The 69,541-nt window shown below is 41.8% G+C and overlaps 16 protein-coding genes across 16 annotated transcripts in view; 5 read left to right on the plus strand and 11 right to left on the minus strand.

Moving 5' to 3' along the window:
- Positions 1-6,895: 6,895 nt before the first annotated feature.
- DSM5745_07974 (uncharacterized protein) lies at positions 6,896-8,223 on the plus strand (the record flags this gene model as incomplete). Its single annotated transcript, XM_026749990.1, has 2 exons — positions 6,896-7,391; positions 7,457-8,223. The coding sequence occupies 2 exons, from the start codon at positions 6,896-6,898 to the stop codon at positions 8,221-8,223; spliced, it is 1,263 nt and encodes a 420-aa protein (XP_026600994.1).
- A 333-nt stretch (positions 8,224-8,556) lies between these two features.
- On the minus strand, positions 8,557-9,138 carry DSM5745_07975 (uncharacterized protein; the record flags this gene model as incomplete). Its single annotated transcript, XM_026749991.1, has 2 exons — positions 8,557-8,860; positions 8,990-9,138. 2 exons carry the CDS (start codon positions 9,136-9,138, stop codon positions 8,557-8,559), a joined length of 453 nt encoding a protein of 150 aa, XP_026600995.1.
- A 2,717-nt stretch (positions 9,139-11,855) lies between these two features.
- DSM5745_07976 (uncharacterized protein) lies at positions 11,856-12,162 on the minus strand (the record flags this gene model as incomplete). The annotated part of the gene is made up of 2 exons (XM_026749992.1): positions 11,856-12,040; positions 12,126-12,162. 2 exons carry the CDS (start codon positions 12,160-12,162, stop codon positions 11,856-11,858), a joined length of 222 nt encoding a protein of 73 aa, XP_026600996.1.
- Positions 12,163-14,701: 2,539 nt separating this feature from the next.
- On the minus strand, positions 14,702-16,382 carry sclB (putative C6 transcription factor; the record flags this gene model as incomplete). Its single annotated transcript, XM_026749993.1, has 2 exons — positions 14,702-15,694; positions 15,750-16,382. 2 exons carry the CDS (start codon positions 16,380-16,382, stop codon positions 14,702-14,704), a joined length of 1,626 nt encoding a protein of 541 aa, XP_026600997.1.
- Positions 16,383-22,821: 6,439 nt separating this feature from the next.
- On the minus strand, positions 22,822-24,687 carry DSM5745_07978 (Six-hairpin glycosidase; the record flags this gene model as incomplete). The annotated part of the gene is made up of 1 exon (XM_026749994.1): positions 22,822-24,687. The coding sequence occupies one exon, from the start codon at positions 24,685-24,687 to the stop codon at positions 22,822-22,824; it is 1,866 nt and encodes a 621-aa protein (XP_026600998.1).
- Positions 24,688-25,502: 815 nt separating this feature from the next.
- DSM5745_07979 (uncharacterized protein) lies at positions 25,503-26,363 on the minus strand (the record flags this gene model as incomplete). The annotated part of the gene is made up of 4 exons (XM_026749995.1): positions 25,503-25,526; positions 25,591-25,700; positions 25,732-26,112; positions 26,189-26,363. 4 exons carry the CDS (start codon positions 26,361-26,363, stop codon positions 25,503-25,505), a joined length of 690 nt encoding a protein of 229 aa, XP_026600999.1.
- A 609-nt stretch (positions 26,364-26,972) lies between these two features.
- Positions 26,973-28,376, minus strand: DSM5745_07980 (uncharacterized protein; the record flags this gene model as incomplete). The annotated part of the gene is made up of 5 exons (XM_026749996.1): positions 26,973-27,143; positions 27,216-27,325; positions 27,390-27,749; positions 27,795-28,148; positions 28,271-28,376. The coding sequence occupies 5 exons, from the start codon at positions 28,374-28,376 to the stop codon at positions 26,973-26,975; spliced, it is 1,101 nt and encodes a 366-aa protein (XP_026601000.1).
- Positions 28,377-28,871: 495 nt separating this feature from the next.
- Positions 28,872-31,682, minus strand: DSM5745_07981 (ATP-dependent RNA helicase DBP10; the record flags this gene model as incomplete). Its single annotated transcript, XM_026749997.1, has 1 exon — positions 28,872-31,682. One exon carries the CDS (start codon positions 31,680-31,682, stop codon positions 28,872-28,874), a length of 2,811 nt encoding a protein of 936 aa, XP_026601001.1.
- A 283-nt stretch (positions 31,683-31,965) lies between these two features.
- On the plus strand, positions 31,966-32,920 carry DSM5745_07982 (putative replication factor-a protein; the record flags this gene model as incomplete). Its single annotated transcript, XM_026749998.1, has 3 exons — positions 31,966-31,969; positions 32,017-32,108; positions 32,168-32,920. The coding sequence occupies 3 exons, from the start codon at positions 31,966-31,968 to the stop codon at positions 32,918-32,920; spliced, it is 849 nt and encodes a 282-aa protein (XP_026601002.1).
- Positions 32,921-33,041: 121 nt separating this feature from the next.
- DSM5745_07983 (MATE family efflux transporter) lies at positions 33,042-35,018 on the minus strand (the record flags this gene model as incomplete). The annotated part of the gene is made up of 3 exons (XM_026749999.1): positions 33,042-33,848; positions 33,895-34,253; positions 34,304-35,018. The coding sequence occupies 3 exons, from the start codon at positions 35,016-35,018 to the stop codon at positions 33,042-33,044; spliced, it is 1,881 nt and encodes a 626-aa protein (XP_026601003.1).
- Positions 35,019-35,926: 908 nt separating this feature from the next.
- DSM5745_07984 (DUF202 domain-containing protein) lies at positions 35,927-36,583 on the plus strand (the record flags this gene model as incomplete). The annotated part of the gene is made up of 2 exons (XM_026750000.1): positions 35,927-36,045; positions 36,160-36,583. 2 exons carry the CDS (start codon positions 35,927-35,929, stop codon positions 36,581-36,583), a joined length of 543 nt encoding a protein of 180 aa, XP_026601004.1.
- Positions 36,584-36,830: 247 nt separating this feature from the next.
- idi1 (isopentenyl-diphosphate delta-isomerase IDI1) lies at positions 36,831-37,800 on the minus strand (the record flags this gene model as incomplete). The annotated part of the gene is made up of 3 exons (XM_026750001.1): positions 36,831-37,066; positions 37,135-37,473; positions 37,572-37,800. The coding sequence occupies 3 exons, from the start codon at positions 37,798-37,800 to the stop codon at positions 36,831-36,833; spliced, it is 804 nt and encodes a 267-aa protein (XP_026601005.1).
- A 793-nt stretch (positions 37,801-38,593) lies between these two features.
- Positions 38,594-39,557, minus strand: DSM5745_07986 (putative C2H2 finger domain protein (Ezf); the record flags this gene model as incomplete). Its single annotated transcript, XM_026750002.1, has 3 exons — positions 38,594-38,699; positions 38,756-38,829; positions 38,880-39,557. 3 exons carry the CDS (start codon positions 39,555-39,557, stop codon positions 38,594-38,596), a joined length of 858 nt encoding a protein of 285 aa, XP_026601006.1.
- A 2,695-nt stretch (positions 39,558-42,252) lies between these two features.
- On the minus strand, positions 42,253-44,633 carry DSM5745_07987 (uncharacterized protein; the record flags this gene model as incomplete). The annotated part of the gene is made up of 12 exons (XM_026750003.1): positions 42,253-42,446; positions 42,508-42,559; positions 42,633-42,651; positions 42,709-42,793; positions 42,856-42,904; positions 42,958-42,978; positions 43,033-43,075; positions 43,136-43,223; positions 43,393-43,673; positions 43,728-44,276; positions 44,336-44,470; positions 44,521-44,633. The coding sequence occupies 12 exons, from the start codon at positions 44,631-44,633 to the stop codon at positions 42,253-42,255; spliced, it is 1,629 nt and encodes a 542-aa protein (XP_026601007.1).
- Positions 44,634-45,334: 701 nt separating this feature from the next.
- DSM5745_07988 (ubiquitin-binding serine/threonine protein kinase VPS15) lies at positions 45,335-50,235 on the plus strand (the record flags this gene model as incomplete). Its single annotated transcript, XM_026750004.1, has 3 exons — positions 45,335-45,548; positions 45,601-45,721; positions 45,768-50,235. The coding sequence occupies 3 exons, from the start codon at positions 45,335-45,337 to the stop codon at positions 50,233-50,235; spliced, it is 4,803 nt and encodes a 1,600-aa protein (XP_026601008.1).
- An 18,940-nt stretch (positions 50,236-69,175) lies between these two features.
- Positions 69,176-69,541, plus strand: part of DSM5745_07989 (DENN (AEX-3) domain protein) — a gene marked incomplete at both ends in the record, with an annotated part of 2,786 nt that continues 2,420 nt past the window's right edge. The window contains one exon of the mRNA XM_026750005.1: positions 69,176-69,541. This exon is cut by the window's right edge and continues 9 nt beyond it. Coding sequence (XP_026601009.1) covers positions 69,176-69,541 — 366 coding nt within the window.

A 69,541-nucleotide genomic window follows, 5' to 3' on the forward strand; every position in this document is an offset into this window, starting at 1 on the left:
AGTTAGCTTTAGCCCTTGTAATTTATTAGCGTGCCTTTTTAATTTAAGTATAAATTTATTAGTGTTTTTTTTTTTTTTTTATAATATTTTTATTCTTGTAATTCCTTTTTTTTTACTAAAATTACTTTTAGTATTACCTGTAATTTTTTAGTAATTTTTTTATTATTTTTATTTTCTTGCCCCTGGGCGGGCCTTTTATATTTTAATATTTTTTATATAATTTAGGGTTTAATAACAAGGGTGCCCTTGGGATTTTTTAGTTTAAAGTTTATAAATTTTTTTTTAGGTATATTAGTTAATTATTAAGTTAGGATTTATAATTACTTTTTTAAAGTGTTATTTACTAGCCCCTGGGATTAAGTTTATTACCTAGCTATTATATAAAATAAGTTTTTTTTTAAAAAAAAAAGTAATTAAAATTATAAATTATATTTATATACTACGGTAAGCTTAGGAAAATATAAATTATTATAATAAAAAAGGCATCGTGTATTTATAGTAGGAATTAATTACTAATTTTTTAAGTTAAAGTTTAAAGTTAAACTTAGTATTTTATATATTATATAACTAGCCGCCGCCTTGGCGCGCGGCTAGTTTGGCGCTAATGTTCCTCCGCCCGGCGGCCTCAGGCCGCCGGATTGCGTCATTGCAACACTGCGCAGTTGCAACACCATACCAGTGATAACAACATGCTATCCTAGTAGCTAAATACTTGGATAAGTAAAAAAACTTTTTTTTAGGTTAAGGCTAAGGTTTAAATCTTGTAGCTACTAAAAGACCTAGCGTAGGTAGGTTATATTCTTATTTAATATTTTTAAAGTAATAATAATATTATTAATATAGTATTTATAAAACTTTTAAAACTTTACTAGCAAGAGATTTATTTATTATTAAATAAAAATAATAAAATTAATATATTTTATAATAGTAATATTAAAATATTCCTAGCCCTAATAGCTAATTATTATTAAATAATAATAGTAATTTAGGCGTACTAGCTATTAATAAAAATATGCCTTTATATTAATAGGTAAAATAAAATACTTGCCCTTAAGTATATTTAATATTTTAGTTTACTTTAATACTAGGTATAAATTAGGCTTTAAAATTATATTTAAGTGCTTAATATTTACTATAACACAACCTTTATAAACTATTTTACTATTTTTTATTATATTTTTTTAAATAATAAAAATAGGGTAGGCACTTAAAGTATGCCCTTTTACTTATTTTATTTTATTATTTATATAAAGTTTATTAAATATTTTATTTACTAGGTCTCTGTCCTTTTATCTTAAGTAATAAACCTTAGGTTTTAGTATTTATAATTCCCACCCTTTAATTAACAGGATACTTATTTACTGGTTTTTTTAGGATTAAAGCTATATTACTATTTAAAAAGTTTTTTTAAATATAATAATTCTTTATAAGGCGGGAGATTTTTTTTATAATTTTTAGTTTTTTATAAATAAAGATACTATTCCAAAAAACAGTGGTCTAAAGATTTTTAAATATTTTTAAAAAAAATAAATATAAAGGTGGCTTGGGAGGTAGTAACTTAATAAGTAAGTAATTTTTTAAAAATTTATGTAAAAGCTATAATTATTTTTTTTAAAAATTAATAGCCCGTGTAGCTAAAACTTAAGTAGCTAGATTAAATTTTGCTAAATAAGTGTTTTTATTATTRATTTATGCTATTATTAAAAAGTCCGTGTTTAAAAAATAACCTAGTCTTATTTAATAGCTAATAATAATAAGCTAAAAAAATAGTTTTTAATCTTAACTTATAAAAAAAAAGTTAATTAATTAAGTAAATAGTATATAGCCCAGTTAGTTGCTTAATTTAAAAAGAAATTTTTATTAATAAAAAGCGGCTTTTTACTATTACTAGTAAATAATTTTTATAATAAGGTTATAAAGTTACTTAACTAGTAAATTATATAAGTACTAAATATACTTTATTAGGTTTTACTTAAATTTAAAAAAAAAAAATTAAATTTTAATAAGCATGTACCTGTTCCTTCTAGGTTTAAAAATTAATTTTAAAACCTTTTAGACCTAACGTGTTATTGCTAATAAGTAGCTTTATTAATAAGTTTTTAATAATATATATAGTTATAAGAATCTTTTTTAATACTAGCTAATTATTAACCTAGCTAGGTAAATAAGTATTAAAGGATATTATTTTATTTATTTAGTAAAAAGAACTAATACTAAATATTAATATATATTTAGCTAATTTTAAAGTTAGGCCTAAATCTTATACTATTTAATAGTTAATTAAGGTTTTAATATATTTAGTATCTAGGTAAACCTTATTTATTTTTACCTTTAAGTTAATACTTAAAAAATAATTAAATATTTTTATAATTAACATAGTTTATTTTTTATGCTGGTTTTGGCTAATATTTTTAATTTTATAATAAGTAAAACTTTGGTATTTACTAGTAAAGTAGCTAAGTAATTTTACTTTTTATATATTTTAAGATAGGTAAATAAAGTATTTTAAAAGTTAAATTTTTTATTATACTTATAATATATAGCTATTATAGTACTAGCTAGCATAACTTAGTTTTTATTAATATTTAAAAAATTTAAGTTTTTTAAGCTTTTAATTTTAGTATATTTCTTTGGGTACTAATCTTTGGATAGCTTTTTAAAGTAAGTTATTAATAAAGTTTTAATTAGTTTTTTAAAGTAAGCGGCTAATAAAGTTTTAAACAGGAAAGGTATAGTTATTAAGTTATTATAATAAGTAAATAATAAAGTTACTAGCATAATAACCTGGGCATAAAGGGTGCTAGTATTTAAATTAATATAGTATACTTGTAATTATAATTAAAAAGTAAAAGTAAATTAAGCTAAAAAGATCTTATATTAATTTTATAGCTATTTACCAGGCCCTTGTTAGCATTGATTATTAAAGTCTTTTTAATCTTTATTTTTATTATTTTTATTATTTCTTGCGGGATACTTATTTCTTTTAAATTTTTAGGTAGCTTAATTAAAAACAGGCGGTAAATTTTATGGTTTTTACTAGTAAACCAGCGTCCAAGGTATTATTTATAGTAGTAAAGGCAAAGGTTAAAGTAGTTAAAGCGGTTAAACATAGTTTAGTCGCGCCTAGTATACTTATATATATATCTAGGGTTATATTTTTTAAGGGCGCTAGTTAACTTAATAAAAAGTATAATAGGGTTTTTTAAATTTTAATTTATTTTTTTACTTACTATCTTGTAATTTAATAATATCTTTTTAAATATTAAATTTAAAGTTAAAAATATTTAAAAAGTCTGCTATTATTGTGCGGCATGTTAGTTTATTAATTTTTTAATATAATATACTATTTAGTTTACTTTAAGCTAGGGTTAGTTAATTAAATATATTACTAATATTTATTAACTTTATATTTTTTAAAAACTTTTATATAAAAAAACAAAAAGTTTTACTAGCTTAAATATTTATAAAACCATAACTTATTTTTTAAAAAATAAGTTATTACCTTAACTAATTAAAGTTTAAAGTATTTAATAAGCTTAGTAACCTATTCCTACTTTAAAAAAAAATTTATAGCTCTTATTTATTTACCTAAAATAATTTTATAATATACTATTTTAAAGCAATATCTTTTAAATAATTATAAATATTAACTTTAATAACCGCTTTTCCCTTAAAAATTGCCATATTAAAAATATAATTTATAAAAATATATATATTTTTATAAAAGGTCTTTAACCCGCGCTTTTTTATTAATAAATTTTTATTATTAACTTTATTAAGCTAAAAGTAATTAATATTTTTTATTTTTTAATAATATCTTCCTAGTGCAGCTTTACCAGGCTAAAACTTTTTTTTTAAAAAAATTAGTCTTAGTTTATTAGCTAGTAAAATAAATTACCTTTTTTATATTTGCGCCCCCTTTTTATATTTTTTTAGTTTTAGTAAGAAGGATCTAGGGGTTCTGGTTCTGGATCCTATTTTTAAGGCACTTGTAGATAAGCCTCTAGCCTTTTAAAATAAGGTTCCGGCTATTAGGCTAGGCTAAAAACTTTGTATATATTTTTAAGGTTTTGCCTATATGCGTTCTTTAATTCCCGTGTTTTATTAGTTTAGTTATTTATTACTTAGTTATTTTTTTAAAAAATTTTAAAGTTCTTTTTTAGTCTGTTTTTAAAAGCGGCTTAACTATTATTAATAATTTTTAAATAGCTATTTAATTCCTGTTATAAAATTAATTTAAAGTCTGTAGCTATTAGATTATTTACCTGTTAAAGACTAAAATTAAAAGGCAGCTAATTTACCTGTTAAAAACCAGGATTAAAAGGTTTAAAATTAAAAAATTACTAATTTACCTGTTATAAACCAGAGTTAAAAGGTTACTAATTTACCTATTATAAGCCGGAGTTAAAAGGTTATTAAAAAGGTAGTTAAGGAGGCTGTTAAAAAGGCTATTAAAAATATTATTAAGAATCTAGATTTATTTATAAATTTATGTTATGGATTTAAGAACTAGTATTAGTATTAATATTAATATTAATTATACTATCCCCTTTTTTTATAATTAATAAGACAAGGGAACGCCTAGGTTTTATAATTAATTTTATTACTACTTATTTTAAATAATACTAAAAATATTAGCTAGTAATTAGTTAAGTTTACTAGCTTACTAAATTATAAGTAGCTAAAGTGTTTAACTATTACCTAATTAGTTTAGTTAAAAATATAAATAAGCTAGTAGTTTAGGTAGGCTAAAATAGTGTAAATAAGCTAGGTTAAAAAGTAATAGCTAAAAAAGTAAATAAACCTATAAATAGCCTAAAAAATAAAAAAATATTAGTGGTAAAGGTAAAAATTAGGTATATAAAATATTTACTAGTATTAAAATTAATTAGCTAGCTAGTATTACTAGCAAGTGGTTATATAACTATTAAATTATAGTTTTTAATTATAAAGACTTATTCCTGCTTAATTAATTCCAGGCTAGAGGTTAATTCCGGAGTAATAATATTATTAATATATATTAATAAGCTTGCCTGTATTTAGCCTAAAGGTTACTTTAATTTTAGCAAGAATAAATTTATAGACACGGGATAAATAATTTTTTATACTTTTTACTTACTAATTTATATATTTCCCATCCTTTAGCCAAGAGATAAGAGATCTTTTATAGCCTAGTAAAAAACTAACTAGTTAATATTTTATACCAGGGGGTAAGTATACTAAGTAAGAAATAGTACAGCCGTATAGTGTATTATAAAATTAATAAAAAAATAGTTTTTTAATTAAACTTCCTAGTATACTACTATCCCACCTATTAAAAGGTTTTTAATTAATGGGCTAATATTACTAAAAATTATTCTAGTTAGTTTGGGCCCCCTTTATGTTAGCTATAATTATTATTTAAAAGGCAAAAAAAAGAAAACGCTTGCCGGTTAACTAATATATATAAATAGTAAATAGGAGTTTAAGAGTTTAATAATTTTTTAATAAATAAGTAAAAGGTAAAAAAGTTGTAGAGAGAGAATTAAAAAAGCAAGTTTACTAAATTTATTAGTTAGTTAAAAAAAATAGCTATTAGCTAGTTGCTAGATATAGTTAATTTTTAGGAATTTAAAAGTTTAATTAGTTATTTAACTTAATAAAAAATAACTAAATAAACAAGTAAATAATAATATAAATAAATAAAAGTAAAGGTTTAGAGAAAGTACTACCAGGCCTCCCGGGCGCTAAAAATTACTTAATTAGTGCCTCTTGGCCTAATCTTAATTAAAATACCTAATTAAAATATTAAGTTATTTACTTAACTAGTTATATTAAAGGACATGCTACCATTGTTATACTTTTAACGGTTTAAAAAGAATTTATGATATTATTAATTATCTCGTAAAAGGCTAGCTACATTAAATAAAGAAAAGGGGTCAAGGCGGTGTCCGACGGCAGTATTAGTGTGCCGTCAGTGGCCAACGTTGACACTAAGTAAAGTAAAAAAAATATAATAAAAAAATTATTATTTTTATTAATTATTTTAAGGCAGGTGCGGCGGAGGGTATTATAATAATAAAAAAAATTAAAATTATTACTAAAATAATAAATAGCTATAATTATTAAAAAAGTAAAATATTAAAATTATTAATTTATAAAAAAATATATTATAAAAGTTTTCTTGCTACTAGGTGGTTTATAACCTAATTTATAATATTATAAAAATCAAAAAAGTTTAAAAAGGTTATAATAAATAATATTAACTACCTTTTTATTTTCCTAAAAAAATAATAAAGTTATTTAACTTATAATTATTAGTAATTTTTATTCAAAGCCTTTAAAACTATGGTTATAAAGCTTTTAATTTAAATTATATTTAGTAAAATATAAATTTTTAATAATTTATTAATTTAAGCCCATGTAGCTATTAAAAAAAGTAATAAAAAAAGTTAAAAAAAATAATAGGCCTTAAATTAAATTAGCATAAAATTTTTAATTTAAATAATTATAAAATTAGGTATTTATAGCCTGGATAGCATGCTACCATATTATAATAATAATATTTATAATAAAAAATAATAATATTTTCCAAGGTTACTCCGTGGCTAATAACTAACTAGGTAACTATGTTATGTGATGTGTATGCGTCACATGACAATGGAGCTAGCTTAACTAACTAACCACGTCTCACTGTGAACCTTGCCATGACCTTTGTTCATGCTCCCAGAGCGCTTCCAGCAATATCTTTGAACAACCACGCCAGCATACCATGACTGGCTGCTCGAAAATATTTACAAATCCTGTGCCACTTGGTATATTGGCGAACTCACGTCCACCTTCAATTCCATTTTTCCAATCCCTTTCCCGCCCGCGACAGCCCAGATCGGGATACTTCGCGCGGTGGGGCTCCATAATGGCTGAGAACCATCGCATCGAGTACAACTGGATTAAGGGTGTAGAGACACTCGAAAAATATCAGCCTGGGGGTTATCATCCCATCAAGATTGGGGACGTGCTAAATGACAGATACCACATTGCAGATAAACTTGGCTTTGGGGGCTATTCGACGGTTTGGCTTGCCCTGGATACCCATCTGAAGCGATATGTTGCAGTCAAGGTCAATATAGCAGACTCGCTTCCGCGCGAGACAAAAGTCCTTAAGTCTCTGTCTTCTCCCCCGTCGTCCTCACCCGCACACCCCGGGCATGGTTTAGTCCCTGTTTTCCTAGATGAATTCGAAGTGCAAGGTCCTAATGGAAGACATACATGCTACACGGTGACCCCTGCACAATGCAATCTCAGGGAGATCTCCTTTAGCCGCCTTTTCTCCCTCAGAGTTGCTCGAGCACTGTCATACGGACTTACACAGGCCGTTGCTTATACACATTCTCAAGGCTACGTTCACGGAGGTTTGCGATCACGATATCTACGTGCGTTTGACCTGTAAGCTGACGCTCGCAAATCGCTGATCTAGATATACACCTTGGCAATGTTTTGGTCAAGCTCCCATCAAGTTTCGATGATCTTTCCATCAAGCAGCTTTATGACAAGTACGGTGAACCGGAGACAGTCCCCGTCACACGATGTGACGGGGAGCCATTACCCCCTAATGTGCCTGCCAAGGCAGTTGTGCCGCTGTTCTTAGGAAAATATGCAGAAGAGTTCTCACTATCCGACGCGCACCCGCTTCTTAGTGACTTTGGTGAGGCGTTTTCACCCTCTTCAGAAGATCGTCTTGGGCAAGACTGCCACACGCCACCCGCTTTTCGAGCTCCAGAAGCCAAATTCGAACCGCAAACCCGCCTCGCATATCCCTCAGATATCTGGAGTCTGGCTACGGCAATCTGGGAGGTCATCGGAATGAAAGCTATTTTTAGCACCGATTTCGTGCATGAGGATGAGATAGTCTCTCAACATGTCGATGTACTTGGACCTATGCCTTCGGAGTGGTGGCGGCGTTGGGAAGGACGACCGCGATTTTTTGATGAGGATGGGCATCCAACAGAATCCCACAGGGAAAATAGATGGCCTCCGCTTCAGGAGTCATTTGAGGTCGGTGTGCAGAAGTGGAGACGGAAATTAGGGGACGAGATGGAGGAAAGCGAGAAAGCTGCGTTTCTGCATTTGATGCAGCGAATGCTGTCGTTCCGGCCAAAAGAGCGACCGACAGCTGAAGAGGTGCTAAAGTCGGAGTGGATGGTCAAATGGGCATTGCCTGATTACGAGCGGAGCCAAATCTAGTCACTTTGATTACAGCAGGTGAAAATGGGAAGTTTATAAATGGATTCAGAGCGTCCATCATGCTTATATATAGCCATATCTCGAAGACTACATGCCCTGCCGCATTTGATAAGAAATTGGCCTCTCGATGAGGGCCCATATAGCCTAGAATGCCAGCTTGGTGCATTAAAATTCCCTCCAGTAGCATACAACCACCATAAGCATGAAGATCCTGAACATCGATATCGAAACCCCTAGAGTAAAAGTCCATGTGTAACGTCTGGATTGTAGCAAATTCCTTGCGCAACAGAGAGCCACGAGCCCCGTAATTCAACACAAGCTACTACTTAGCAGCTACCCTTGAACTGGTAGGTGTGAGTAGCCGATAGGACTGCCTTTATATTCTTCAAGGAACTCTTCGGCTGGCCAAACAATCTTATCGGACCGCGGCCCGCCACGACGAGTGCTGTCCGCCTTCTCTGAGGTATGAGTAGCTTCCTTAAGAGCAAAGTCCTCTTTACCATCGGTATAACCGTGTGATGCCACATGGTATTCACGGAGAAGCTGATCGCTACCCTTGAAGGCGAAGGTTCCATGCCAGCCTTTAGGATCTACGACATGCCTGCCGTTGTTGGTGGTGGTATTGTGCATGTCGGAACTAATAGGAAACTAGTTAGCATATAATTATGACGAGATATACATTTGAAGTAATGGTAGTGCTTATATGTATCAAGATAAAAAGAGTGGACAAAGCGTGATAGCGACCTTCGGGTACCTGACGACTCACCGAATCAAAATTGCTTTGGGGGCCAGTAGTTGATCCCGTGCTGTCGCATAGGCTAGGGCTACTAAGCTCCTTTTGCGTTCGGCACTGATAGTGTTTCCACCGTAGAAGAAGATTCTAACAAAATTGACACCCTCTCTAGCACCAGCCATATTGTTCAAAGGCAAAAAAGTGTATATATAGCTTGGGAGGCTTCAGACCAAGAGACCTTGGGATGTAGTGAATAATACCGAAAGTCATATTCTGTCGAAGGCAGCTTATTACCTCTTTATATCTCCTTGCTGGAGAACTTGCATGGCTGATCACGCCTCTCTTTTGGCGCTCAAAACGACAATTTAGTATGGTGAGTGGGCGGCTAGATATCTAAGTATAGAAACCGAAATCATTTCGTTGGTGAAGTCAAGTTAAGCGTGCCTATTAATTCTCGGCGCTAAAATTGCGTCCAAACATTGAACCGCTCCTCCCAATGCAGCGACCAGACTTAGTTATTTATAGAGTAACCAAGCGATAAAGCCCTCGATCACATTCCCGTTTTCCCTACCGGGTTTCATATACCTGGCTTCAAATTAACTTGATAGGTTGTAGATAGGGAGTTTTATAGCATACAAAGCATTCGACCGCAGCAATGGAAAGAACATGGTGGACCGGTGCAATTTGTTGCTCAACTGGATATTATGCCCACCTTCGAGTATAAATACGCTCTCGAAATTCGAAGACTGAAACAGTGCCAGGCAACTACAAAGCAAAAATACATGCCTTAGCTAATGCTGTACCTCCTTGGAGCCCACGCAAGGTGTCTCAAGGAACGCCGGTTCCTTGGCAGCGGGAGAGGCCGAAGCGCTAAAGTCCTGAAACGGGGGATCAATCCACTGTAAACGAGTTAGTCTTTTTCAACAGGGTAATTCAACTATTTAACAGGGTTTTATAAAGCGGAACCCTAATTAAAAGCGGGTGCTAACATAATTAGAGAGGTTCTGCCACGTAGGCATAGCAGTGTGCTTAATTTTATTAGGTTAGCGCGGATTTAAACCAGTAGGCGGTAAAAATGTAGGCTAAAAATTAAGCACACGGTGTGCTTGTTAAGCACACCGTGTGCTTAATTTTAAAGGGTTTAGTGGCTTTTTAACTAGGCTTAGCGGCCTTTTAACTAGGCTTAGTACTATGGGTACCCTTATTATAAAGCTTATAATTGGCCTTTTTTTATCTATCCTATCTTAGTACCTTTTAGTGCGCCGTGCCAGGGGTTACGTAAAATTACCTAATTTAGAACTGCCGGCACTATAAATTTAACAAGTTGCGCCGAGCGCTCCCGTGGCAGAACCTCTCTATTAACCTATTATTATTTTTTAATTAGGCTTAACTTAGTAGTAAAATACTTCGCGCGGGCGCGCAGCGCGTGTAAAGTTATTTATTTTAAATAATTACCCTTTTTTAAATTAATTAATAAAATTCTTGTATTTTATTAATATAAATATAACTTTTAAATATTTAAAATAGTTTTAAAATACTTAGTTTAGTTAAAATTATAAAAAAATTAATTTTATAAAATAAGGGTATTATTTTGTTTAGCTAGGGTTAAGCCTGAAAAAATAATTTTACTAGTAAATTACTAGGTAAGTTATATAATAAGGCTAAAACAGCGGTTTATTAAAAAATTATCTAGTTTGCTTAGTCGCGCTAAGAAAGTCATCCAGTTCATTAGGCGTGTGGTTTACAGCCAGAGAACAGCTCGGCCCAACTTGTCTACTGGTCACCATAACTAGTTTAGTTACATAACCTAGCGGCTTAGCTTACCTAAGCTTACCTTTAAACTTTACTTATAATTTTAATTATAATACAAATATAATAGTTATTAATACTAATAAGGCCTTAATCCCTTATATTATTTTTCTTAAATAAAAAATATTTTAAATTATTAAAAAATCTTAATTAAAACCTTTTTTACCTTTTTTTATCCGTTTTTATTTTTTCTACTTTTTTATTTTATTATAATATATTTATTACTATACTAAAAAAATAAATAATAAAAATTACTTTATAATTTATTTTTATAACTAATTTAAGCCTAGACTATTTATAAAAGTATTTAAAAATTTTAAATAAAAAAGTAGTTATACTAGACCTTAAACTAAAGGTAAGTAAAATTATTATTATTAAAAAATAAAAGTTAAAAGTACTTTTAAATTATTTTTAATTTTTTAATTTTTAACTTTTTTAACCTTATATATATTCCTAAAAAGGAGTTTAAAATTAATTATTTATAAAATAATAAAATAATATACTTATTTTTTAGGAAGACTTATTATAAGATTAAAAACTATATTAGTAAGTTTTTGTTAACCTATAAAAAGTACTTTTTAATTATTTTAAATAAATTTTGATAATACTAATATTTTTATAGCTACTTTACTAATAGGTATACTATTATTTATTTTTTTATTAAAATTTATAAAAATAAAAAAAAATATTAGGGGCTGCCCAAAGATTACTAAAATTGAAAAAATTAAAAATAAGATTTGAGCAAAGATTGGGAAGCAGTCGGAGGCATAGACCGAGGCGCGGGCTGGTCGGATCGAGTACGAGCTGGTAAAGACGTAGGATAATGTAGGGCACGCTCCGACGGTGCCTGTGGAGCTTTAATATCCTCTATCTCTCTAGAATTATACCATTTGTTGATCTCTGGCATGTCTGGGGTGTTCCATCCACGCATAATGTCGTCCTCGTTCTCTAGATGCTCCACCAAGTTCACAAGGAGAGTCATTTCATGTTTCTCCCTCTTCGAGATGCCTTGTGCCCCGTTGTCCTTCCTGACTTGCAATACCGCTTGCCCTTGACAAGGGGACCGAGTTCGTCGACCGTAGCTTCTTCCCTAGACCACCATATCATGGAGATAGTAGCTAGACGAGGAGAACCCACGGGCAAGCAGGTCTCGTTGCGCCCAGCACACCGAGCACACAGGACGAGCCTTCTCCTGCTTTAGGAAAATGGCTTCGTCGTATGTGGAAATCAATAAAGCTATGCATAGCTTTGCCTTCAGCATGCAGCTGGCCTGCCCTGTGACTGGGGTCAGTACACTAAATATAAGATATAACACTCACCCTGAAAACGAAAGAGGTAGAAGGGAAAGTGACGGACTTACCAAGTGCTCTCCCGAGCGCGTCATCACCCCAGAACATGATTGTTTTCACGTAATGATCTTCGACCCATGGCGTCTTGAACTCGCACCCCAACAAACGATATATGTCATAAGCGAGGATAGGCTTAGAACCGAACAGGATCCTGATGGGTAGGGGCTGGGGTTGCTAGCCTAGTACTGTATTGGTGTAATGGAGCCAAGCAAGTGGCATGGCTCGTCCCGGTGGTTCTTCAACTTTCCCATCCATGCGAGATATGCAGTTCTATTGTGTGCTTGATGAGCCTGGACAAGGCAAGCAGCTAGGTTGGGTGAGAAGATATCGGTACGAAAACCCATTAATATCACCGAACGTCGAGAGATACAGCCCCAACAGGAAGATTCCTGGTCCACTGGTGAGCCCATGGCCTTGAGGATTGCCGGTAGCCCGCGGATTGTTAGTGTTCGGGTCTTTGAACTCGATACCAGATCTGGAAAGCTGGTCCTGATGGTACTCGGGGAGCCTTTTTCCATCCTGGTTAAAATCATATGGGTATTATCGTAATCACCCAACTGCTGATCTCGGATACCATCGCAGACCTTCGCAGACCGTAATCTTGAGGCCATCCACGATTCCAAAGATAAGGAACTTATCCTCTCAAGCATGGCCGAACAAAGCTGGGCTTTAGGGCTAGCCAGGCGTTTGTGTTGTCTCCCGCGGCCCGCCGTTGTAGGTCATCAATTGAACTGAAGGGACGATGAAGCATGAGCTTCACCCGGGCATGCTCTTCTCCTTGAAGGATCTCGTCGTATGTTCCCTGGTCGGCAATCAAGATGCACGACCGCTCTCGAGACACCTTCCACCGAGACGTCCTATCTTATACATGTTCTGCATCGAGAAAAGCTTGCTCGGCCCAACACTTCTGGGATTGTTCGTGTCTGTCATCCAGCGGGCAGGACCGGCCGTAGAAGTCCCGGGACTGACTGATGTTGCCAAGCTTGGAATGCTATCGAAATGGCACCGGCACGGCCAGCGAGGGGGCACCGGGGGTACTCACGGGGATTTGAACTCCACGTAGGCCAAGGTATACCCAGCCGAGATCATTAGCACCATGTCCCGGACCAAGTGTAGGCTTTTGCTGGAACGGACTTACAAAGCGAACAGTTGTTGCGCTTTTCTCTCGAGAAGCAGTTGGCACGCGCCTCCAACTTGGCGAACGGCATGCCTGTCAAACTGGGGAGCAAGGACACGTCCTCTGACACGTGAGATGAATAAGGCGTGCATCAAAGTGTTCGTGTCTGACGGAGAGCGCAAGGCGAGCGACCCTCGCTGTCATCCAGCTGCTCATCGCTTCAGGTGGAGGTAGGTCTCATGTGGCTGGCTGCATTCCACTCGCGGTTCGACCTCCGTTTTGACGCCGGATGCCTAGGGTATGCGACGCAGGTGCACCTATCGAGCGTTAGACCTAGTTTATGCATGATGCATAACCTGAAGGACAAAGAGCCACTACGAGAGACTACGAGGAACTACGAAGACTACCTAGGTACTTACCTACTTAGGGCACATGCGCCCCTACAACCCCAAGACCCTGCAATGCACAATCAATGAGAGAACCTAGACCCGACATGCGAGTATTCAGTCGGCCTTAGCCGAACTCGGATCGCAAACATCCCCACCTCAGACTGAAGAGGAGAGAAAAGCGCCGACGGGGAGAATCCAGAAGACGGAGAGAGCCCGCAAGCCGGGGCGAGAGCGAGATATTTATACCCGGCGAGGAGGGCGCTCGGGCCACCGAATCGCTGGAGAGGGAAGGGGGTCGTGAAGGGATCATTGACTGTGGCGGTTACATCGAGCTGGAATGGTGGTCGTAGTTGTGAATATGCCCTAGATTGAATGGTGATTCGGCAATAGTGACAAGGAAAATGTGACTTCAGGGGGAAAATAGCCCTGGAACAATAGTAGGAAGGCTTAGTTCGCGAAGGTAAAATGGTCGGTGAAGGGCCTTGCAGCGAAAGTCACAGAGGCAGAGAATGCATTCGGTATGGATCGTGTCTAGATGATTAGGGCTCGTAGTGAAACATGAAAGCGAAGCGAAGCATAGCAGACAATCGAGCTCGTTTTAAGTAACATAGGGAAAGGCAAAGAATGCAAATGAGATGATGGTACATTCTCAAGCAGAAGAAAAGTAGAAGCAACGCTGTCTATAGCCGACAATGAAACAAACCTCAAATCTTGCGAGAGATATACCCGGAGATGATGCAGCACGCCATGCAATGAAGACGACTCAACCCAAAGCCAACGCCGATGCAAGATGAGACCGAGACATAGGAGATGATGGTAGAGAAAGATATGCGTAGGAAAGAAAATAAGAAGAAAGAGAGTAGTGTACAGTCAATCGAACAAGGTGCAACCTGATAGTATCCATCTCCTGTTGACCTGCCAGAGACCAACCGTTATAATGACCAAACGTAGAACAAAGGAAAAATGCATCACGATCGTGAGTCATTGTAGGCCCGGCTACAAACACTGTCCGGTAAATGCGGTAAGAGATTGTCAATTCTCGGAGCTCCAGCTCCAGTATGATCTGGTTTAGGTAGCCGCTTCAGTCGTTGACCATGTTTTCCAACGCCATCTTACGGCGCTTCGCGGGTCTCGAAGAGTCGCTCTCGTCTGTTTCATGCGCCTGCTCCCGTTGATCATCGTACGAGCGAGTAGCCGCCAACCGGGCTTGCCCCTCTAGGGAAAATTCATCCACGAGTGGGTTCTGGATACTTTGTGCGTCATCCGCGGTGGCTTGTGCCTGACGCATCAGGTTGTTAGGGGATATCGGCTCTATAAATCCCCGCTGGCGAAGGTCTTGGGCTTGCTGCGGCGGCGGCGACCACGTCCCCGGGTATGAATCGCTGACTCGGTACGCCTGCGGTGGTGGCTGCGGATTGGGAATGGGAGAAGAGTAGATCGGAGGGAGTCGAACGGGAGACTCAGCGTATCCCTCGCGAGGGTCTCTTGGCGCAGGGACGGCGGCTTCGCCCATCGGCATTCGATTCATGACTCGTGGGTTTTCTGGGTACGAGGATATCGGGACGCCGTAGTGCTGATACTGCGGAGGCGATGGGGTAGGGTGCATTCCAGGGCTCGGATAGGGGATCGGCCTACCAACGCCAACACCAACACCTGGCGGCATACGGCCAGCTGCCAGAGCTGGATTGTAGCCTGTGGGAATCGGCGCATAGCCCGTTGGTGAGACCGAAGCCAAGGACTGGGTAGATCCGGAGGAAGAGAATCGTCTATGGCCTATCGCTCGCTGCGTTGTCAAGGAAGGGTCTATGGTGTGCGGATATACTACCGGCCATCGCTGCGGTTGTCCGGGTGGTAGACGCCCGCCCATCATTCCAGGCTGCTGTTGTATCTGGAGATCAGTCATGGGCCGAAGTTCGCGGGAAGACGTCGTGCGGTGCATTGGCCGTCTCGCCTGCCCTGGGTCGGTGGGCGCGCCCCGGTGATCCATCTGCGTTGCGTACGTTCGAATTGAGCCTTCGTCTGCTTTCAGCGGCGGTCGCCCTCGCTTTTTGTGCGTGACATCAACGCAGGTATCCTGAACTCAGTTAGCAATCGGCCCTGGCTCTGATAGAGATGATCCAGCTGCGTACTGCTTTTCCAGACAACACGCATCTCCGGCAGGGCCGGGCCGGATCGCAACCCAGGTGCTTCTTCTTACAGTTCACGCATGCCGATGCGACGTGAGCTTTCGTACGTCGGGTCGTCTTCTGCGGCAACGTGCGAGGCACTCCGGTTATGCCAGCTCCAAATGCCGGCGGATATGTCACTGTCGAGGGTCCCGCCGTTGGCTGCCCGGTGAATGTCGGTGGAATTCGTGAAGAGGAGAATGTATCGCTGTAGTGGAGCGGCTGTCGAAGGGCTTCGTCACTCGGCCCGGTCACATATCGCGGCAGCGCTGGCTCTCGAGCAGTGACATGGTCTGGAAGTGTTGAAGGAATAACTCGTGGGACTGCTGATGTCACAGCAGCTCCCGCAGAAGTGACGGTGGTAGTCACTGGCTTCGGCAGCTCCGGGTGGCCAGGGCGCCTGACATTTCCTAGAGTCTCCAACGGGTCGTCTGCTGGGACGGTGCTGGACATAGAGGGGAGAGAGAAATCCCTGGGCGTGTACCGTCTCGCATTGGCAGACCGAGGGCTCCTCAACAAGTGCCGCTCGGGGCCTGGGAATCGAAGGTGTCCAAAGTCTGCTGGCACGAAGGAGGGAGGGAGGACGAGAGATTGCATCTGGTAACTTTACAAAAAGGTGGTCTGGAGACGGGCAGCAGCATATCCGGCACTCAAAGACCCTCGGTTGGCAGGCATAGTTGAGCCAGCAGCGCAGAGTCGGGACGGCGAAGCTTATAATCAGTCAGCAGCAAATCCCAGTCGGAGGAGTCACAAAATAGAAGACGACGATCAGATCGTGACGGCAGGGTTCCATGGCTTCGATGGTTCCCAGGTGGGCTCGATTTATTGCAGCATGGTGGGCGATCACTGGAGAAGGGGCGCCAAAAGCAATACCGCATTGGGGTATCTTACCTGCGAACCCGTATTTTTCTTTTGTTTTCGTCCCTTCCTTGAACCTCCTGGCTTATTTCTCCGGGGACGGTAAGCAATCTAATGCCGGTATACAGAGTGAGGCGCCAGTAAAACCCCGTCCAGGCCAGAGACAGGGAGAGGGCCGTAACACCCAGGGGACCGGAGAAATAGGCAGCGTCCAGAGGGGGAAAAGGAATAGGAAAGTTTCCTCTAGCGTCGGGTTCTTGGGAGCAAAAAAGGCCAAAGAATCCGATGGCAGATGCGATGGATATTCTCCTGCGGTCGTACTGGGCTGGAGGCTAGCAGGGTGGGAGGAGGTTCAAGGCAGACGCAGGTTCTCGCAAGGTTATAGTTCCTTTTGCAGACAATGACAATGGGCGAGGGGATGGCCAGTGCGGGCGCCTGGGCTAGCAGCCGATAGAGAGATCTCCATTGCGTCGATCCTGATGGGGATGGCCAGGTGGGAGTGGGTAAAAGGATGAATAGCTCATCCTCCAGAATCCAGACTCTCAATCGGGTAGGACTCCCTGACTTACCTAATGCCTGCCTTTGTACTCTGGGACCAGCATAGCCTTTACACCTTACGGAGTAGTACGTAATTAATGTGGATTGCTCATTCGCGATATTAACATTAGATTATCTCAAGAACATTTTCATCATTTCAACGATCTACGAGCATCCCCAGCTGTGACCTGTCAGACTTCCAGGCTAAGGCGAACGCAAAAACGGACAGAGGGGCGGCACGATCGACACCGTAGCGCCAATAGTCCGCTGCTCTCAGCAAAACGTCTTTCCCTCTTGAGCTTGTCTGCATCTATAGTCGTTCCTCCCGTTAATTAATTATTAATCTAAATATTCAGATTGAGAAGCAGATCCATCCACTCTGACCGTCTACGCGCATGTCCACGCGACTCGGCTTCCTACGCGTCGGGGATTTACCAAGGCAAGGCAATTCTCCCAAGCCAAACTAGCGATTGTCCATCCTCGGGCCCAGCACTCTAGGAGAATTTCCCATCTGAGTCCATGGGTGGAACGGAACGTGGGAGCTTAGATAGTCGCCGCCAATCCATGAGGTCGGCTTATGCCTAAATATTGAGTCCAGGTTGATCCAATAGCTTCGTTGTCTGAGCTTCCCCTCCTCGAATCCTGCTTTGCTGTTCTTGCGCGGAGATAATCGGCCAGGAGCGTTGGCTTAGCTCTCACGCAAGCTTCAGGCAACCTCTTACCTCGAAAAAGAAAAGACATTGACTCGGGGAAAGAAGGGAAGCGGAGTCAACGCACCTGCTCGTCACGAGTAATGTCGCCTATTCGTGACATCAGCGTGCTCAGTATTGGAGTACGGTAGATACCCTTTAGCTCGGGGACATACCACCGTAGCGAGTGGTGGCTTTCTGAGAGGTCTCACCGTGAGTTCTCAAGCGCCATAGCCACTATCAAAATACGCCTCCGGCGTACAAGCGCGCAGTTCGATAGTCTTTGACTGGAGAGGCCAGCAAACGCTTGAACGGTCGAAAGTCGGCTTTGACGAATGACACGAATTTAACCGGCCGAGCACTCGAGCATCCTCAGACGCAGTGGCACGCCGCATTTCTCCGCAGACCGCATACAGTGCCGACCAACCCCACCATAATGTTCACGAATCACACCTCACCGTGCAGTCTGGCAGAGCTGCGGTTGTTGGCCCTCGCTTGACGGCGTTAAAGACAGCCCGCATGGACACCCATGTCTGCGCACCGATACCTTTGGACTCCCGGTGTGTGAAGTCGCATTTGTGGATGATCTTCGTCACGTCCCTGTCAGTCCTCGAAGATCCGCACGATTCCAAGCGGAGTCCGATTCCGAAGCGTGGCGTGGGATGAACCCTAACTCGGCGCTTATTGTGACATTGTCCCGCAGCAAACAATCGCTCGGAAAACGAGGCTAGCGAGTTAACTTAGGAGATAGAGTGAAGAGTGACATGTCGTTACTCCGGTGTGGCTGCAGCTACTGCGTCAAGGTGGAACAGCCTTCGAGCTTGATCACCTGAGCCCCCGCCAGCGTCCATGAGTAGTAGGAAATATTCCGTCGACCAAGTGAAATTACCGTAGATATTGGGGTACTCTGTCATTGGGGTACTCTATCGATCAGGGCTATCGAGGACAGAGACCTGGAATGGTGTAGTGAAGGGAAGAGTGTTGCTCTTACCGGCTTGCCTTATCCGCGATCGCTGGCAGAGCGTTGAAGATCATGTTTGCATCGTAAATCCATGACTGGACCCAGAGTGGCCCATCTTATCTCGACCATTCAGCGACCAGGCTTCGGCGTTCGATGTCTGACCTCGGGGATTTCCTAGTCCGCATGTGAGCTCTACCATTGGCCTTTCCCCGACGAACCAGGCCAATCGAGTGCGAGGACGAGGAAAAAGGGTGCATAATTATCAGCCAATGTCCAAGCCAATAGTGAGTGTGCAAAGAGTTGAAACACGAGCGCTTACCCAACCATCCAACCTATCATCAACGCAAGAGCAAGAAAACTGACGACCTGAATGCAGGCGACTGAAGAACTTGATTCTTGTGCGACATGCCGCACGCGGCGATGAAAACAAGGGGTCCAGGATGGCTCTTGTCAAGCGCTCTGCGCAGTGCTCTCGATGGCCTGTTGGGGACGGTGACAAGATGGCAATGGCATTAACCCCATGGCTGAGTCTAGGCGTTGAGTCGGCTCGCTCGAGAGGGTCTAGAGAACGGCCGCGGTTCATGCAATAACTTGGATGGGGCCAAACGCCAACACAATGATCTGCAGTGAGGCCTCAAAGTGTCAATAGTGCAGCGCGCTAAGCTTGTCTTAGCCTGAAGGGGTAAAGGGGCGGGCGGATGGCGGACGGTGGTAGGGTTGACGCTGGAGATGACATGGGAGAGGCCAGTGACAGTGATGGCGGTGCAGCCAGGGCGCAGAAGGATGTGACGGAGCAAGCTCTATTCAGGTTCCTGCGAAACCATCCAGACGCCTGGGGTCAGCCAAAATCCAGTAACTCGATCAGCGCCAGCTGCTGTGTCACCCAGGCAGCTGGATCGGGGTGTCACGTCAGGTGAACTCACCTCGGAGGGGCAGGAGCTCCATTACTGGCATCATGGTCTCCATTGTCGAAAGTATACCGTCATAATTAACTGCAATTCTGAAAAGGAGCTGAAGGCTGAAGAAGCTTGAGGGACTTTGGCAGACAGACGAGTCGGAGGAAGAGCCCGAGCCGAGGCGCGTTTCCCACAAACAGTTTAGCGGGTCCCGTGCAGTGTCCGGATGGGGCCTAGCGCGATCAGCTCTATCCCATTCTCCGTCTCCCTTCCATGGCACAACCTGGAGTCCTTGACCGACGGCACCACGCCATCTCCAGTCCGCCGGACAATTTCGTTGATCTCCTTTCTTTTTCTGCGGTTCGTCCGTCGTTGCGTACCCGTCACACCCTCAGCCGCTCGGCTCATCAGCCCGTTCACGCTAGCTGCTCTCCTGAGCGCCATCCGGGCTGTCACCTCTCTCACAAACCACGGAATTCGCCGTTCCTGGCATCTACATTCGTCTGCTGGCAGATTACCGTCCACCTGGTTGTACACCCGTGAATCCTTCCGGCCAGGGAGAAATCTTCCGAAAGGGTCCTATCCAGAACGCCCAGTCGGCTTTGTAACATACTTCACTCTGTGTCCCTCGCCAGGGAATCATGGGTCTCAGGCTCTCAGCATTTGCAGCCACAGTGGCAGAGCTGTGAGATCTCATCTCTCAAGACGGCCACGACCGCCCCCGATTCGCCTTCGCAAGTCTTAGCTCATGTCGGACTCGCCGTTATTGTACAACGCTGCAGTGGTTCGTGGCCAGTCAGTTGAACGTCAGGGAACCATGAGGGCAACTATGGTTCGATCATCTTAGGTTGTTGGCAATGCTAAATCGTTTTGCAAAAACAACATCATCGGGGATTTTAGCACGACACAGCAGAGATAGTCAACAAGGCAAATCCATGACATGAACCCAATCGGGCATCTATCACGCGTCATCGAATGCCATCGCCTTGTCAGCTTCAGCAGTACAATGCTCCTCGGAAGCTCGTCGCGTTTGCCGGTTGGGTATTTGAACCTCATGCAAGGTGTCCTGCGTACTAAGTGTCTGGATAGCAGGGTTGAAGTAGGCAGTCCAGATCTCAACATTTTCTGATTGCCTTGCATGGTGGACGACGCAGATGGAGCCAATTATTGCTTGTCCGACCGCTGGGCATGGGTTGCTTGACGTCCAGATTACCAACAAGCATATCCAATCGCTCGCCACGAACCGTTTCTAGGACATCGCACGAGAGCTGGCATGATCATACAATAACGGCTACAACCCAATTGCTCCGTGGACTGTCAGCGATACAAGAGTGGACGTTGTCTCATAACGTGGTTTCCGCGGCGCCGTGCAACCACACCAGAATCTTGCATTCAAGCTTGTGATAGTTCCATACGGCAACAGCAGACGACTGACGTGCATTGGCCGCTGCTCTCATGGCAGACGGTGAGCGAGTCATTTTTGGTTTGTTGCAGTTGATTATATGCGGCAAGCAAGGGCGACGTCGTCCCGCAGTCTGTCCAATATCGGTGTGGGCCCAAGGGCAATAAGAGCCGCCCCATACGGCAGTGCATTAAACTCTCCTCAGATCTCGACCGTTCTTGCTCCATCCGGGTGTGACGTTCGGCAGGAAGTGCAAAAATAGAACCCCCGTTCAACGAATCTGGATTTTACCCCCAGATGAAGGCCAGCAAGCCATACCTTGCGTGAAGGACTTGAACTGCAAATTTGAAAGAAGTCGGTGAGTATATGGTCAGTATCAGAGACACGCCGGCTGCCTAGATGTCCCCCAGATTCGGCCGTAGCCGAAGTTCTAGCATCGTTCTTACGAGTTTCAAAGGATATCCGCAGCCGGATCCGGCTCGGACCGTAAATGGACTCCAATCCAATCACAGCGGTGACAATAGTTCTATTATCGACTTCGGAATATACACAGTAGCATCACGTTATGGTCCAGCGCACCGGAGAATGCCTTTACAACGGCCGAGAGTGGATCAGAACTGACTGCACGCCTCGGGCTGTTATACTCGGCGCACCGGTGGGCCTTCACTGACTTAGGCCAACGCAGCCCATCAGTCGTTGAAGTCACGCCCAAGTCGGTCTTCATCGTACCCCTGCAGTATCTCAGGCAATTGCGCTAGCCTCGCCTTGCAGATATCTGGCCCTTGATTCCAGAAGGCTACTCCATGGTGTCTTCCTTCCTATCAGGTTTTCCCCATGATAGCCCGTCGGCATATGGTCCAATGGGCCATGAAAAGCAAAAATAACAGGTCCCTCCTTATGCAACTTAATCCATCCTGCTGCCGGGAGTGGTCGGCTTCTCACTCACAGAAGCGTGATCGGCTGTTTTATCGAATATTCCGGTCAGATTCGCTCGCATTATCGAGGTATGGGCTACTATCACCGTAGGAATTAGACCACCTGACGACGGACTCTACTCCGAACCTCCATATCCCAGGTGCACCTCCTTTCGGAGTCTAGAGAAAGTCCGAAGCACCTTGGACATCCCAGGAGACAGGACGAGGGCGTCCAGGGCCAAAAGCAGCCAGTAACCAGCGACCATCAGACGGTGACAAAGCCGATTATTGACGCCGCTGCGGCATTCCTCCCTTCGCTCTATCTCCGATTGCAGTGCACGCTATTGTGGCCAAGACTCCCTGTTTAGGATTTATCCATCCGGCATCGCCTGCATGAAATCAAATTTGCTGGGGATGTGACTCGGAGAGTCGGATGTGATATGATTTGTGATGTGTCGATTTCTGGAACCAATAATATCGGGACTGGCGCCCCTTCGTAAACGCAATCGGGGCGCTCCGAGGTTTCAGCTTTTCGTCGGTGTGGCTGTGGTCTTCCTTCAGTAACGGTGTGCCGGCGTGGGGAGATGGTCTCAGGACTTGCGCCATGCTTCTACTTCTACTGTCTTGGCACGTTCAGGTATGATCTCTAGCAAGGCAATAGCACTCATCAGTTCATGCTCCTATGTCTCAATTGCTAACGTATAGATGAGGATCAACCCCACTAACTCAGTAGCTCCTGCCATGTATCGAACTCCAGAACCCGCCCCTCCTCCGCGCACCTATATCTCGACCGACAACTCCCCAGTCGTCGCCCAGTATACATTATAGTTGAAGTCGTGGGCCTCATAGAAGGCAGTCAGCGTGACGTTTTGGCCATTTGCAAGCGCGGTGAATGCCAGTGTCGAATCGGATTCCACTCTGCTCACCGTGTCCAGCGCCAGTGTTGGGGTTGAGCTCAATGCCGAATCACCGTAGTCGCCGCAAAGCACAGTCGGTCCGTAAACAATAGCCTCGATGCTGGAATTGTCGTTGGCAGGCCTCGTATACAAGCGCATTGGAAAATGGAGCTGCACTGTGTCTCTGTCCGACCAGGTACGTGTGATGGCTGCGTATGTTCCAGGCTGCAGTAACGTGGTATAGTCGACCCCGTTGACTTTGATTTCCGGGTCGAAAGTCCACTCAGGGATGCGAACCTGGAGCGTCCACTCGCTGGGCTGCTGCTGTGTTTTGATGGTCAAAGTCGTGGTGTCTTCGAGCGGAAACGCCGTCGTCTGGACGATCTTCGTCTGCTTCTCCGTCCAGTCCAGCACAGACGGGATGAACAGATTGACGTACAGCGTCGACGTCTCATCTCGACGGAAGTAAACCGAATCCACGAGCCTCGTATTATGCTCGAGCGCTGTCCCTTGACAGCACCAGAACGACTCATAGTCCGTACTCCAGGTGCCGCCGCCCCAGGCCGGTCCGACGCCACGCCTCCCGCCCGGGTTCAGCGACGTGAAGTACGTGACATGGCCGTGCGGCTCATCCGGATTCTGCTGGCCGAGTAGATGGTTCAGGAGCGCGTTCTCGTAGAATTCAAAGTATGCCGAATCGGCCGAGTCCAGAAGCCACAGTTCGCGCGTGAGCTTGAGCATGTTGATCGAGTTGCATCCCTCACACGTATCAGCCGCCAAATAGCCTGCAATGGCGTTCGGAGCGCGGAAATGCTCGGCCTGGCTGTTTCCCCCGATGGCATAGGTATGCGTATTCACCGTCATCTGCCACGCGTTACGCGCGATGTCGAGATACGTCTTATTGCCCGTCGCCCTGTATTCATGGACCGCACCAATCCACTTCGGCACCTGAGTGTTCGCATGCAGCCCGTTGAGGTCGTCAACGTTCTCTGCCAGCGGCTTCAGCACAGCATGGTGGTCGAACCGCTGAGCGGTAACGAGCCACCGCTCATCCTTGGTATCGAGGTAAATCTCCGCAAGAACATCAGGCATCCCGCCGAACTCCGTCTGCAGTATCTGCTGCATGTGCACTTCACTCAGTCCACTGGTATACGCATCAACCCAGCCCGCAAGTCCAAGCAAGACATCCAGCGCCGTTGAATCACCGATATACCGCCAAACATCCAACAGACCCGCGAGCGTCTTGTGCATAGCGTAAAACGCCACGTTACCGTTCTGGAGCCTGCCCTCTCTGAGAAGAGTAAACTCGCTCTCCGGAAACCCGGACAGGTACCCCTCGGTGAACCCGGCGGCCTCGTTATTCGCCTGACACTTGGCCAGCTCAGCCACGAAATAGGTCGCGCGGTCGCGACATGTTTCATCGCCCAGACTCGCCCAGCATTGTGCCCACGCAGTCAGGAAGTGGCCCTGGACGTGCGAGCGGAAGGGGAAGTCGGGCGCGTCCCAGCCGCCGTTTGGAGTTGCGTTCTGGGTTGACAGGTTGTGGGTTTCTCGGAAGACGTAGAGGAGGCTCTCTACGTCGATGAATTTGAGGTACGCGAGGGTGCGCTCTTGGTTCTCGTGGAAGCGGCCGTCTTGCAGGGTAAGTGAGGACAGGTTAAATGCTGATGCTGGAGCTGTGGTGCTCTGGCACGCTGCCATCGAGATGAGGGTGCCAATTATGGCGTAAAGCCTCAGTTTAAAAAGCATTGTGCTTGGGCTTGTGCTGGCGCTGTTCTCTCTCCATGGCTTTCTCGCAGCGGACAGCACAACCTTTTATAGGTACCCACGAACTAAGCCGAGCAGGCCAGGGTCAGTCCGGATGAACTGATATGCGGTTAATTCTCCGTGGAGTTTTATCCGTATCTTGTCAGCCTTGCTTGTTCTGCAAGTCAGGACCCAGGAGCTATGGGCTCATGCAGGTCCCCGCCGGAGGACCAAGTCTCTTGGGGCTGCAGACTGGGCAGGCTAACTCCTTTCCACCAGTAACATATGTCTAAGGGTCCAGGGGCCCAGCTCGTTTACCAGTCTGTGCAAGATCATCCGAGCAATGGTGGCGTAATGCGGGGTTCCAGGATCCTACCCTGTCGATCTTAGAGACGGCTGATATGGCTACACGACTATTTAACCGATGAGCTGCTAGACTTCACTGTTACTTCCGGTAATGCTCGCTGCAAAGAAGCAAAGCGGCTTTTCTGCTGCCCCCGGCCGGTGCGCTTCATTGTCTCTTCTTGTCTCAAAAGGTCGTGCTTACAACATATGTACGACCTGCAGGGAGGAGAGAAATAGGGGTAAACCGGGGTATCATTACAGGTGAGGCATTGCTATCAAAGTCAGACTCAACCAGGGTCAGTTCTTGCCGATGGCCGTCTTCAAAGCTGGAGCAGGTAAGTACTTACCGGTTGCAGCATTTGTTTCCACCGCTTCCTCGCCTATTGAGCGTCGCGCGCCTGGTACGCATTCGCAGCATTTCCCATGATCCTGTATAGCTGCGAGATTATCTGGACCCCGGACTCTTCGTTATATCACTCCACACAATGAGCCGACAGCTGCTCAATACGTCAGCCCTTTGTTCATCTCTATAAGTCAGGCTGGCCTTGGTGGTAATCTCACCGTATTCTCCGGGCTAAGTCGCAGAAAAAACCACTCCACGGAATCAGTCGACACGCCATATATGGGGACAGCGGCGTGTCCGGCTTTCTTGCGCGCATGATGCAGCATGACTAGATAAGTTGGCAGTATGTTAGCAGGAACCTCGACACAGCCAGTTCACGCAGGCTTCTAGAAGTCTTACACATTTGAACCGTGACCGGATCGAGGGCAGCCCGGGCCCAATTCGTCCTGCATGAAGACCGTGGGTATCTCGATCTCGGTCTCGGTCTTTGCATCTTCGCCTCTCCCATGCCATAGAATCATCCATCTCCCCGCGGATAGTCCTCATCCCGCAGTACATCTCCCACGGCAAGGAGATTGGCGCTCCTAGGACGAAGTGCGCGGTCTGCGTGGACTTGCATCCATTACCCGTACGTTTGACGGCTGCAAGAGTACTCATGAGGATAGCATCGAGTTTCAGCCGGGCAAGAACGCAGGGCTCCAGGTCTTCAGCTTCGTGGTTGTAGTCACGTAAAATCTCCGCTGGGTGCCATGCTTAGCTAGCTAGCCTTACCTACCTATCAAGGCCAAACCTTCTCTCGAAGATAGGTGCACTTACTGAGCTCCTCCGGCACCCTCGGCCTCTCTGATTGACTTAATTCCCAATGGACCTCATAGTTCCAGTTCCTGTCTTCTTTGTCTCCCTCCTCATCACTTGAACCACGTTCGCAGGTTCTCGTCTCTTTGGCTCTGGACCTGGACTTGGGCTTGGTAATTTTATCAAGTTTGGGCATTCGGCGGATGGACTCGGTGCCGGACACTCAGCGCAGGCATTGCAAGACCAGGACAGACGAGGTGGGCTTGGGCTGGCTGGGCTGGGGTGATTCACATCTAGGCATGGTAGGAATTCTGCGCCGGGTTGACTCACGTCTACGTAGAGTTTCTGCGCCTGGAATGCGATCCGTGCCTGTTGTTGATCCGTATGTTTAGCTTCTGTCCACGTGGGTGAGGCATAGGGATTTCAGGCGCTTGCTCCGGTATCGCTGTATGGCTAGAGCAGTAGGTCGGTAGGTCAAGGAATCCTGGAGGTGAAATGGGGTAGATAGCGGTAGCGAGGCCAGGCCCAGCAGGTAAGGTCATGCTGGAAGTGCAGAAGTCTCCAGTTCTGTAAATATATCCAGGTATCAACTATCTACGCAAATGCAAAGGTCTTGAGAGAAGATGACGCAAAAGATTTCGCAGTTTCCGCGCTAAGGCTTTATGGAAGTGATGAGAATAAATACAAGGAACAAGGCTCAATAGCCACATGTCGATTGTCAAGCTGGATCTACCTGATGGACGGCAGTCTCCTCCATAAACGAGAGCAGAAAGAAAGAGCGCCAGGCAGCAGCTGGAAGGCATCCCTATGCATCGATCTTCATACCACTTGCCTCCTCCAGGGTCGGTTCGCGCATTAGAGCGCTTGTTTGGTACGGCGTTATAGTGGCAGCGTGTTCAAGGATTCGATGTAGGTGAGAAATTATCTCTACCTTTCCCGGTCCGTCCTCAGTCCACATGTAATACTTGGTGGTCAACTTTTCATCATGTCAGTCAATGCAATGATCCGTAGGTTATCGAATAGAAGACAGACAAGAACACGAACGTACCTCATTTTTGGTGTTCAGACATAGGAAATACCACGTCTCCCCATCGGTCGCGGCCCCGTATATATCGATGGGGGTTCGATTAGCGCGTTTTCTTGCATGTTGTAGCATGGCTAAGATGAGCAATAGTCAGCAGGGGTAGAGGCACCCTAGGTTTCTGGTAAGAAAGAGACTTACACATGTAGATTTTGGCTTGGTAAAGGCCAGTTTGGGCCATCGAGACTTTCTTGGCTATCACGATCATATTGGTCTCCGCCTCTTTGGGCTTCCCGTAGAAGACGGAATAATCGATTTGTCCTTGAATCGTCCGCTCCTCCCCGTTTACCCTCCAGCGGAGGGAGATTCCGGTTTCCATGTTCACATGAATCGACCTGTAGGACTTGGTTTCCGTCGATGCTTTCTGCCCGAACTGATTGAACTCTTCGCGCTTCTTCGATGCGAGCGTGGTCAAAACGATAGCGTCAACTTTGGCCCTGACGAAAGCTTGATCCCATTCGGCTTCCCCGAGCGCAAGCTCGTGATCTCGCAAGGTTTCATCTAGAGGTGTTAGCTTCGACGGTATGCATTTGTTAGGTGGCTTACCAAGATATTCTGGCACTTCACGCTTTTGCGAGGGTTGGAGATTCCAGTGGGGATGCTCCGGGTTATTGTCTTCTTTGATTCCGAAAATTCTATTGATATTTTGGATGGGGATGTCGGTAACTGCCAGGGTGCGGGGTTCGTTCTTCTGGGTCGTGCCCTGGGCTTCGGCTACGGGCTGGATTGTGCCGTCCTGTCTCTGGACCCTGGCCAGAGCGAAGAAACTGTCGGCCTCCTTCTTCCATGCATGCGCGGCAATCCCATGGCGCTTAGCCAGGTCGTTGAGGTTGTGCTCCAGCTCGTCCAGAGGCTTCATCTTGCTTGTTTTGAACCGTGGTTCGAGGTGCTGGTAGGGTTCTGTGGCATTATCAGAGGTCGCTCAGTAGCTTGAACGAGTATGGGAGAGAAAATGCTTAGAGGGGGAAGAAGGAGCAGGATAGAAAATGGGCAACAGAAACAGAGGACTGGGTAAGACTGACCGCTGTCTTCTTGCTCGTCTGCAGAGGAATAGTCACGGGCTATTGCCCTGGTCCATTGAAGTGAACGTTCCTCGCCCCAGGGTTTGAGGGTGACTGCGTGGTCCATGATTCTGCTAAGCTGGTTGATGATAGCTTCCGCGGGTGTTGGTCGTCGATAGCTTCCTGATGGTTGTCAAGCCAATCGAGGTCGAGTGAAGAGGACTATTCGAGTCACGAGGAGGAAAGGAAAAATGAAAATAGTGAAGGACTGCCTATCCTCATCGAGAGCGAGAAGATCCAGCGGGAGTTTGCCCAACACCATCATTGTTTAAATGGTCTTTATTTTGAATTATCAACGTGACTCACGTCTAACTTTGCTGTCAATGACTAGTCTCGGACGTTTGCCCCGGTATCTTCGTCTCGAGAGAGAAGCTGTGGAGGTCACTGAGCAAGGTGGACCTTAGGTGAGAAACCAGGGGGAAACGGGGGGAGACGGTGCCTATGGAAACCAGAGGTGAGCACATAAAAGGAAAGCAATTTTATAAACATGAGAATACAACTTGAACCTGAGGGTATCCCAGTACTTTTGATGCAAAAACTATATACAAGTATTTGGGTGAAACTACTTCTTCCTCGACGGCCTTGCATTCTTCTCCATACGCCTCTGCTTCAACTTCCTGGCCTTGCGAATGTCGTCCGTATTGCGGATCTCGCTCTTGCCCCCAAACGCCATGCCCCCAACCTTACTCGCCGCGCGCTCCCTCGCAGCCTCGCCCTTCTTCTTCATCTTCTCGTAGTCCCCTCTCAGCGGATCCGCAGCCTTAGGAGCCCTCTCACTCCGATGCCGGAAGCGCTTGCCGCCAAAGCCACCAGGACCCCCAAACTCATTCGCCATGCCGGGCGTCTCCATCTCGCCGACTCTCGGCAGTCTTCCAACCCGCTTGCCCTTCTTCCACGCGTCGAACCGGCCGCTTCGGAAACTAGACGCGATCTTGGCGCCGCTCTCGCCGCGCACGAGCTTCGTCCCCTTCGACCCGTCCTCATCGTTCTGGCGCGCGACGTACTTCTTATGCCGCTTGTCCCAGCGCATCATTGTGCGGGGCTCGCCGAAGCCCTTGCCGCCTTCGTCAGCTTGCAGGTCCATTGTTGCGTTGCGGGTCGCGGACGCGAAGTTGGTGTTTGTGCCGGAGTGCACGCCGTAGGCGCGGTCTTCGGCGAGGTTGACGTTGGCGGGGGTGTAGGACATGAAGTATTCTGGGTTCTGGAAGGAGGTGGCAGCGGCGGTGTCGTCTGACTTGGATTGAGATTTGGATGTGTTGTTGGAGTTATTGTACGAGGAGAAGGTGACTTCGAGGTCGGATTCGGATGCGAGGGACATGTTGTCGGGGATGTTGTCGCCTTCGTCTTCTGATGAGAAGCCGTCGGCGTCGCCGGTGGCTTCATCCGCGCCGTCTGTGTTCGGCGTGGCTTCCATTTCCTCGGCTTGTGCGCGCTGCTTCTTCTTTGCGTCTAATGTGCTTCGGACGCGCTTGATGGAGTCGAGGGCTTCGTCGGGTTCATTGGCCTTGCCGCCCTTGCCGCCGCGGCGGTTCTGGACTTCAAAGATTGTTTCCTGCGGTCGGTACCCGCCAATCCGGGCGAGCATCTTCTCGCGCTCGGCTTCCAGGTTGCTTGTGTCGTCTTGGAAAAGTGGGTGGATGGCTGTCCAGTTGTCTGAGGACACGACCTGCTTTGCGCGTTTGGCACTCTCAGCAGAGGCTGCGTTTCGTGTGCGCAGGTAGAGCTTCTCTCCCTTTGTGGACACGGCACGCTGGGCGAAGATGTCTGTGTCGTCCTCGAGGACTCTGGTCACCCACTCGCAGGTCTGCGAGAGTCCGTCGCGAGGCAAACTGCCGACTGCCACGTCTTCGGCGAAGTTGACGTTGTCTGAATCACGTCCGAGAACGAGCTTGCGGCCGAGGAAGAGCTGCAGATCCAAAAGGTAGGGGCAGTCCGCGTCGCGGACAAGACTGTAACTCCAACCGGTCTTTCCGGCACGGGCTGTTCGACCGACACGGTGGACAAAGATCTTGGGTTGCGAGGGAAAGTCGTAATTGATGACGTTGGCCAGCATAGGCATATCAATACCACGGGCTGCGACATCTGTGACGACGAGGATGTTGGAGACGCCGGTTCGGAAGTTCTGCACTTGGATCTTTCTAGCGGTTTGATCGAGGGATCCGTAGACGTAGGAGGTTGCAAATCCGGCTTCGCGGAGGAGTGAATAAAGGTAGTCGACGTGGTGCTTGGTAGCGGCGAAGACGATCGTGGAGTGTTTCGTTGGCGATTCTTTCATGTTGACACTCCGGTCCATCTCTCGCTTGCGCTTCTTGTTGTTCGAGTCATCCGACTTGTGCCCCTTGAAACGTAGTGAAGCCTCCGTCGGCCCAGTAGGCATCTTGATAACCTCATGCAGAATGTAAAGCAAAGCACCCTCCTTCTCCGCCGACTTGACCGAAAAGAAGGCATTCTGCAAATCAGGCGAGATCTTACTCTCCGTATCCAATCGAACCAGCGTAGGATCCTGCAAGCCAGCCCTCGCAAACTCCACCAGGGACTTGGGCAGCGTCGCAGAGAACAACAGCGTCTGCCTCGTAGACGGCAACCCGTGCAGAATCTCCGTCAACTGAGCGGCGAAACCCATCTCAAACAGCCGATCGGCCTCGTCAAAAACAACATACTTGATACTCGACAGATCCAAATTCATCTCAACCTTCAGATGCAGAAATCGACCGGGCGTCGCAATCACAATATCCGGGTTGCCCGCCATCATGCTAAACTGCTCCTCCAGACTATCACCACCAACAAGCAGCACACACTTGAGGTCCGTCCCCTTCCCCAGCTCCTTGACAACCTTGAGCGTCTGCAGCGCCAGCTCACGCGACGGCGACATGATCAGCCCGCGCGCCCCAAACTTCGTACTATGCGACTTGAGCTTCTCGATCATGGGAATCACAAACGCAGCCGTCTTTCCGGATCCCGTCCGCGCCATACCGACGACATCCTGATCGTCCATGATAACGGGTATAGTCTTCCTCTGGATGGGCGTGGGCACGGAGAAGCCCTTGCGCGTGATGGCCTTGAGCAGATTCGCATTCAGCCCCATGGCCTGGAAGCCGCCGCCCTTTTTGACGGTGCGGCCCTTGAGGTTCGCGCTCTTGCGGTTCGCGGACGTCTGTCGTTCCGCGATGAAGGCCTCGTCATCTTCGTCGGAGTCGGCCGCATTTGCTTCGTTGAGGAAATCGAGATTGAGGTTCTGCTGTGCTGCTGGCGCCTTCTTGCGCTTCGAGGGCTTCGGCTGCTCGATCTCGGAGTCGCTGTCGTTTTGGAAGAGCGCGCCTGTAATGTCGAATTCGTTCTCCGAGAGGGCCGGAGAGGCCGCGCGGGGAGCCATGATGTCTGCTTCCCCGAAAACACTTGGTTCCTGGATTGTGATCTCTTGTCTATCGGCCTCGACTTTTTTTCTGATAACGGCAAAAAAGTAAAGGCGGTGAATGCGGATGCGCGGATCATCAGTTGTTGCGGGGCCGTGTGCAAACAGGGCAAACAAGTTACTTGGCTCCCCGCGACGCGTCGAAGAACACGTCCCGAAGAGGTAAAATGACTTGCTTCCCGACCACTTAAGCTTCTTTCAGTATAACACTCTTGAGCTTTGCACCACATAAACCTCAAACACAATGGGTATACAGCATCTCCCTTTCTCAGCCGTATCTTGCTAATCCATCCAGACTCCTACGGCGGCTACGGAGGTAACTCGTTCAGCGGCGGCGGCGGTGGTGGCTTCGTGCCCGGCGAGACAACCAGTCCCTCTGGAGGAAGGGTACACCCCCTTGCCCCCCAAATCTTTCTTACACCCCTACTAACACAACGCGTGCACAGCAAGAAGGAAACAACACAACCCTCCGCCCCGTAACAATCAAGCAAATCCTCGACGCAACCCAGCCATACCCCGAAGCAAACTACACGATCGACGGGCAAGACGTCTCCTCAATTGTCTTCATCGGGCAAGTCCGCAACATCAGCACACAAGCCACAAATGTCACATACAAGCTGGACGACGGAACCGGCGAGATCGAAGCAAAGCAGTGGGTTACGCCGTCCGACGAGATGGACACCACGGACGATCTAGGTAAAGAGGGGAAAGACCGCAACGGCGTCGAGATCAACGGGTACGCGAAGGTGTTTGGCAAGCTGAAGAGTCTGTTTGGGGACCGCAAGGTCATTAACACGCATTGTGTACGGCCGCTTACGGATCTCAATGAGCTGCATTTTCACTTTCTGGAGGCCGCCGCTGTGCATTTGTTTCATACGCGCGGGGCGCCGGGGGGTGTTGGGGGTCCTGGGGGGAAGGTTGGTGGGGGTGGTGATGCGGCGATGGGTGGGTTGGATGGTGCGGGCGGTGCAGGTGGTGGAGGTGGGATGTTCCCGCCGAGTATGTCTGCGACGGCGCGGAGGGTGCATAACCTGCTTAAAACGGAGCCGCAGCAGAATGAGGGTCTACATGCGCAGTTTATTGCGGCGAAGCTGGGTCTTCCTGCGCCGGATGTGGTGCGGGCTGGCGAGGAGTTGATTAATGCGGGCATGATTTTCTCAACTGTTGATGACCAGACGTGGGTTATTCTGGAGTATTAGTTTATGAGCTTTACTGGTAGCTTGACATGTACAGGCGTAAAAGAAACATCCATTGATCGTATCATATCATCAAACATATATCACATACACTTACAGCCCATCAAGTCATAGCATACTCAACCTACGCCGCCGCATTCCTCCTAACCGCGTCCTCGACCGAGCGATTCCAATCCGTCTGCGTCAAAAACACCGCCTCAATACCACTAACAAGGCAAAGCGCAATTGCAACACCACTCCACAGCCCGAAAAGCCCCCAATCCAGGCCAAAAGCCGTGCCAAAACTAATCGGCATGGCAATAGCATAGTAGCAGAAGAGCTGGACATAGCCTCCGATTTCCTGGCGGCCCAGACCACGCAGGATCCCATTGCAGTTTGTAGCGAGGGCGTCGAAGAGCTGGAACGCGGCGCAGAAGGGGAGGACCTGCGCGACAAGCTCAATGACTTCTTGCTCTGACGTGAAAAGCTGCGGGATGTAGTAGCGTAGCGATGAGATGAGGACCATGTTGCCAAGGCCAACAATGACAGCTCCCCACATTGCGACCTTGGCTGTGGTTTTGGCGGCGTCAACGAGGGTAGCGCCGATTAAGTTGGCGACGCGAGTGCTGGCGGAGATGGAGAGAGTGAATGGAATCTGGAAGGTGATGGAGGAGACAGTGGCTAGAACAGACTGTGCGGCTAGAGGGCCGGTGCCGAGGTATGACGATCCAAGAGTTAAGACTTCAAAGGCAAGGCATTCGGCTTCCACCATAAGGAGACCTGGAAGGGCGAGTTTGATCATCGGGCCCCAGTTGCTGAGGGCGCGTTTGGTCAGTCCATTCCAGCATTCTGACCCGCCAACAAAGTATACGTAGAGGAAGAGGAACAGAGGCATGAGGTTGTCCGTGATGGCTACGGCGATGGGAGCGCCAATAAAGCCCCAGCCAAATTGCTGCAGTTGTTAGTTTGGTCCTGCACGAAACTGTAGAGAGACATACCCAGACGAAGAGCCAGTTCATAAGGGCGTTAAGCGGAGCGCATATCAGCAAGACATATAGCGACGCTGAGAATATGCCCTGTGCCTGAACAAATCGCTTGCCGCTCTCAAAGGCAGCGTACCCTGGAGCACCCAGAATGACCACTTTCAAGTACAAACCAGCCAGCTCAGCCACCTCCCTTTCGGGTACAATTCTGACCAAGACCTTGTCGGCAAAGAACCAAAGTAAGGCAATTGGAATCGTGATGACCCATAGAAAGGCAACCATTCTCTGCATCTGGAGACCGACGAGTTTTCTCTTGCCAGAACCATATGCTTGCGCACAAAGAGTGTCTAAGCTTGTCGCCAAGCCTTGGTAAACTGCAGATTGTTTAGCTTCAGAACAAGGAGGACATGTAATTGAAACGCACCTGCATAGCCCGTGATACTTGCACTCATACTTGCAAGACTAACCGCGCCCAGCTCCGTCTTGCCCAGATGACCGAGGGTAAAAATACTAGCTACGGTCAAAGAATATTGAAGCAGGAATGTGACCACTAAAGGAGCCGCATTCTTCCCAATTACCATCGCTTCACGTCTCCACGTGGTCTGGATCATTCCTGCAATAACGGCTTCCTCCCATTTGCGATCAATGTCTTCCACATCCCGCGCACTATGCGCAGAACCCCTCCGTCTACCCAGCAAAGAAGTGGTTTCATCTACAGGAGCTCGCGAGCCCCTTCGAGACTTAGTCGTCGGAGCCGGCTCGAGAAAGTGGTTGTCGGTCAGAAGGTCTCTTTCATCCTCAATCGCCTCAACCCGCTCCCTCCAAGTAAGACCCTCGTTGTTTTCCGTCTGGTACGGATACGGAACGACTGTCGCATGCGATACTGTAGTAAAGAAGCTGGGTCGCTGATAAGAGCCAGCCAGCGAATGAGACGCGGTGCCGGGATGGCTGCGTACGGGACGGATTGTCGAAATCTCGGAAGCCTCATCGTCGGCGGGAGAAGCCGAATCCGCATCATGGGCGTACTGCTCCAGATCGCGGGCAATGGCTCTTTCGGCGAGCGGAGAGCCGGAACGAAAGCGATTGTGGAATGATCGATCCTCTGGTGCGCTGAGCGCAGCGATTCCGTCACGGGCCATGATTTATTGGGGTAGGTGAGAAGCCGTCGTTCAAAACTGTCGCAATATCCTCATCACGGTGGCGCAATTGCACCTGGACTGGTAGAATTAAGATAGGATTGTCCAGCGAGAATGAAGAGCAGAGATTGGAGAAGGGAAGAGGGCGCATAAGCTTAAATAGTCGAGTCCTTGCATCGCGCTGGACAAGACTTTGCCTGGACCGTTTCCGTAGTTAAGCCGGCCTCTGGGCTGACGGGTCCACACTCGAGTATACAATTTTCAGCCGTGACTCACAGGGCTATCCCGGTATGGTGGCTTCTTTGAACTTGAATGATGGTCTTGCTATTGAGATAGGCACCAATGAGCACCTGCATCACACACCAACGGAATCGATGGCTGACGGCTGTTGAAGGACGCAATACTGTTCGCTCGTGTTGATGCTGATGCTTGAAGCAAAGGACGCCCCGCAGATCGTCTCCACCATCCACAGACCAGAAAAGGCAGGCTGAGCCGGGGGAGGGTCTGAGATCATCGTGATGATTCGAGATCTTTATCGAACATGCAATATGTTCCAGGATCAATGATATCTGCCGGYAGACAACCTTGCCTTCAAGGCTTCAACTGTTACCAGAACTTGATTCTGAGAAGGGCTGCGTCCGCTGTCGAGGCAGAACCAAACCAAACCCGATTAGCCTAAGCTACCTACAGTAGGTATCACGTGGGCCCTGCATCTTCTGGGCAGCAGCGGCAGCTGAAAAGCATCTCCGGGTCTCCCATCCTCTGAAGATAACCTTGAGGCAACCTTCAGCCACAAAATGCTAGAGAGGAGTTTCGGCATCCGGGGCCTGTGTAACAGCAAATCTCCGGAGAGCTCCAGAAGACAGCCAATATAGCGATAGCATCCGCCGCTACTTTCATCAGACCTCAACATGCCGGAAACCACACCCACGCCCTCAGGGCCAGAGCAGGACTCTGCCCCAGCCCGCACGCGACCGCCATATAACCCCTTAGTTAACCCGACAAATGCGAAGCCCGTGCTAGTGGAAGAGTAAGACCCTCGTTCCTCGGATGCCATCGGTGCCTCATAACCAAACAAGCACAAGCACCTGCCTCACCACGTCAACAAAACACCTGCAAGTACTCCGTACTAACAAGAGACAAGACACCTAGAATCCCGCACACACATCTTCCTAACGCGCCCGTACCTCGGGGCATTACTCTTCGAAAACGCCGCCTCCGACGCCCGCGACCACTGCGCAAACGAGCGGACGTTCCTCTCCTGGCTCCGCCTCTCAATGTACCTCGGCATCGTCTCCGTCGCGCTCATCATATCCTTCAACTTCAAGGCCGAGCCGTCACCGCTTGAGCGCCGCATGGCCCTGCCTATGGGGATTATCTTCTGGGTGCTCAGCTTGGTGAGTCTGGCCAACGGGCTGGCGAACTATGTGCGCACGGTGAAGAAGTATAGTCGCAAGGCGGCGCTTGTGCAGAGCGGGTGGAAGACGCAGATGACGTTTATGGTTGTGGGCGGCGTTATACTGGGGAGTTGTATTGTTTTGCTTGTGACGGATGCGCATCGGTATTAGCCTAAGGCGGAGTTTGGTAGGTTGATACTTGATGGGTACTTTCTGGAATGGAAATGGCATAAACGCCGGATATGATATTAATTAATGTATATGCTATGCGCAGAACAGCCCGGAATAAAATAACGGATTAAGCTTATGCAAGCCAATGCCATGCATCTGGGGAATAACGCTGTTATATCATCATAAAGTCTCTATAGAGTACGTCCCTCCGCCTCGCTTTGCCTCGTTTCATCTCAACTCGCCGCCCTTACATCCGACGAATCTGCGTCTCCCCCTTGTACTGTTCCAGCGAGGGAGAACCGAGGTGGCTCCACCACTCAAACAGCATCGAGTTGCAAATGAGCTTGAACCACGGCGTGAATTTCAGGTCGGGCTGCTTGAACATATCCTTCAGGTCGTCGGCGGAGACGTACCGCGTGTCGCGGACTTCGTTGAGGTTCGGGTCGAGATCGACGTCCGCTTGGATGAAGAGAATGTAGTCAACTACACAAAAAACAGTCAGCCACAATGCCCCGATCGACCAGCTCCATCCAAAGACAGGTATATCTTACTCTCATGTTCTCCCCACTTCCCATCGCTCGGCGCCTTATAATGAATGCGGGTGAAGAACTCAAACTTGTCGATGGGCACCTGCTCGGGCTTAATGCCGAGCTCATGGTTCAACTTCCTCTGCGCTGCGCGCTTCACGCCCAGAATCGCCGCGTCGAGCTGCGACCCTGTCTCGCCGGGGATACCGAGCGGGTGCGAGCAGCAGGTATTCGTCCACATGTCCGGGAAGGTGATTTTCTCGGTGGCGCGCTGTTGCAGGAGGAGGCGGTTCTGGGAGTCGAAGAGGAAGACGGAGAAGGCGCGGTGCAGGAGGCCGCGGTCGATGTTTGTCATTAGGTGGCCTGTCAGCACGCGTTGTTAGCGATTAGTGTCATTCACTCTAGTCTTGAATGGCGGGGAAAGGGGAGGGGTCGGAAGAATCTGGGGAAGGGGCACGAACATGTCTTCTTGCTAGCACTCCCGATGGGCTTATCATCGTCATCCAGAACAATGCAGACCTCATCCATGAGACGGACCTGTTCCTCGTCGTACCCGGCGAGGTCATTGCTGTTTGTGACGGAGGTGGTCGCCTGGGGAAGGACTTCATGTGCGAGCGAGGTATCGACGTCGGGGAAGATGTCAGCGACGTTGTCCGCCGTGATTCTGGTAATTGTCTCTGTGGCACTCATGGCTGCGTTACGACTGGAGCAATAACTTTTTTCTTTCTCTTCAACTTTTTGACTTTTGCAAGTTCCGGGGATCGGGGCGATATTTCAGGGACCCCCTCTGGAGCGGTGAGGTTTGGCAGAATTCGGCCAGTGCTGGATTCTACCCCGTACTCATGGGAATATATATCTTTGTCTGATGGAGCAACCCGTCCGATCCTCAGCGGGTCGCATTGGGGGTCTCCGCATTGACTGGGCATCGGTCGGAGACCAGAGTATTACTGTCCACGCGCAAGGTTTGCTTTTTGTCTCGTCTCGTGTTTTCATTCAGTTACTCCGGTCCCGGGCGTTCGTAGCTGATCTGACTCGTCATGACTCTCTGTTTCTGAAACAAATTGTAGCGGGGGGGGGCAGTTTAACGTGGTATAAATAGGCGAGAATTGGTGGCAAACAGCCATACATATACGGCTCAGTCAGGAGGCTTACGGAGTAGAAGTGAACGAGACGGATATATCGCTAAACGCATAAGGCAGCCGAAGTGTGCTTGCTGTATCCTTGCATGGCCCGCCATGTTGATACCATGTTCTATAGGTAGCCAGTCATGCCATTTCCCATCTATCGTTATCTCAAATGACTCGAAGCAAACGAGCCTGGTGGTACAAATCATGCAAAGCAGTGCAAACCAAGCAGAGAGCCACCCTAAACCGTAGCTCATGAAATGAAATGTACAATGCTAACCTCCCTCAATGATAGTAGATGCAAACGTCAACCAGGTTCCCGTCCATCGGTGGGTAATTGCTTCGTAGGCCAGGCTCAATCAACGACTTTGGATGGTGGTTTGGTTGTCGACAGAGGAGTGGCGCTCGGCTGCTCTCGAGTCACTAGACCCTCGATCGGTTCGTCTGCATCCGTCTGATATGTGCCTAGCAAATATATATCAGTCATAGGAGCTCTTAGATCGAAGAGAAGGACTGCTTACCTCGCAAGCGTATCCTGTCGAGTAAAGCGTGCCCCACATTCATCACAGCCATACTTGCGAATCCCGCGATGAACCTGGTCCAATCATCAGCAAGGCAAGAGAATTGCGTAGGGGCTTAACATACACTATCTACATGTCTCTTCAGATCAGTCTTCCGCCCGAGCGCCTTGCCGCAAACTCCGCAAGCAAATGACTTTCTGTTACTGGGATCGTGTCTCTTCTCGTGTTCTCGGCAATTCGAACGACGCGTAAACTGGGCACCGCATATCGTACATTGCCGGCCACTCGCTGACGGGACCTTGAGTTGTTCGTGGTCTGCTGAGGCGTTATCCCTCGACCATGGAGGGAGTTCACCAAGCTGAAACGCCGAAGGGCCCGGAGACAAGTTGGTCTCGAGATCATGATCTGCCACTATCGGTTCGCTAGCGTCCCCTTCGTCGAAGAAATTGAACTTGGGCCGGAAACGATTTGTCCTATGCTGCGCTACTGGCGCAAAGAGTGGTAGCTGAGCTGGCTTCGTGTACTCCAGACACTGTGCATCCGGGTAGTCGGCGTCGGGCTCTTCCTTTATCATGATGTCGGGGTCTGAGCGAGGAGTATTCGGCAAGAAGTTGTACATTTGCGTGTTCATGTTATCTGGACCTGTCCCGAAATCTAAAACTGATCCATGGCTTGACGTAGCACTCATTGCTTGAGGGCCGCAGTAACTAAGAGGCGATGCGGAAGCGTCCGACCCGGAATATCGCTCGCATAATGTGGCTGGTGTCATTTGGGTTGCATCAAGCGAGTATTCGTAGGACATTGTCGTAGGCATCAACTGACCGGTCCAGACACCAGGGTAAGGCTCGATTGATGGGCCATGTCGCACGTAACTAGTCGAAGATCCTGTTTCGCAATAGGATATTCCCAGGCCAGGATTTGCTGATGATTGAAAGGGAGAAGTTGCCATGATCTGTGAGGGATATGAATATGCTGGAAAGGTTGGTGCCTCGACATCGTCCGACGAAACAGCGGTAGATGTGGGAAGATACGGCCCTGGGGGGAAATTCATGATGGCGAACTTGTGCAGGGTGTAAAATAGAAGCAGATGGTAAAGGATCAGATCGCACCCTACGCTGGAGTGACACTAGAGCTGGACCCTTCAAGGTTCGCAAACAATGCTTTGGTTGTCGATGGAAATGGAAACAATAGAGACGTAGGGTGCAGAAGTAGAATATATAGAGAGCAATGCAATGACTCAAGATAAAAAGTCTTGGTATAAGAATGGTTCGCGTTGGATTCTTTGATAGCGGCTCAAATGATCAGCCAGGTACAAGCCAGTGACAATTAAATGAAAGCTTCCTGTGAGGTGAAGAAGAATTCCTAGGCAGCCTCGACACCTTGCCCGGCAAGGCAGAATTGAGGAAATGATTTTGCATCGGTGTATCAGAAGAAACAGGGAATGGAGGTGGGCGTGCCATGACTGAAGGGAAAGCGAAGGGGGGGTGATGTGGGAACTAGGTACCTGGTTGCTGCGCAGGACCGGGGGGCTCACAGCAATCAATTCTGCAATCTGGAGATAGGCGCGGCATGCTAAAAAAGCGTGCACAGGAAATTAGCGCCGAAATAATGTGATCCGTTCAAAAATGCCATCCATGTGTGCTGGATTGGGCTGGAGGGTTGCATAGGCTGAGGGAATGACTGGAGAAGCGGTCACTCTCGCCAGACGATTTTGACCGGGCCGACAGGGCTCACACCCTTGATGGAGGGGGCGAGAGGAGAGGGATAGGCGCTTTGAGCGAAAAGACGAGGATTGTCCAGGGATCATGGTCAGGTCGATGTGAAAGGGACCCAGTCAGGTCCACGGAGGGCGAGTCTCGACGCTCGAATCATGCTAGAACGGAGCACCGGACAACAAGAGCGGCCGCAGGAAGATTGCTCCAAGGCGCCTGGGATTTCCGATCGTCACACTTCGGCTGAACAGCGCAGTTTCTCTTGTTGAAAAGGGCATAGTGGTGTCCCGACAGTCTGGTAACCAAGCTTGGCAAAAGTGCAGTGCGAGTCGCAGGTGTGATTGGTAAACACAGCCGCACTGCTTGAAGACAAGAGGGGCAGCTGGGAAAAAGGCAGCATGGGGGCGAGCAAGGCGTTATTGATCTGTCAAATTGATGGTCGACTGAGAAGCCATGGTTGTTGTTGCTGTTTCGGGGGAGGTTAGAAAGGTCGAAGAGGGGAAAAGCGGATCCGGATACGAAGCGCCAGGGCATCCAGTGATCGCCATACAATCTTATTTGTCTTATGGTTACCGCTAGCCCAGGCAAAGGTTTATTGTTGCTTATTTTCTTTATTCTTCAGTGCACGCCGGGTTGGCTGTTCTGCTGCTGTTATTGGTCTAGTTTCAAGACACTGCAGAATGCATCACAGGGCAGCCTGTGTCAGCCAATAACCAACTGGCATTAGACGTTCTTTGTCTGTGTCTCGAGGACACGCGAGGGACTTGTGCTCAGTGGAATGACAACCTGAGAGTAATGTCCTATTTCGAAACTGTACATGCGTGGGAATGCGACCCCGGTAGAGTGGTAACTCTACCTACAGTTCGCCATGAGTAGTTCCTGGAGTAGATTTCTACTGCCGACGGCGATGATGGACGCCTAACGCCGCGGCAACACGTCCCATCTGGGCGCGCAGACGTTCCATCTCTTCAAGCATGTCTGTGACTTCATCTTGCCCAGGCCGTTGCTCATGGTGTGAGTGCCTTCTAGCCCGGAGAGAGGCCCGTGAGTGTGAGTCTAGCCCAGAAGTCAACGCCACAGCGTGATGGCCATGTTGCCCAGGGCGAGACTGCATCATGGGGGTAGCCGTTCCAGGGGTCGTTCTCGCTGAAGAAAGGCTGTCCTTCCTTGAGAAGAAGCGGCGACCTGACTCATAACCCCAAAGCAGCGCAACGAACGGAAGGTGGGTTGCTCTAAGGAGGATGATGCGCACCCGCCGGATATCTTCTGCGGGCAGAAACAGTCTCATTGGACGGATGCACAGCAGTGGAATGAGATTCTATAGAACCAAAAAAGTAGCCTCTGTTAGCGCGCTGCGTTCTGGAGATAAGTGGTCTCAGGGCAAGCTGATCCCGAACTCACCAACGGCGGCATGAAATATGTCAGTCTCTTAGAGGTGCTACTCTCTAGAACATAGATAGCCAGCCTGTATCCTGATTAGCGGCCGCGGTAGCGTTCAGTGTCGTCTTATCACTAACTGGAAGAGATATTCTTCTCGGGCATGCGACATGACCTGAAGGGATGTCGATCAGCGCGGCAAAGGAGCCCGGTCCAGCAAGGGATACCTACACCTTCCATGCTCATGCTCATCAGACTAACCAGTGACGAGATCAACAACAGACTCGTTACTGAGACAAAAACGAGCCTAGAACATGACCGTATCAGCGTATCAGGCCGGGCAAATCAAGAAGTGTGGGGCCTGCGGCCCGCGTCCGGAGCCTTCCCGCGGAACAGCCGTCGAAGCCCTCAGAATTGCTCCGCCATGGCCTCAGCGCCAAAAATGTGTATCAGAAAACTCAGATTCAAATCATAGACCGCATGAAAGACCAAAAACGTGACGAAAACTCTATGCGAGGGGGGTTCGTTTGGGGCGTCCTGTGGCGCAGCGTCTGCATTTTTTGGAGAACTTACATCAACCCACATCCAAAGACCGGGGAGATCTAAGGATTTAGCGCGTTAGTTATCTTGACACCAGAGCCAACCATTTAGGCGAAGGAATACACCCGAAAGCCGACGGCTTGCTAACCGCAGCACTCACATCGTAACAAATGTCCTGTAAGCCAATCATTTCAGCCACGTCAGTAGATGCATCTGTGCCCTCCGGTCGGCTTCGAGGAATGACGCACAAAACCCAGGTAGTTAGATCTGCCTCGCGCGGTTAATTAGCGAAGCGGTCAAAGTCAGGGTGTTTTCACCGCATACCCGAAGAACACATAGACCAGAATCCAGGACATTCGCTTGGTCGAAAGTCGGTCACGGGCAAGCATTGTGAAAGTCGTCAGGAACCCTACAAGGTCAGATGTCAGACGCTTGGCATCAGCCACTTGGCGTTCGCGGTGATCCACTTACCCAGGTACAGAATGATGATCACGGGAATGAATCGAAGGAAGGCTTTGGTCTGGAATGCGTAAATCAGCCTTACTGCGTTGCCACCAGGGCCGCTCAGAGTACCATTTCCTTGAGGACAGGAATCTACCCCAGCGCTTGTCAGTTTCATTGCAAGGTATCCGATGCAGAGGAACGTACGAGGCTTCCAAAATACTGGTTCAAGCTGACGAGGGAGAAGATCCTGTTGCCGGTTATTACGACCCAGATTCTAACCTCGACAATTCTCTGCTCCAATACATACCTTGGAACCAGAAACAGTGCCTCGAGCGAGAGTATATCAAATGACAGGTCCGTGATATACCCGTCTTTCTCTCCTAAGCCAATAATTCCTGTACAGTTCTTAGCAAGCCGATTCAAAGAGACACTTCTTTGTCTGTCATTCAAAGCAAAGACGATTCGGGTCATCTAGAAGAGAGGCCGGCTGCAGTACAAGCAGGGACATCATGTGATGTCATCCGCTCGATCTTAATTCCAGAAAATAAAAAAGATTGCACTTACTCGTAACGACAAACGCAAGTCCAGTCCCGATGATACACAAGTCCCAAAGATTCCAGAAGGTCATCTGATAGAAGAGCATGCCAGAGTCGACGAGGCTGCTCAGCTCGTCATAAGCAAAAGCTGCAATCCAGACATACAGCACGGCTTCGAAGTTCCCAACTCTTCTAGGGTTCCTCTCAATCAAGACCGCATAATAGAGGAAAAGAAAGGATACAAAGAAGAGGGCTTCGAAAGCCTTCCTGTATACCGGCACCCGGAGGCGAGAATAGGGGTCCGCTGTCCTGTTGCACTAAGTTAATTGCAGATAATCGCTCGGCCAGAATTCAGAAACAGACCTTTTGTTGAAGCGCTGCGGTTTCTTGGTCGAATGCACACTCAGTGAGTTCCAAAAGACGATCTCCCCGTTCCAAATGTCATTTACCACTTTTTGTACTACCATTTGGCTAAGGAATTTCTTCGCATGAGCAATTGTAGCGATTTCGAGCGCATTCAGGCCAAGAAATATGGAAAGTTCGTCACCATCCGCATCACTGAAGTAACTGTCAAACTCGGGGTGTCCACTTCCAAAGAAGCCCCCATGTCGTTTATTAATCTCAAATGCCTGAGATCGAGAAGTAGATGCAGATAATAAGGGAGTATTTTCATCATTCGGTGAGTTACCCTCGGCCATGAAAGCAGCAAAACTGGGTACGCCAGCCTCCGCACGGTCAAGACTGTTCGAATGGTGAGTCTGTGGTCGCAACTCCTCGAGTAAAAACTCGATTAATTCACGCTGGTTGAGATGGCAGGAAAACTGCCAGGCAACATATTCGCACGCATACCCCCTCGTGTCGTTCTGGCCATCGTCGTGCTCAGCAGCCTTGCCAAACTTCCACTTGAGAATCCTGTAAGACGTACTCAGACACAGTCATGACGGGTTTGTAGCTTGGTATTCTCCACTTACATCAAGGCGGCTATTATGCGGGGATTATGTGAGTCTTCTGCCAATGAATTGACTAGTGCTCTGAGACGCGGATCCGGGGTCAGTTTTATCTCTTCAAATTTATACCACACCTCTGATATGGACGAGGTCATGAAACTGAAGGAAGCGTCAGCTAATTACGGGCCCGCAGTCCTGCGTCAAAATACCTATGCAACTTCTGGACGACATCGACGAGCGGCTCGTCATCATCAATGATTGGGACATCAAAATGATCATTGTTTGTCGATGGAGCTAGCGATGCTACGGACGCGTGTAGCATCGTGGGAAACCGAAGACTACACCAAGTTTAAGGTATCGACTTCAGACCAGGGCCAGAAGCTCAGCGTGGGGCTGGGAATTGTTAACGCTTATGGTCACTGAATCAATATGTCGATATCTGCATCGGCGCTTCAAGCCGGAGGGAAGTCAAAGTTCCAGTCTCTCTTGGACGGGGCCCACAATTACGATCTGACAGCTAGTTAGACTATAGAGAGCGCGTCATAAGAGTCAGGAATGCTTGCTTGCCTGTGCCAAGAAGGTACGGAGCACGGAGTAGGTAGGGGAATGACCTCAGAAAATCTACCGATTGGTTCGAATTGGAGCATGGATGCCAGGCTTCTGAAGAGCCACTATCGGTCAAAGGGCGAGCTATTCCTGGAGTTAAGAAGAGCCACAGAGGGTAGTAACAACCAAGATCTTGTACATCAATGCATTAAATATACTCCAAAACACCAAAGAAAGAGAAAACACTCGAGGTGGTCGTGCGGTAGATAAGACGACGGCTGGAGATAAGCCGGCCTTCACCGCCTTCCTGCCTTGCGCCCGTGATCACGGCCATCCATCTCCACGCGTCCTCCAATTATTGTGGTCATGACAATATCTCTAGGTTCTCCACTAGGTGCTTTATGTACAGTTGTACTTGTACACTTAATGATGATCTCTTCATAATCTTACCCCATGAAATGAAGACGCTGCCACACGATGGGTCAAGGCTACTCCCTCACGACCCTTTCCGCGGGCTCGGCTGGGATCGATATCCCCGAGCTGTCCGACCTGACATATGAGAAGTCTATGGGCGGCGGCCGGTTTATGAAGAGCATCCGCGCCAGACAGAAAAATGGCTTGGTCTTTGTAAAGGTAATAATGAAGCCTTACCCGAGTATGAAGCTGGAGCCATATGTCAGAGCAATCACTCGTATGTTTCGGCTTCCTATTTGTCAAGTGGCACGGCTCTAATACATCTATAGGGGAACGCAAGCTCTTATCAGATGTACCAAATGCCTTAAGCTATCAAAGAATTTTGGAAACAGGCACCGGGGGTTACCTCGTTCGCCAGTATATCCACAGCTCGCTGTATGATCGAATGAGGTAAGAGACACCGCCGGTGAAGAATGGGCGATGCTAACGGACATAGTACCCGACCCTTTCCAGAGGATATCGAAAAGAAATGGATCGCTTTTCAACTCCTCTGTGCTCTCCGTGACTGCCATGCGGTTGATGTCTTCCACGGTGACATCAAGACAGAAAATGTCTTGGTCACGGCCTGGAACTGGGTGTACCTTTCGGATTTCTCCTCGTCTTTCAAGCCGACCTTTCTTCCAGAGGATAACCCTGCCGACTTTTCCTTTTACTTTGATACGTCAGGGCGACGAACGTGCTACCTGGCCCCGGAAAGGTTCCTAGTCGCGAACGAGGAGCCAGGGAGTAGGAACGTCAACTGGGCCATGGACATTTTCAGTGCTGGCTGTGTTATTGCCGAGCTGTTTCTGGAATCGCCAATATTTACCCTAAGCCAGATCTACAAATACCGAAAAGGCGAATACAGCCCGGAGCATAGTCAGCTAGCCAAGATTGAGGACCCTGAAATACGTGCTTTGATCCTTCATATGATTCAACTCGAACCTGAATCAAGGTACTCGGCCGAAGAGTACCTGAATTTCTGGAAGATAAAAGCTTTTCCAGAATACTTCTACAGTTTCCTCCATCAATACATGTCCCTCATGACTGATCCTTCTTCTGGTAGGACGCTGGTCGAGGCAGGATCGGCAAATCGAGGAGAGGCCGATGACAGAATAGAGAGGGTTTACCTAGACTTTGACAAAATATCCTCCCTTCTAGGTGCCCATCTTGAGCCGAGCAAGAATGGATCCACGAGCACAACCTCAAAACTTACCAGCGGCACCTTTCCCGTTGAGCTTGACCTTCCACGTTACGAGTATTCAGATCGCACGCCTACTGATGATGGGGTGTTAATCTTCCTGACGCTCGTCGTGTCTAGCCTCCGCAGCACTTCCAAAGCATCTGCCCGCGTCAAAGCTTGCGACGTCCTTCTTGCATTTGCAGAGAGGCTGTCCGACGAGGCCAAGTTAGACCGCATCCTTCCATATATCATGATCCTTCTCGGTGATCGAACTGACTCTGTGAAAATTGCCGCGATACGGGCGCTTGCACGGCTCTTGGAGATGGTCCAGGTTGTGTCCCCCGTCAATGCATACCTTTTCTCCGAATACATCTTTCCGAGGGTACAACCGTTTGTTTCGAGCGCAAACTCGCCCCCCAGCCCGCCGGTCCGAGCCGCATATGCCTCATGCATTGCATCACTTGCGCATTCTTCGCTCAGGTTCCTGGATATGATACAAGCGCTACGCTCTGACACGCGCCTGCCAGCTTTCATACCGGCTGGATCTGAGCCGAGATGGACAGAGGATGCAACGTATCATAATCTGTATGATGTAGCAAGAATAGACCTTCTTGACTACTTCGAGGCTCACACCAAAGCACTCTTGACGGACACCGATGCCTCCGTCCGTCGCGCGTTTCTCGGCTCTGTGCCGAGTCTATGCGTGTTTTTTGGGACAATGAAGACCAATGAGGTGATTCTAAGCCATCTCAACACATACCTAAATGATCGGGATTGGATCCTCAAGTGCGCATTCTTCGAGGCCGTGGTGGGTGTTGCTGTATATGTTGGGAGCACCAGCCTGGAGCAGTATATCTTGCCTTTAATGGTGCAATCAATGACGGACCCGGAAGAGTTCGTTGTCGAGAGAGTCCTCCGCTCGCTTGCGGCCATGGCCGACCTTGGCCTTTTCCAGAGAGCAACTACTTGGGATCTCCTGCATAACACTGTGCGCTTCATGGTGCATCCAAACGCTTGGATCCGAGAAGCTTCCGTTAGCCTGGTCGTCAATTCAACCAAGTTCTTGTCCGCCGCCGATAAATACTCTATCCTTACCCCGCTTGTTCGCCCATTTTTAAAGGTGAGCATTGTGGACTTCACCGAAGGCGACATACTTGATGCTTTAAAAGCTCCACTCCCAAAGGCCTTGTATGATCAGGCGTTCGTGTGGGCGTCACAGGCCGAAAAGGGACTTTTTTGGAAGTCTATCAAACGAGACGGTGCTGTTGATGCCACGGTTCAGAAAAGAGGTCAGAAACCCCTATCCCTTGCTGCCCATTCAAAGAATGAAGAGGACGAGCAATGGATCGCAAAACTGAGAACATTGGGGATGAGCACGGAGGATGAGTTCAAACTGCTCGCTCTGCGGGAGCATATTTGGAGGGTCTCGATGCGCCAAAACAAGGATCAGGAGAGCGCAGGATCTTCACTAAACAACGTTGTTGCCTTGATCAATCTTAGTGTTACACCCCAAACAGTCTTATTTGACAGGAGCCAAAACGTCAAGGCGCGAAGGAACCCGGTGGTTAGACCACAATCGGCTCGAGACGATAGCAAAACATCCACAATCGCCGACGCATTGCTCGATGCCTCAACAACGATTGATAATGCAGCCAATTCCCGTCGTCGTCATGCGCGCTCCAAAAGTCAGGCTCAACAGGAGATTGAGGCCGGTATAGTCACACCGCGGCCAAATTCTATTGGTACTCTCCGTGCACGGGAGTCTCCCGCCTCGTCACCTATTGCGTCCTCCCCAAGTGCAGCGCCAGGCTCTCGTCCACGATCGCCTCCTAGCTCTGATGCTGAGCGCCGGCTATCAGACGGTAGACGGAGCCCTGGTCAAGAGAGCTCATCGACCGAAACGGACAATCTTAGTGTGAGACGGTTGAGAGCGGGGGTGCAGAAAAAGTCGAGTGCCATGAGTTTGCTCAACCGCAGAGATACCGCCAAGGCATACGCAGAAACAGGTACCAGCTCAGCCAATGCCTTTGGGAGGATTGGCGCGCCGACCCCGAAAGATGCAGTCTCGCCTGCTCCTCGTGAAAGGAAACCTGTGGACCAACAAATACAGCAATATCGAGCCAACCACTCCTATACAGGAGACGACCCCATGATTCTCAGACTTTTGGATTCTGTTTTCGCGGAGAACTATCCCACGGATTTCTTTGATCTCGGTCCATACGTCAAGGAGTTAGACCCTCGACGGCCAATCACGAAAGCAAACGGCGTTGATGCGAATAAAATCTGGAGACCGACCGGAACACTTGTGGCCCTTTTTGGCGAGCATACCGGACCTGTAAATCGAGTGGTCGTCTCCCCTGATCACTCTTTTTTCGTTACCGGTTCTGACGACGGCACTGTCAAAGTATGGGACACTACACGCTTGGAAAAGAACCTCACACCTCGGTCGCGTCAAACCTACCGTCACTCTACCAACGCCAAGGTAAAGGCGTTGACTTTTGTCGAAAATACATATACCTTCGTCAGTGCTGCTACTGATGGCAGCATTCACGCAGTCAAAGTCGGATACCACAATTCCAACGGTACAGTGCGGTACGGCAAGCTCCAACTTGTGCGCGAGTACCAATTGTCCAGAGCACATGATGGGTCGCCAGAGTACGCACTCTGGCTAGAGCACTTCCGCATGGATGCACAATCCACGCTACTGATCGCAACAAGCATGTGCCGAATCATCGCCCTAGACATGAAAACCATGCGACCCGTCTATACCCTGCAAAACCCGATCCACCACGGAATCCCTACAACCTTCTGCTGCGACCGTAAACACTACTGGCTTCTCGTTGGTACGACGCATGGAATCCTCGACCTCTGGGATCTAAGGTTCCAGGTGCGGCTCAAGGCCTGGGGTCTATCAGGCTCAGGCCCTATCCACAGGCTGCAGCTGCATCCCACCAGGGGTCACGGCCGGTGGGTATGCGTCTCGGCGGGCGGCAGTCACGGAAACGAGATAATCGTCTGGGACATTGAGAAACTCAAGTGCCGTGAAGTGTATCAAGCTGATTATCCCAAACCCCCACTCGCCGAGCCAGATTCAAAGGAAGGCCCAGGCAGTAGCCAAGCCAAGCAGCCCCAGCAGCAGCTTCAGCAGCAGCCCCATCACAATCTTAAAGAGTACGAAGCCTGGCACGTCGAAGGCGACCGCCCCGAAGGCATGCTCAGCCGCTTCGCAAAAGGAACCGCCGAACCACCCACCGGACCCGGCCCCTCAACAGCCACCCCAGCGGGGACCGGAATCAGAACCTTCATCCCTGGCTTTGATTATCCCGAGGACGGCAAGGACAACAGCACCCGCGTCGGGTTCATCATCTCCGGCGGCTGCGACCGTAAGATCCGGTTCTGGGACCTCCATCGCCCCGATCAGTCTGCAATAATCAGCGGGTTTGATCCCATCTCGGATGGAGGCGCCACAGGGACACCGCGATACGTCGTAACCGCGCCCACGCAGTCCCTTACGTTCGCCACGGAGGAGCTGCCAAAGCCCCCTCCTGATGCCGGTGACGGCAAAAACGGCGGTAAAAGGAATAGAGGCAGCCGGATACCGCGAAGTACTGTGATTAGCCTTCAACAGCAGCAGCTTCTCAAGAGCCATCTAGACTTTATTCAGGATATTGCCGTGCTGAGGGTGCCGTATGGCATGGTTATTAGCGTTGATCGGGCGGGTATGGTTTATGTTTTCCAGTAGCTAGGATACTTACGCGCCCACTCATGTGATGAATATGTACGATATGATGAATGAGCGAGAGACTGATCTTGGTAATACTCTACTCGTCTTAACTATCTAGCCATGGCATTGTAGTTGATGAAGTAGAACAAGAGCCCATTAACCTTAAAGATTGTTTGAATATATTTTGTACTAATAACAACTTTCTTCAACTTGGGCCTGTGGTCTAGGGGTATGACGCCTCATTTGCATTGAGGAAATCCCGGGTTCAATTCCCGGCGGGTCCAACCTTTCTTTTTTCACTTTTGTTTTTTTTTCCATCCCTTCAATCACCCTAGGGGTCGGTTCGTTCCCTTTCTTTCTCGTATTGTTCATTTCAACCTGGTCAACCTTGGGTAGTGCTATCTTTCTTTCTAAGTGTTCTGATCTCAACCACATCCCATTCCCATACTCTCTCTCCCCCATCTCCAGCATCCCTCTCAGTAAAACAAAACCACCCCAGAAATATTCCTTTCCTTTCCTTCCCTTCGCTATCTAAGCCCACCCCGACCCGCTCCCTGCGCTGCTTACAATGGAATTATGAAACCGGCGAAGGCGAAACAAGACATGTCAAGTTCAATTCGACCGTGGGCCGTGGCACAGCAGCGATGAATGACATTGTGCCACGATTTAGGTTTCAGCGGGCCATGGACCATGGTGCATGCATGTAATATAGATCCGACGTTGATTGTGATCTGTCGGTGTCTGTCTGCTAATGCTTGCGGGCGGATGCATTCTCCGGTAGGGCGGTGGCCGTTGGGGATTTGACTCGTGAGGGTGGCTTTGTGATATCTCAGAAACAGAAACGGATACGATGAGGGTGGATGGGATCTGTCGGGCGCCGTTGAAGAATGGAAATAGGATCTGAATCTGATAGGTAAGGTTGACCGTTGAACGGGTGGTTTTACGCTTCGGCTTGTTTTGCCTTGCTTGATTAATTGAGCCTTGCTTGATTGAGCGTTCTCCTGTGCCTGGTTCGCATGGCGACAGACTGCTTGCACTTGCAGCGGGAGATGGTCGGTTGGGATAGGGACTGGCTGACGGCTTATGATATACGTAGGGGCGGGCATCTACGATACACTTGATCGAGGTAACAAATTACATTATGGTTCAGCAGTCGTAAAGTAAAGGCTTGAGGAAATTAAATAGCTTAAGTGGTTTGGTTCATCCAGTGATGGATGATGGCTTTTTGTGTGGGCGGGACCGAAGAGTTGCAGATATATATCCAGCGGAATGGTAGATGATTGCCCACACCATCGAGAAGATGTGTAGACTAGGTATGCTTATACCCCTCGTAAATCATGATTCACCTAATTGCGAGAAGAAGAAGGACCCTATAGTCGCTGCATAACCCATTCATGACATGAAAATGGATTTAGAGATCCTACTCTACACTGACCTCTGGTGGTGGTGTACGCACAGAGCACGCTCAGCTCCAAGCATCCCGCCTCTACCACCTCCACATAGACTACTAGACTACCATACTCCGGGTAGTCTTCGTACGTACCAGCTCGGAGTTTTCAAGAAAAAGCAAGGCGCAGCCGCACGGAAATTGCTGAGCCAAATCCCGGCGCTCATCGAGGTTCCATATTATCAACATCCAGCATGCATGCATGATGCAGCGATGCTGCCTGTCTCTTTATCATCAGCCGCGCCATAAGGTCCCACTCACCCCTTCGGGTATATGAAGGGCCTGGGAGCGCGTATACTGCCGACGCTTTTAGCATGAAATTAATTTTTTGTAACGCACGTGCCCGTGTAATTAAGTTATTTAAGTTTATATAATAAATAATATATAAAGCTAAATGCTAGCCTTGCGGGTATACTTGCTTTAAAATTACTAAATTATATATTAAAATATAAATATATTAATTTATATAAGCTTTTTTATATAAATTAATATACCTGTACCTTATTAGCAAATTTAATAATAAAAATTTTTAAAAACTTATTTTAAAGTTATTTTAAGGCGTAGTAAATATATTTTTTAATTATAAATTAATATTAAATTTATAAAAAGTTTAACAAGGCGCCCGCGGGCGCTAGTATATTAATTTATATAAAAAATTATATATAAATTAATATACTAGTACACCTTAGTAAACTTAATAATATATATTTTTAAAAATTTATTTTTAAAGTTATTTTAAAGCGCTTTTAAAGTATTTTTAATTATAATTTAGTATTAAATTTAAAATAAGTTAACCAGGCACCCGCGGGTATAGGTATATTAATTTATATAAAATATTTTATATAAATTAATATACCCGTACCTTAATATATAATAAAAATAAAAAATTTATTTTTAAAGTTATTTTAAAGCGCTTTTAAAGGGGGTTTTTTAGTAAAATAATATTAAATTAAGGTTTAATTTTATAAAGCTATTTAAATTTTTTTATTTTTATTTTTTTTTTTCTTGCTTAGCTTAATTAAGGGCAGCATGTTAAACTAGGGGTTATTTAAATATTATTATAAAGTTTTTAATAAATAATTTTTAAAATTTCTTGTGTTTTTAAGCCTTAGCAAGCTAGTAATTTTAATTAATAAGGTTATTTAAGTTATAATTTTTTTTTAGTATTTTTTAGCAGGCTAAACTTTAATATTATTTTTTAATATATAGTATACTTATTATATTTTTTTTAAAAATTCTTAAAATTAAATCTTTTATTCGCGGTAAGGCTAAATATTATTATTAATATTTTAAACTTTTTAAATAGCTTTATTTTTAGCTATTTTATTATTTTTATAAATTTTAAAGCCTTTTTTATTTTAGCTTTTATAAAATTAATTTTAAGTTTTTTTTATTAAAATATAGCTATATACCTTGTTTACAGTAAAAAAATAATAATAAAAAAGCTTTTATTTATAAAAAAAAGGTATTAATAAAATAGCTTATTATTAACGCTTTATTTAAGGTATTTAAAATAATTTTTATTTTTTTTTATTTTAGCGTGAATAAGTTGCTATACAGGAAATAAAAAGTAATTTAAATTTAGCTTATTATAAAAGTTAAAAATATTTTTACTATAAAAATCTTTTTTTTTTTATTAAGCACCTTTAATATTACCTTATTACCTTAAAAACTTAATTTATAATTTTTTTAAGTAAGAAAGTGTTTATAAAATTACTTAAATTTTTTTTTAAAACTTAATAAAAGCTTTTTAACATGTTTATATTTTATAATTATATTAAAAATAGGCTATATTACTTATATATTATAAATTATTTATTTTAGTTTTTTTTTACTTTTTTTTAATATAGGTAATTTATTTATTATTATTATTTAAGGCCTTAATAACCTTTTTAATTAACTCCTGGTATTTAGCCTTTATTTTTTATAGGTAAATAATTATTTTAAGGTTTTTAAAAACCTTTTTATAGCCTTTCTTACCTAAAAAAAATAAATATTAGTAGTGTTTTTGGCTATTTTTTAAAAATTTTCTTATTAAAATAACACCAGAGAGTGCAAGTAAAGTATACTATATAAAAATAATATTTAACTTTTTTTTTAATATTAAAAAATATTATTAAAATAACTAATTACTTAGCCATAAAGTTATTAATAATAATATAGCTAGGTATTTATTTTATATATTAAATTTTAAGCTATAAAAGGCCTTTAACTATAATATTAGTATTTATATTACTATAAAAAATAAAGGCAGCGGGAATATATACTTTTTACTTATTTTAAATTATTAGTATTATTAAATAATACTTTAGTTTATTTATTTTATAGGTTAAATTTATTAAAAAAATAAAACCTTGCTTTTTTAACGTGTTTAATTTTTATTATTTTATAAATATAATAGCTTTATAATTAATATTAACTAAAAAACACGCCTAATAATATTTCTAGTTTTTTAAAAATATTATAAGCTTTTTAATTTAATTTTAGTAGTTAAGTTTAGCGCCCTTTTTATAAAAATTAAAAAAAATAGTTATTACCCTTGCCCGGGTATTATAAATATTATTTTATATTATATTCCTACTGCTAGTGGTTTTAAGGTTAATAAGATTACTAGTTTAAAAGTTATTAAAGTTTTTTAAAATAACTATAATAAGTATAATAAAGTATACCTTTATAGCTTTTTTAGCTACCCAGTGTAGTGGGGTTGCACCCTAATATTAATTCCTGTAGTATTTATAGCCTTGCTACTGGCCTCCTGTACCTAGTTAATTATTTACCCTAATATATATTTTTTTTTATTATTACTTTTACCTATACTATATATTATTTAGTCCTAGGTTATTATTATTATTATTTAGCTTTTTTAATTTTTATACTTTAATACCGCCCCTTTATATATTAATAATTAACATAGGGTATATTTTTTTAATATTATAAAGGTAAAAAGGGCGCCCGCTAAACCCTTAAATTAAAAGTTTTTAATACTAGTAGCTATGCCTTGGTAACTTAGGCACTTAAAATTATTAAAAAAAAGGGTAAAAAACTATTAAGGCCTAAAGGTTAAAAAAAATTAAATAGTAAGTATAAATTAAACCTAGTAAATAAGGTAAGTAAACCACGTATAAAGCACCCTAGTAATTTTTAAAAAAATAATAAACTTAGTAATTTTAAGAAATGCTAATTACTTAATAAATATAATAAATTAAATAATAAAATTAATAAATTTAATATAAATATAGCTAGTAAATTTAAAATAAAGCTTTTAAGGGCCTACCCAGGCAGTTATACTAGGTGCCTAATAATAAAGTAAAAATATTTTATAAGTCCTTTTTTATAATTATAAAGTTTTATTTTTTATTAAGTATTTATAAACCTAGCCCTTTAAAAAACTATTTAAAACCTTTAGTATATATAAGCTTATTACCTACTTATTAACTTTTATTATTAAGCAAAGATATCCCATGTATTTAAGTTTTTAAGTAAAAAAAAAAATAAAAATATTAAATAAATACTTATACTTATAATTAAAAATTTTAATAATATATCCCCCGCGGCTAAAGGTAAGCCTAGTAATATTATTAATAAAATTTATATGCCCTTTAATAACTCCCGCGGTAGTAATACTAGTACCTTTAAAAATATAAAAAATATAATAAAAAAAAAGTATTACCCTTTACTAATTATTTTTATATTAATTCCTGGTACTTTAGGTATATTTATATTTAATAATAAAAATATAACTAGGTTTTTAAAAATATATAAGTAAGCTTATAAAAACTAAAATATTTATAATAAATTAAAAAAAATTACCTAAGTAGCAGGCTATTATAATTATAGTATTTTAAATATTATTAAAAACCTAAAAGGGTACACTAAATAAGATTAAAAGGTTTTAAAAATTATTATATTAAATAAATATTAATACCTTAACTAATACTAAATTAAGTAATCACGCTAGTATTTTAAAAAATTTAAAAGCTAGCCACATATATAAATTAATAACTTTTATAGTTATATTATAAAATATAATATAATTTTAACCTAAGTTATATAAATTAATAAATTAAATAATTATATTTAATATATTTAGCTAACCCAAGGCCTCCTAAGCAACCTAGCCTAATAAGTTTTTAAAAAATTTAGGTTAAAGGTAAAAAGCTACTACTAGCTTAAGTATAAAATAATTAAAAAGTACATGCTAAATACCCTAGCAGCAAAAAAACTATATTTTAAAGTTAGTAAAAAGGTTATTATATTCCTAAAAAAAAAGCTAAAAAAAAAACCATGTTTTAAATACTTTTAAGTATATAGCTAGTATTTTAATAATTAAAAAACCCCTAGTTTTATTTAATAAAATTATAAGCTAGTAAAAAAGGCACTCTAGCCCTGCCTAAAATAATTTTTAAAAAATTATAAAAGCTATTAAAATATTATAGCTAAATTTTAAAGCTATAATAACCTAGTAGGTATAATAGCCTTTTTACCCTTTAAATATATAATAGGCACTGCCCCCCTAAGTATTTATATACTAAACTACTATATATATTTTTTTTTAAATTAAAGCTACCCCTTAGTAATACTTATTTTAATAATATTTATTTTAGTAATACCTGCCCTAGTAGTACCCACTTTAATAATACTAAAAATAATAATACCTACTTAATAATATATTAGTACTCCTAGTTTAAGTACCCCTGCCTTATAATAATTATTACTATTATAAAATCTTAAAATATTATATAAGCACTTATACTATACAAGTAATAAATATAATAAATAAAATATATTATAAAAACTTAAATATTAATAAACTACATGTTAACAAGGTAAAAAATAAAAAACCTAAAATTAAAGGCTAGCTTAAAATATTAATAATAAAGCAAGTGCTAAAAGCTATTAAAAACTAGTTTAAGCTAAAGTTTTTAAAAATAAATATTAATATTATTAAAGCCTTAGTTATTAAGCTTATAAATACTAAAAACTTAAAAAAGGCTACTAAAAATAGTAAAAACTTTAATTATAAGTTTAATAACCTAATTAAAGTGTAACTATAGTTATTTATAGCTAATAAATAAGTTAAAAAATATAAAGCTATTAATAATAAGTACCTTATTATTTAATTAGCAAGATTTAGCTAGCACGTGAATAGGATAATTAAGGAGTTTAAGCTTTTAAAAAATATAAAAAAATAGCCCTAGGTGGAGAAAGTAATAAAAGCCATAAAAATTAAAATATAAAAAAAAAAAAAAGTTTTAGGCTACTATTTAATCCTGGCTTATAACTAAAAATAAGCTAATAACTAAGTTAAAAAAAATATTAATAAACTTTATGCTTAACCGCGTACTTTAGTAACTTATAACTAATATTATAGTTAATAACTTTTTTAGGGTATTTAAATACTTATACTTTATATTTTTTTATTAACTTTTTATAAATTTAAGCCCTTTTAATATTATTACCTAGGTCTCCTAAGTAACCCTAAAAAATATAATTATTATAAACCTAATATTAAAGCTTAAATTAATTAATAACATGCTTTTTTAACCCGCGCAAGTAATGCTTATAAATATTATTATAAAAGGTTTAAAATTTAAGCCCCTACTTAATAAAAAAGACCCCTATATATCCCTAAGTATTAAAATCTTAATTAAAATAAAAAAATAATTTATAAAGGTGCTCCTGGACACCAGCATAAAACTTAATATTATTAATAAATAATTATATAAAAAAATTAACTTACTTTATAGGCTAAAGCCGCGGGTAAAAATAATAATTATAAATTAAGTTAAAAATAGCTACATGGGCATTATAAAAAAACTTTTAATAATTATTAATAATTTTATATATTAAAGTGTTAACTATTTTATATTAAATAACTTAAAAAAAAAATTTATCCTAGGGAGGCCTTTTTAATACCAAGCTTTATTTATAATAAATATTAAAAAAAATAATAATATAAAGTGCATAATTTATTTTATTAGTTATAACTAATTTTTAAAAATCCGCGTACCCTAAAAGCTATTATTAACTAGGTATAAAAAAATATTTAGCCCAAGCAGGATTTAAAAAACTAAGTAAGAATTATAATATTAGGTGGTTACTTATTATAAAAGCTAGAATAATAATACCAGGGGCCCTAAAATAATTAATAAATAAGGGCCTTAATAAAATAAATAAATACCTAAGCTACGCCCGAGCGCCTAAAAAATTAAAAATTAAAATAATTTTATATTTAATTAAATATAAAATTATTAGGTAAGTTAAATATTACCTAAATACTCCCTAGCCGCTTAAAAATTTAAAAATTAGGTTAATTTTATGCCTAGTAATTTTATATTTAAATAAATATAAAATTATTAAGCTAATTACAGGCTATAAATTTATAATTACTAAGTTTATACCTAACCCACCTAACACGTGCAAAGCACCCGCTAATAAAGTTACTTAAAAATTATTAAAATATTTAAGTAAACCCCTAAAATATATTTAATAAATAAGGTATAAAGCTAAAAAAATATAAAAAATATAGCCTTTAAATATAGCTTAACTAGTAACCTTATTTAAAAAAAAAGCTAATAAAATATAATTAATAAATAGCGCGAAAGGGGGTAATATATTAAAAGGTATAAAAAATTAATAAAAACTTTACCTTAAGTAATATTATTTTTTTTACCAAGCGCCTAAAGTAAGTACTAAGTTTAACTTTTATTTTTAGCTATAAATTACCTAGTTCCCGCGAGGAACCTAACTAACACCTAAAAAAGTTATAAAGTTAAAAGTTAAAAACTAGTTAACAGCGTAAAAAAAATACTATTAAATATATTATATTAAAAAAAAAGCGCTAAAATAGGGGATTAAAAATATTAACCATGTGTAATTAAAGGTGGCGCCCCTATAGTAATTATAAATAATAAAATATTAAGTATAGCAAGTACCCTTAATTAAAATCCTAAGAGTAGCTTAAAAAATAGTAATTAAAATACTTAAAAAATATTTAAAGGCTAGAATATTTAAACACTTCCAGGGCCCTTATAAAAACCTATACTTTTTAGTTACTAAAAAAATACCTAGCACTTACTAACTAGTAATTAATATTATTAAGCTTAATAAGGTTATTATATAAGATATAAACCTTTTGCTAAATATTAATAAATTTTTTAATAAATTTACTAGCATGGCCGTGGTATTTTTTATTAATTAAATATTTAAATATAACTAAATTACCCTAAACCCTAAAAATAAAAACAAGATTATTATTTATATTATAATAAATCTTTTTTAATAAATAACTATTATATAAAAAGCCATAAACTTGGTTGCCTAGTTTATTAAGGTTAAAAAGAAAATCTTAAAAAAATTAATATTATTAATAATATAAATATTCTTAAATAATATTAGTGTAAAAAAACCTAAAACTAAGTATAATAATAAAAAAGCTTTACTAAAAATTTAATAATATATATTAAAGTACTTAGTAAACCTAAATTACATGCTTTACTTAATAAAGCTTGCTAAAGCCATGGTTTTAATAAAAAAGTTATAGTTTTATATAAAGGGGCTTAAAATTATAGGATAAGTATATAATTATAATAAAAGGTATTTTAAAGTAATAAAGGTAGCTAAGGTTTTTTACTAGCCTAAGTCTTAAAATATTAAATAAGTTTATAAATTTACAGGGCTAATAGCAAGATTTAAAATAATTATTAATTATTATACTTAAAAAGCTAAACTACTATATTTACTACTTTATAAAAACGCCTGCTAATAATAAAAAAAAAATAAAAAAACACCTTTATCCGCCTGCGGAAGATTATTGCAATATTTTTATATATACTATTTATTAATTATATTATTACCTTATTAATAATTATCTTGGTGGTGGACGCAAGCCTGGATAAATAAAAAATATATATTATATAAAAAAAATAGGAAATAACACGTGGTAAAATATAACTTTAGTATATAAAGTAATATAAAAAAGTAATATAATACTAAAAAAAAAAAATATTAAGGCCTTATAATAGCTTTTAAAAAGCTTAGGTTTTAGTTATATAGCATGTATTTTTTCCTAAAAATTAATGCTAATACCCTAGTGGGCTAGTTAAATAAATTAATATTTAATTTATTAGGCGTGCTAGTAATAAGTTAGTTAGCATAAATTTAAATATTTAACTTTATTATAAGGTATATACTTAATAATAAAAATATAATTATAAATGCTTTATTACGCAGGCTTATTATAAAAAAAATATAATATAAAAAAATATTAAAATTAATATTAATAAATAGGTAAAAGCAAAACTAGAAGTAATTAAAATATAAATATAATTAACTAAGGCAAGGGCCTTTAATAAGTTTATAAAAATTTTAAGAAATTATAACTTACTACTAAAAAAAATAAAAATAAACCTAACCTAAAGGTAAATATATTTTTAAAAGGTTATTATTTAATAAGGTATTATAAAATCACCCGGTATTTAGTAACCCTATTAAAATTATTAAAAATAAGCTAATTAAATTATTATAAGCTTTAAGCCGCCGCTGCTATTTATATTTTATATAAAGGCTATTTATTTTAAAAAGGCTTTAAAGGCTAACTAGTCTAATAAGTAGTTAATAATATAAAAAAATATTATATAATTTTTAAAATAATATATAAGAAATTAGGGCATAAGGGGCGCGAAGGCACTTATAATTACTTATTTTTTAGGTACTAGTAATTAGGTAGCTATATAAATATAATAGCTTTAATAAAAAAATACCTTACCTGCCAAGCTAAAAATCCCTAGTAAAAGTATAAAAAACTTTATTTTACTACCACGCCGCTTTTTTTTAATATATTTAATATTAATATTATTTACATGCCTTTTAATACTAATTTTAAGTATATAGTACTAAAAACTTACCTACTATTAAAATAGCCTAAAGGTAAATTACTAATTACTATAAATATACTTGCTATTATAAAGTTTCTATTTAAATATATTATTTATAAATTTAAAGTTCCCCGCTAAATAGTCCTAAATAAAAAACTAAAAATAAAAAAAAAATTATTAATATTTTTTTATAAAAGTATAAGGTTAAGCAAGCTAATATTTTACTATAGTATTTAAAAGTAAACACTATTATTAAATATATAAACTAAGTTATTAAAAATATTATTAGTAAACTTACTAATAATATTAAAAAAGGCTAAACCTAATACTTTTATTTAATACTATAATTTATTTAATTAATAACTTATAAAACCACCGGGATAACTTTTATTTAAATATTTATAAGTTAAAAAGTAATTTTTTTAATTAAACTTAAAGTACCTATATGGGCAACCCTATCTTAAAAAAATATTTATACTTAAAAAAACTTAATTATAATAAAAACCTAGTAAATTAAAAAAAAAAAAATATAAAAAAAGCAGTTTTATAACTAAAATATATTTAAAAAAAAATAAAAATATTTAAAATAATAACCATGTTATTAGGTGCATATTATTAAAAAAAGGTAATTATATACTTTTATAAAATAGTAAATAAAAGTAAAATTTAAAAATAATAATTAAATTATAATTTTAATAACTAGGATTTTACTAAATTAAAAAAGTGTATATTAATATTAAAGCTTATTAATTAAGTAAACTTAATAATATATACATGGCTTATATAATAAATAATAATAAGTTAAAATTATTTTACTTAAATAAAAACTTTACTAGTAGTACCGCGGAACCCGGAGAATAAGATAAAAACTTAAAAATAAAAAAATAAAAAATAAAAAAAAACCTAAATATAAAAAATTAGGTAAATATAATAATAAAATAAAAAGCTAGCTAGGTACTAAATAAATAAAATTTAGTTATTATTATACCACCGCCACTAGCTAAAATAAGTTAAAAAGTTTTTAAGTAAAAAGTTAAGGAGTTAAGAAATTATTAAGTAAAAAGTTAAGAAGTTACTAAGTAAAGAGTTAAGAAGTTACTAAGTAAAAAGTTAAGAAGTTATTAAGTAAAAAGTTAAAAAGTTACTAAGTAAAAAGTTACTAAGTAAATTTTTTTTTATATTATTTCCTATTAGTTAATTTTTTTTATATTACCCCCCCTATTAATTAAGATTAATTTTTTTATATTTTACTTATTATTACCTAAACCCACTTTGCCTATTATAACTTAGTGCTTTTTAAAAATTTTATATTTTTTATTTTTTTTAACTCTTGCTATTTAATCTTATGTTTTTTTTAATTTATAATATTATTTTTACTTATTATTTTTTATTATTATATACTACTTTTTCTTATTAATTACTTGCTTGCTTAAATTATTACTACCTATACTAAAGTGCTAGGTATTATAATTATAGCCCTATTATTTTTTTTTAATTTTAACCCCTTTAAAAAAAGTAAAAAAGTAATAGCCGCCCAACGCGAATACTAAAAAAAAATAAGTTAAAAGCCTTTTAATTTAGTAAAGGTGCTAGCACCAAGCATGTTAAAACCTGCTAATCTTATAACTATTAAGTGCTTAAAAGCTAAAATATTTAGGAATTAAATAATAATTATAATAATAAAAATATCTTTTTATATATATAAATAGGCCTATTAATTAATATTATTTAGTACTACCCTTTTTAATTATTAGGCCTTTACTAGCCCTAGTAATATACCCTAACCTTATATTTATTAAATACCCTAAAATAAACTTAGACTACCATGGGTGTTATTTTTTTTATAAAGTAGTAGTTAATTAAGATTAGCCTAGTAACTTATACTAGTATAAAAAAAGTTATTTAAGTTATTAAAAACACATTGCTTAATATATAGTATAAATAATAAAAAAAGCTATTTATAGTATTATTTATTATAAAAAATAATTTAAAAAATATTATTATAAAGCTTTAAAAATATATTTTAAAGGCTAAGGCATGAAAAGTAACTAACTTTATAGCTATTAATAAAAATAAGTTTTAGAATATAACTAAAAAAGCTATTAAAAATATAAAAAAGTAGCATGCTAAGGTAAAAAAAATATAAAATATTTTTATTTTTAAGTATAATAATAATAAAAATTAAATAAATATTATTATAAATATTTTTAAGCACATGCACTCGCAGCTATTAGTTAAAAGGGTTTAAAAAATATTTAATAACTTAAGTTTAAATACTAAATAATAAGCTATTTAAAATAATATTAATAATACCATGGTAAATCACGTGGGTAATAAAAAATAAAAAAAAATATATAATATTAATTATTATACTTAAAAATATTAACTACGTCCTGGGCATGCCCTTTTAACCTAGTTATAATAATTATTACTTAAAAAAGTTAGGATTAATTATAAAAAATAATAAACTTATTTATACCCAGGATTTTATAAATAATAAAATTAAAAAAAATTAGCTAGTAATTCCCCGCGCGCTTACTTATATATTAAACCTAGCTAAAACCCCCCGCGCCTTAAATTAGCTATTAACCTAATTATTACCTTAGTTTAGCCTTGCCTTATTATTTAGCTATAACTTAATTACTTAAAGCTAGGCTAAATTATATACCTTAAGTTTTTTATAGCTAGCTAAAATTAAACTTATAAAATATACTATTACTTATAATATTATTTTTTAAAAAATATTTAATAAGTTTAAAAGTCGCGGCCTAACCCACTTTTAGTATATTAATAATATTATATTTTTTAACTTATTAGCCCCAGGAGCCTGCTATTAAAAATAAATAAGTATAATTAATTAAGGCTTAGCTTATAGTACTATAGTTTTATATATATTAATAAATATAAATTAAATATTTATTACTAGTATTTTATGTTTGTTTAAACATAAAATAACTAGCTAATTAAAAAAATTACTACCATATGCTACTAGCTACTAAATAATAAAAATAATTATATAAAAAGTATTATAAAATAGCGCAATTAACCTAGCGCAGGAAGTTATTAAAAACCTATATTTATTTAAGTTTATAAAAGTATTAATTTTACTTACTAAAAGTAAGAATACCTGCTACTGCATACAAGTACTAACCACTATTAATTTTATAATTAAAATTAGTAAAAAGTAAAACGCTACCCTATAAGCATGTATTTTATAATAAATTTATAAAAAAATTATATTAGTACTAAAAAAAAAGCGCTAGTATATATAATACCTTTATATAAGGTAACTAAAAAAAAATTAATATAAAAACTAACTTATTAAATAAAGTACTACGCCCTTATATTAAATTTATTTTAAAAAATTACTTAAACCTAGGGAATATTATAGTAAGTAAGGCTTACTTTATATAATTTTAATAAGGTATTTAACCTCCGCGCCTTAAAAATATACTAAATATTTATTAGTATTATTATAAGTATTTTTAGCTTTTTAAATTATTTTTATATTTTAATATTATAAAAATCACCCGTGGTACCCTTTTTAATAGTTTATAAAAAAAAAATTATAAGGGCATATTTAATAACCATAAATTTATTAATATTAATAATTTTTTTAATTATTTAGCTAAAAAACTTAAAAATCTAGCGCCTAAGGGGTATAAATTAAATATTTAATTTTTAAACCTTACCTAAAAAAAATAAATATTTATTTTTACTACCTACGCAAGTATTAAAAAGTGCTAAACTATAGCTAGCTATAAAATACTTATTATATTATTATTTAATAATTTATACGCTAGGACCTATTTTATTAGGCCTAGTATATTATATTAAGGCCTAATTATAAGTATTAATTAATTTTATATTTATATTATATAAAGTATGCTTAGTAAAAAAACTATACTTACTTTTAACACGTGAATATTAATATTAACTAAGTGCTTTAAAATAAATAAAAAGTAAATATTATTTAAAAATTATTATTACTAAATATAAAAAATAATAATAACTACACTAAGATTTTACTAGGTATATATTAAAAAAATAAGGTAAAGGCGTGGCTAGCACGGGTAAAGGCATAAAATAATATTAATAACCTTTTTAATTTAGTTAACCGCGTGAAAAACAAAAAGTAAACTAAAAATAATATTAAATACTTTTATATAAATTAAAAAAAAAACCCTTACTTATAACTTATTATTTAAATTATATACCTACTAGTACCGCATAAATTTACTAAACTAGTTATAAAAATAAGGCGCATGGTACTACCCTAGTATATTATTATATTAGCTAATTATTAAATACTTAAAATAATAAAAAAAGGTACTTAAAAAAAATTAATTATTATATATTATAACCTTATGCCTAGCCCTACCTTTTTATTTAATTTTTTAAATTATTATTTAAAAATTTTATAATTATTTACCTTAACTATTTAACTCCAGGGGCTGGGAGCTATTAATAATACCTTAGTAAAATATTATAAATAAAATTTAGTTAAGGTAGTTAATAAAATAAAGCTAGTATTTAACCTAAATATATTTATTAGGCATAACTTTTTTAAGTCCTAAAAAAAAAGGCTATTTTTATTATTATAAATATATACATGTAATTTTAAAAGCTAAAATAAAAGTATTTTAATAACTTTAACTATAATTATTATAAAATAATACTACCTTTTACCCTTATTCCCGCCCACGTGGCTATAGCTATTAAAAAAGTATTAAATAAAGCTAAGTTACTTATTAACTATTATTAATACTTTTTACCCCGGCGGAACTAACAAGCTTTAAAATATATTTATTAAATTACCTAATTATTGCCTGTACATAATATTAATAAAAAAAAAAAGGTAAAAAATAAGGCTTAATAAAGGCTAGCCAAGTAAAATATAGCTAGTTATTATACTTTAAAATACTACCTTAAAAAAAATAAAGGGTGTAAGTAAAAAAAAGTTTTACTTACTAGTAAGTTTTAGCCCCCCCTAAAAAAATATAATAGGGTTATATTTTAATATTAATTTTTATAATACTTATAGCCTTGCTACTAGCCTTTTATACCTAATTAATTATTTACTTTAATATATATTTTTTTTATTATTACTTTTACTTATACTACATACTATCTAGTCCTAGGTTACTACCACTATTTAGCTTCTTTAGCTCCCATGCTCTAGTACCACCCCTCCACACCAGGTTTATATAGCTATATTTAATTTTAAAATAGTATTAAGCTTATAATTATAACCTTACTTAAAGCTTTAAATAATAAATATATAAGGGCTGTTTTTAATAATATATATATAGTAAGGGTAATAAATAGGTTTTTAGCTTAATTTTTTATGCTAGTGGTTTTTTATTTTAATTAAAGGCTTTTATAAAGTTTTATTAGCTAGGCGGCACTTATAATATAAAGTAATTTTATTACTTTTAATACTAGTATACTAGTTATTATAAAAATAAATATTATTAATTTAGGGCTAAAGCTTATTAAATTTAGCTATTATAAATATAAACCTAAAGTAGTTAATATAAAAAAAGTAATTATAATAACTAAAAAGGTTTATTAAAGGCCTAAGAATTAAAAAAATAAATATTTTTATAAATAAAATTATTAAAAAAAAGTTTTAAATAGCTTTACTTTTAGTAGTAATAAGTACCCCTTTTTTTATATACTAAATTCTGGTGGGCTTAAGTTTATATAAAAATTATTATATAAAATTTAACTTTGCTAAAAGCAAGCACCAGGGCTAAAAACCTTATATATTATTTTTTTATAATTATACTTTTAATTTTATAAGTGTTTTACGCCACAAATTTATAATAAAAATTAAAATAAAGTAAAAATATTAAAAGTATGGGATTAAGTTACTTTATATAAGTTTTTTAAATATTTAAATTCTTAAAGTTCTAGAGTTATTTACTATTTTAGTAAATAATTAATATTTAATAATAAAATATATATTTAAATATAGTGGTAGTTAACTTTAAAACTTTTTTAGTAAATTTTTTTAAGTTTAAATTTTGCTAAATTAATATAAATACTTTTTTTTAATTAGCCACGCCTAATTTTACCACCTTTATAACTTATTAATTTTTACTATTTTATTTTATAAAACTTAATTTATTATATAATATATTAATTTTTATATAATATACTATATAATATAATATACCTGCATAACCTTTATACTTTTTTTACTTTACTATCTTATTATTACGCGGCGTACGCGGCAAACATTATTTAAAAAGGTGTTTATTCTAAAATATATAAAATATATTATATAAAGTTAAACAAATTAATTACTTATAAATGGTGGAGTCAAAAAATCAATTTGACGCTAAAAGCGTCGGCAGTATACGTGCTTCCGAAGGGCCTAGGGCCAATGGATGAGACGGAAAGCCTGACGACAAGTTACAACCCGCATACTCCGTAAGCGAGGTCCCCGCTACAGAGTACAGAGAGCATCCCGGGCTTGGACTTGATATGGGCTCGTGCTGAGCGTGGATTGACCGGAAGCTGGAGCAGGCCGATCAGCTTCGCAACTGTATGATCAGCAGATCGAGCGCATCCTCAATTGCGTCCAAACTCCAAACCATGCTTGTCAGCGTCTTGGGCTGAAGTGTTGGAGTTCCCGTTTGATGCTGGACTGCGGAAGCGCCGGAGGCCGAGTCTCTATGTGACACAAAGCTGGAGATTGCGAACAAAGAATCTATAGTGTCAATCCTGCTTGCGGCGGAGTTGCTGGGGCATTTTAATCTTGACGAGTCTATCTCCTACAGCGTGGAGTATAGATGGCCAGCCGCTGTGGGCGTGACCGAGTCAGGCTCGACTGCACTGCGTCCGTACATACCAGTAGTACAGAGTATCTGATGAGTATCGCAAGAGTCACGACCGCCCGCCATGAGTCCATGACAGATAACGTGCGTGGTTTCGTGACTCGGTGATGCCGCAAGCATGGAGAGATCTTGAGTCAAGAACGCAGAGTCAAAGCTGAAGGATGAAGGCTAAGGCAAAGTCAAACTGGACCCGCAGTTTGCGGCGTGAAACCACGGGCGGGAGAAAGATGTGGACAGACCACCGATCGGCGGAGAAAACCAGATGTGAACCGCCACGGTGGGTGAGGAAATCGATAATTCGATTTCGATATACCATTCTATGGGGTATCTAGTTGCGTTGACAATCGAAGGGCGGTCTCAGAGTCAATGATATTGATACCCTTTATGCTGAGGCTGACTGCTAGTACATTGTACAACAACTGTACCACAGCGACTCGAGCACGGTCCGCTCCAGTACGGAGTAGGACGTATCACCCAAAGTCACACAGTCACTGATTTAGGTTTGTAGCCTGCTGAGAGAGCTCAATTTTCGGTGAGATGAGGACAATCATTGGATGTACCTGGTAACTGGGTCGGGCAGTCTACCGTGTACAATGTACGCAGCAGCGAGACCCCGGTCTGTCCACGGCCACACAGCAGACAAACGCGGAGATAGGCTGTCGGTGGCCAGGATCATGGATGCAATTAAAACAAATCCCAAATTCTCCGACGCACGAAGGAAACACGGCAGGGCCGCAGCATAAAGCCTTGTTTTTGACGGATGAATGGATAAGCTTAGATCGAAACTCTCGATCTATCGATGCGATAGTATCATCGATTTGACGAAAGATGCAGAATCACAGACCCAGAGGCAAGCGCAGGCCGAGCGGTAAATAATGATCATCCCTGAGCCAGACTCCTTGTCCTCGGTTTCAGATTCCCCAACCCCTGATAAGCGACCTCACCCTCTCAGGGAGTCAGTGTCCTCCCTCAGTCGGAGTCCACTAACTAGCGCAGGCCAATTTGTCACTGTGGCCATGGTCGACCTGCTCGGGGCTCGTGGCGATCCCGCTCTCGCGTGGAAGCTTCCATTCACCAATTCCACGGTCTCACTGAAGAAGGAGCAGAGCAGATTCTATCCTCGCCGACTCTGTATCAAGTTTCAACTGCGCAGTGGTCGTCTTCGTAATGCTCAACCACCGGCGACCCTAGAGTGTGTCTAGTAAGGTCCGTCCCTGACTAGCCGGCGCAGGAACGCCAAACGACTCCGCAGCCTAGACTGAACCCAGTAATAATAGAATTATTATTATGATAATAAAAATGCCCATATTAATATCCGCGCCCCTTAGCCTGCGCTCTAAGCTCTTCAGGGACAAGATTGACTCCCTGCTTGCCGTGCTCTCCTCTTTCCTCCCCCTGTTCTGGTTCCTGGCCGCCCCCTCTTTGGCTGCTCTTCCTCTCCTCAGCTCTTCCATCTCTCTTCCTTCCACCTTCCACCCCTTCGATTATTCAATAATTCCTCGACGGCGGCCAAGAGAGGAATTGAAGCATTCTACCTTGCTTCGACGCCCGTACGACCTCTCTCGCTCGACGGTTCGCTAGCCTGGAGATGCCCTTCGCTTCATAGCTCACCGACAGACAGCCACTCGCCCGTCATTCCCTTTGGCTGCACCTCCTTTCGCCATTGCCCTTCCTTTCTCCCTTGTCCCTCGCTATTTTCTCCTCCAGCAGTGCTGCCCCGCCTGGCTAGATACTGTCAGGCTTGCGATACCTCTATACAATCCTTTGCATAACCATATTCGCTCGCCAATATGGGTCCGTCTCTGAGAGACCACTCCTTTCGTCCGTCCACTCGCGACCGCCCACCAACCCGTGAACAGGGCGAAAACTCGCTGGTCGTTCCCAGTCGCACTTCATCGCTACATTCTCGCATCACACAGCCGATCCCCTCGCAGGCCAACTTAAAACCGGCGCAACGGACGCCGAAAACTCTCACTCATGCGTATATGGTATGCGGTGTCGGGCGCGAGCCCGCCCAGTGGGTGAAGGCGCCCGCCCCTTCTCAGGGGAAGATCGGTCATATGAAGGGAGCCGTGGGACAGTTTTGGCTGCCAGAGATCTTGGGGAGCAGTCCCCGCCTGGAGCAGGACAATGAAATCGCGAAAGCTTTACATTCC

This window comes from Aspergillus mulundensis (assembly GCF_003369625.1).
Source record: "Aspergillus mulundensis strain DSM 5745 chromosome Unknown scaffold_9, whole genome shotgun sequence".
Taxonomy (NCBI): Eukaryota; Fungi; Ascomycota; class Eurotiomycetes; order Eurotiales; family Aspergillaceae; genus Aspergillus; species Aspergillus mulundensis.